We start from the raw sequence: 72089 nt of genomic DNA on the forward strand, positions 1-72089 counted from the left end.
TTATGACTTTGTTAGGCTCCATTTGATATAGCCTGGAAAAACCCAAAAACAACTTCTAAAGCTTTAATACTGCTTTTGAGAGTATTTGGACAATTTTTAAAAAATGCTTATAGTATTCAGAAGCATTTTTAACCTAAAGTAATAGAGAGTAGTTTTTTCAAGAAGCATTTTTAGAAAAGCAAAAGAAGTAAAAAAAAAAAGTATAAACTATGCCAAATACGGTCTAAATTATAAATTTTTTATGTGACAAGTACTAAGAAATGGTACAAGAGTTTTAAATTTGAATTCAAATATTAATTATCAATTTATCTAATAATTAAATCTTACGACATAAGTCTTTCTGATTTAATTAAATTAAAAATTTCTTGATGAAAGATTTACTCTCTGCATGCGATGTTTCTTTCAAAAATCATTGTTTATACATGATTACATGTTAAAATATGCACATTTTAAAATCTCTATATACATTATTATCTAGCATTTTTATGAATAGTATAAACAGGTCCTGCTTAAGGCATAGGTCTCTATGGGGTCCCAAAAAAATTATATAAAAAATTATTATATATTGTTTTATATACTTAATTTTTCTAATAAATAATACAGAATAATATTTTTAAAAATATATAAATTTGACTTTTTTAATTATATATTAATTGTAATTTATTATTTATATCTATACGTATTTTCTATCTTTGAAAAATAGCATCAATCAACTATTCATTATATTTTATCAAAAAATTAATTTTTTAATTTTCTATATATGTCTTAAGTCTTTAATAATTTAAAAAAAATGTTAAAATTTTCCCAATTAAAGAGTTTTCTAATTTTATTCTTATATTTTTCTTTTCATTCACTCAACTTTTATTTAAGCTATTTAATCTTTCTCACACATATACATAATCTAAAAAAATTTTATTCAAAGCACTTTTTTTTTTCTCTCTCATAGTACCTATTACTTGTTATTTATTTAACGATTTTATATTGTTCATTCTCACAATATGCATACATATACACACAATATATATTTATTTTCTATGAATTCATGTTTGCAGTTATCAATTTCCCAATTATATCATTGTTTATCATATAAAAATAAACTAAATATATATTTTAAGGTGTATTACCTAATTTATTTTAAAAAAGAGAATTGATTAGAACTTGCCATTTTGCATAAATAATTACCAGTCAAAAAAATATTTGTTATCAAAATTTACCTTCAATTTTTTTTTTCAAAAAAAAAACTATATATTTAAACTAAAAGATAAATTTTAATTTAAAAAAAAATTATTAACAATATTTGATAAGACCTTTCAACAAATTTTTGCCTACAGCCTCACTTAGAGATTGAGATGGACTTGAATATAAAAGTTTATTTAAAAAAAAAAGATAAAAAAAAAAGAAAACCTGTTAATTATTATTTTCTAATAGTTTTGCATAATTCTTTAAAAATACCATTTAGATGGGATCTAGTGTTATTTTTATTTTTTGGGAATCATGTGAGTTTTATTCTTTTGATCAATTTTTCAAATATAAGTAAACAATGTTGGATAATCTATTTATTTAGCCAAATGGAAGACATCCACAAAAATAAAATATTAAAACACAAAAGTAAAATTAAACTAAAAGAGTTCACTAATAAAATATATATATAAAAAATCATTATCAAATCAAAAGTATAATCAAATTAAGTATTTTTTAATGGAAATATTAAGTAATAAAATATAAAAGTATGAATACTTATCACTAATAATTAGTTTTGAAAAATATTAAAAATAAAAATATACGCATACATTCCCACCAGTCTCATGAGAACTTAAAAATTATTACATAGGTTTAATTTTACTCCATTGTAAATAAATTGCAACAATCTGTTCAAAAATAAATAAAATAAAATGCAACCAAAAAAAAAAAAAAATTACAGATGGTAGCTAGTGGTTCTTACTGCTCAGTAATTAAGACTTTAGAGGTCACATAGTGGGAAACTGGACTGTCAAACGGTTCTCAACTATTTAACGGAAGAATTAATAAGAAGTGTGTGTGTCTTCGAACATTGAAAACTTTAGAATATAAACCTATACATCCGCCGACTACAGATGTAACGTTCTTTTCCAAAGCTAGCATTGTCTACTTACTACAGATGTAACGTTCTTTTCCAAATATTAAATTATAAATCTAAATCTTTGATCTTTTTACATTTAAGTTGATTTTATAATTTTTTTCAGCCCAAATCAAAGATCAGGATCCAAAACATAATTTAAAAAAAAAAATGTCTTGATTTGAAACTAACTGATATTTATTTACCAAACATATATATTTTATAATTTTGTCCCTTTGCCTTTCCATACAATGATGTTTTAATGTTGAATCTCCGTTTAATAATAAAAACTATATATTTAATAACAGTATAGCTTGATGATAATTCCATCTCTCCTCTAAGTATTATATGCATGGCCACTATTTTTCAGTACGCTCCTATTGGTGCAGAATCAAACTAAATGCGTTAATACAACCCAGAAGCAGCCATGATCGTGTTCTAATTCAATTTAAGTGCAGACCCCAGATCCAATAATTCTGAAGGGACCCATTTTTTTTTTTTTTAATTTTGTTTGAAGTATCCCACTTGTTAAAGCAAATTAAGGGTGTCCGTGAGTGTGAATCCGTGATGGAAATATAAAAGCTTGTTAATAAATTAATTTGTACGAATATGAAGATGTTCCTTTCACATAGCTCTAATATCTAAACAAGAGTAGCTTATGTCGCTTTTCGGAATTGATGGTCATTGACTTTGTACCTTGACTTTTCCACCTTGGCGTGCTGGCTATCATATAATTAGCTACATGTAATATTATATGACCCAACTTATTAAGTACTGGCAAAAAAGAAAAAAATAATAATAATAATAATAAAGTTCCATAAGACCAATTTCATATAATTGAGAAAAGTACGTGAATCCGCTAAAACACATACATTAATTATTATTAAAAGCTAAAAATAACTTTGACTAGTGGCCCTAAGAAATTTTAGCCTCTTTTGTTTTTTTATATCAATTTTAGCCTTTTTATTTTCTTAAGGGAAAAAAATGTTCTATGGTATCTTTTTGAGGGTGAATATACTTTTCTTCAAACACACTCATATGATGGGGCTATTACTTTGAATTTTTTGTCATAGTTGTACCTTCTTCAACTCGTGAGGCTGTCCGTATCCAGTTCTAAGCCAAAAAGCCAAACTAATTAGTAAGAAAGATATTTGCAGAACTTGTGTATATCATGATTCTTGAATATTGAATGGTATAACAAGATACGTAGACAAGTAGAATATCGCATAAAGTATAGCTCTAACCCATTCTTTAATTTGGACCCACGTTTAAAACATGCTTTATATATATATATATATATATATATATATAAGATATAAACAAAAGAAAATTTTTTCCCATACATACACTTTTGAATGGAATTTTTTTTTTTTGGGGGGGGGGGGGGGGGGGGGGGGATAATTTCTAAGTATCCAACTTGATTTGCTTTTTGTTTCTTTGAGCGCCGTGAATTTGAAAAAAAAAAAAAAAGAAAAATCGCTGTTATTCTTTCCTTTTTCTACTTTCTCTCCAAATATTTTCTTCATACGACTATGCATGCATTGAGAAATTTATCACCTTTCTATTCCAATGGATTCTAAGTCCAAAACATGAGCTTTCTGTTGGCCAATCAGGAAAAATGAAAATAAAAAAGAAAGTGGAAGTTCCACGTGATCCAATGCAACAGTACAAGGTAAATGAAGTATTTTAATGAAATCAAAATGGTCAAATTTTGGCCGACAATTAATCTTCCAATTGTAAAATATATTCAAAGTTTGATGTTGAAGTTTCTTTCAAAACAAAACTGTGGCCAGTCAGAGCTAGCAAGTAAAGGAGGTAATCATGCATAGGTTTTTCTAAGTTGGGGTACAAAACAAACCATCACCTTTTGTATTTTCTCCTCAAGCTTGAACAATTTTCAAAAGAAAACATTAAATATAATTAAATAGCGTAAAGCGAAACAGCGTCACATAAAGTTGAAAATCTGTGTTTCGTATCAAGAAAAAAATTAGAGGTTAGGTGGAAGACAAAAGGTAATTAGCCGTAATGGTGGATAAATTAGTTTGAATTTCTTGATATAGTAATTTTATAAACCCAAATCATTTTACTGTACGGTTCAACTATTATTTTACAGACATTTTTTTTATGCACATTAGAATAGTTAGATATACTAATATTGTTTTTCCTATATTTACACTTTAATATTCTACTTCTTCTTATGTGGACTTAATTTGTGTTTAACATATTAGATAATAAATATTTGATCCGAATTTTCTATCCATTTTTTTAATGTCCTTCTCTTCCTTCATTAATTGAATTGAATACCATTTATTTAAAAATATTGATAAAGAAAAAAAAAAGTGACATAAAATCATCTTTTTTTAATTATCTTTTTTTAAGATGATGTAATTTTAACACTGGTTCACTTGCTACCCATAATTGTATATAAACAAATATATATATACATATATACATAATTGGCTATATATGAAGGCCCTTTATGATAGTCTAATTTGGTAATAACTATTGATAATAACTCTAAGTATTGAAATTCCCTTCCATTTTAAAAAAAAAAAAACCTAAAAAATTGCAACTTGGCTAGCCATACGTCTTTACACTAGTGTCACTATAAACACTAAACGTTTATTTGATATGGTTCAATACATTTTAGTATCATTTAGTTTTATCTAATTTCAATTAAGGCCTTGTAACATTTTTTTTTTCCCCCATCTCCTTCAGAAAAAAAAAAAAAATTATTTTCATCAATGCCCTTTTATTATCTATTGGATTTTTTTACATCTATGTCTCTTGAATAATTTACCTTTTGTACTTCGTATTTACTACTTGCGCTCTCTGAATTATCGAAGTCCTTGCAACAAAAATATCCCATCTTTGCTCTGTTAGATGGCACATGTAGTCCAATGACCCTCATTTCTTCTTTAAAAACAAGGGTATAATAGAAAAATCAAGCAAACCTCTTCCTCTATCTTCTGCCCTTTCTTTTCCATTCACGTACAACATCATCAAAGTGCTTGTTTCCTGCACTGCCACGGAGGCTCCTCATTCTCCCCAACCATCGTCGCTTTTGACATAACCATGATCGATTTAGATTCCAGCATCACCCCTACCTTCTTGATTGCTATCGAAACATTGGATTTCTCCATGAATTAATGATCGGTTTTCCTTCTTAGATTCTAAAGCATAAACCAGAGTCAATGGGTTTTCCTTCTTTATTAGAGCCGATGATCAAGTATGATCTATATAATTGAAACCTTTGCTTATCAGGATATGCACATTGTTACTAGATTGTTCAACGAGATTTTAGACCATAAGTTTAAATTGAAACCTGACGAGCTATAAGGAATAATTAACAAAGAATAAAATTCAATTAAATGCAATTGAGTACTAATAATCAATTTTGAGCTTGAAATGACTCAAAATGAATCAAATGTAATCTAATAATTTAAATTAGTTGGAATATTTGACTATGCGGCTAAGGTTGTTGTACAATTATTGAAGATCAAAATTTGGGATGTTGAATTTAGAAATTGAATAACATATATAGAGAGCGTCTAACTACATATATAAATATATGCGGTCAATTTAAAGATGGAGTCCAATTTGTTTGTATTTGATCCATTGCCAATGTAAGAAGAAGATTATAAAATGTGTTCCCAAATATATGTTTAATCAAAGAAGTTAGGTTATTCAAAGAAGAATTGTAGCTAAGAAAACGACTTGTACATGTAATATGTTATTGACTAAATTATGGCTTAGCCACACTCTATATAATATATATATATATATATATATTTTTTCCCAACTTAGTTGGTTAGGAGATAGAGACAGTGAGTAATAGAGTAATTATGCTTATCAAGTAACCCATTAAATCAACTATACACAGGTCTGGACCGTTTGGTATAGCTAGTACTAAAATAATAATGGTTAATTTTCAGAAAATCCAGAAAAGGCCAAAAAAAAAAAAAAAAAGGGTAAGAAATCACATCCTTCCAAAACGCTTAAATATTGATAAATTCAACAGCGCTTATCCATTAATATATACCATACATATATATAAACACAGATAAATTATTGTTGAGACTGTTCAATTGTTTGTTTAATTTTTTTAAAATACAAAATTTCCATGGTTTTTTATGGAAAGGGGAGAAGAAGAGAAAAAGGAAGTGTTAAGGAAGGGAAAAGAAGGGTGAGTGGGACCCACGGGGAAGGGGGCAAAAGAGTCAACAAGGTTCGCTTAGGAATAGGTAATGTGAAACGTGGGGGAGTAAAGCAAAGCGACGTCCCCACCTGGTCTACGGTCATGACTCATCCACCCAACTAAAACCCAACTTCGGAGAGAAAGAGAGAGAGCCGGGCCGTCAAATTCGTTGACTTGGCATATCAAACGCTCTCTAGGCTTTCTCTTCTCTCTCTCTCTCTATCTGCCTTGTGGCTCTGGCTATGTGGCTCATTTTTCTCATCTTTTTCCATTTGTTTATCTTACTTCCTCACGTGGAAGGCGCCGCAGCATTCGGGACGGTGGATTCATTTATTATTTTTTATAGTTTTTCTTTTTTTCTTTTTTCCCCCTTTTTGTTGTATTGTTTTTTTTTTTTTTTTTTCCTTTTTCCTTTTGATTTTTTAATTTTATTATATGAACCAGTCAAACTCTTTCTTGACGAAATGTAGACGAAAGCCCCACCCTACCCCACTCTTTGTCCTCATTTCCTATTTCTAATTACTCGTTTTCAATCTAACCAATAACCAACCATATATTTTCTTCTCGGGTCGGATCCAGAAAGAATGGTATGGATTCTTTTCTTTGAAACTTTTAAAACGGGGCGGGGAGGACGGGGATGGATGGGTCAAAAACAAAATAAAAAGGGGACCATTTGACAACCCGTGTGCATACAAAATATTTCACAGGAAGCGGGGCCCACTGCCATCTGGAGTCGTGACGCACCATCTGACGTTTAACTAAATTCAATAATCCCATTGATTTCTCACGAAATCCAATCTATTTGGTCTAACGTCCAAACCCTTTTAATAGCCGAGCCCATTGCACCGGAAAAAGACTTCACAGACTTCACCCCTTCTGCCCTTCCCTCATTCTCTCTCTTCTCTCTCTCTCTCTCTCTTTCTCTATCTGTTTATTTCTTCTCCTTCTTTCTCTCTACTCTCTCTGCCTGTCTTCTTCTTCTTCTTCTGCTATTTTCTTCTGCTATTTCTCTATTTCTGTTGGGTTTTTTATGGATAAAGGATGGGGTCTCACGCTGAATTCTGACTGCATCGGCTTCTTCCTTAACAAGCCCCCACCTTCTGCTGCTGCAGCTTCAGCTGTTAAGCTTGACCACAACAAAAGGAACCACCCATTTGCAGCTGCTTCTAGGATGTTCTCCGGTGCTGAATTCCCGGTTAAACTTGGCCGCACAGATATCGACCATACTTCCTCCGATGATAATAACAATAATCGCCTGGTTGTCGATGAAGTCGACTTCTTTTCCGATAAGAATAGACCGGCCGCCACCGCCGCCGACGATGATGGTTCCAAAACCATCGGCTTTGTTAGTGTCAAGAAGGAGAATTCTCATGGTGATGTGGCTGCTAGGCCTGGTTTGGATGTAAATGTAAGTCAAACAATCTGAATTAATTACATGGTTTTGTTCTATTCATTTTCATATTGGAGAGAAAGAATTTCTGATTTTGTTTTTGTTGGTTCCTTTTTTGTTTTGGGATTTGAATTATATATAGACTGGTTTGCACCTTCTTACTGCTAATACTGGAAGTGATCAATCAACGGTTGATGATGGGATTTCATCAGATGTGGAAGATAAAAGAGCCAAAAACATTGAGGTAATTAATTAATTAATTAAGAAGCTGGATGCTATAAGCTAATTAATTCCTTTGAGAGATTAATTAACAAATTAAAATCGTAATTTAAGGATGTTATCACCTAAAAAGCCTTTTGTGTAATTGGTAAATATTTCAGCTGGCACAGTTGCAAGGAGAGCTGCAACATATGAATGCAGAAAACCAGAAGCTGAAAGACATGCTTACTCAAGTCACCAACAATTACAGTGCTTTACAGATGCATCTCGTCTCTATAATGCAACACCAACAGATCAATCACCAAAAAAACCAAGAACTTGATGATCAGGTATAACACGTATATATATATGTATATTTATATCTATATTTAGCTAATTCCTAAATTCAAAACCATATTAAATCTTAAGCATCAAATTCGATTTGCTAAATTGAATTCGACTTTTTTTTTTCTTTTTTTCCTTTTCCTCAGACAGTAGAAGGAAAGTCCGATGATAAAAAGAATCATCATCATGAAATCGGAGGAGGAGGAGGAGCTATTGTTCCGAGACAGTTCTTGGATTTGCGACCCAGCAGTGCCACAGCCGAGACAGACGATCAGGTTTCGAATTCTTCGTCGGAAGACAGAACACGTTCAGCAACACCTCAGAATGTCGAAGTTGCTTCAAAGGATTATGTAGGAAAGAGTGAAATTGCTCCATTCGATCAAGAAAACTCCACTTTCCGTGATGGAAAAAGACTTGGTCGGGAAGAGAGCCCGGAATCTGAAACGCAAGGTTGGGTACCAAACAAGGTTCCCAAGTTGAATAACGGTGGCTCCAAGCCGATCGATCAGCAGCAATCCTCCTCCGAGGCCACCATGAGGAAAGCCCGTGTCTCGGTCAGAGCCCGATCGGAAGCCCCCATGGTACATACATATATACTTTAATTACACAACTTATACATTCATCATTTGCAAAATTTGTATAACTGAGATTCTGGACAATAACAGACTAATCTGTTTGAATTTTCTGCAGATAACTGATGGATGCCAATGGCGGAAATACGGCCAGAAAATGGCCAAGGGAAACCCATGCCCTCGTGCATACTATCGATGCACAATGGCAGTTGGATGTCCAGTTCGGAAACAAGTACGGTGCACATCAATACCATTCTTATAATTCAATGTCAAATTTTGAGTACTATTTAGCTAAAAGCTAAGGCTTTTTAATATTATTTTTTTTATAGGTGCAACGTTGTGCGGATGATCGAACAATCTTGATCACAACATACGAAGGGAACCACAATCATCCTCTCCCACCAGCTGCACTGGCTATGGCGAACACAACCGCGGCCGCAGCTAGTATGTTGCTCACCGGTTCCACGTCGAGCGCAGACGGGTTGATGAACCCCAATTTGTTAGCGAGAGCCATACTTCCATGTTCATCAAACATGGCTACCATTTCAGCTTCAGCTCCATTCCCAACGGTGACATTGGATCTTACCAACAACAGTCCCAACCCACTTCAATTCCAAAGACCACCCCAACCTCAATTCCAGATTCCCTTCGCTGCAGCAGGTCAAGTACCCCAGAACTTTGCCTCGTCATCCACGCCTTCATTGCCCCAAGTTTTCGGGCAAGCACTTTACAACCAGTCCAAGTTTTCAGGGCTTCAGCTCTCTCAAGAAATGGGTTCTTCACAATTGGGCCAGCAAGCAGCTCAGATGCTCCAAACTCAGCCTGCTTCGTTTGCTGACACGGTGAGTGCTGCTACCGCTGCTATCACTGCCGATCCGAACTTCACTGCAGCACTTGCGGCCGCCATCAGTTCGATCATCAGCGGAGGTCATCCTAACAATAATAATAATAATACAAACACCAGCAGCAATTCGAACATCACCACAAGCAACAACAACAACAACAGCAAAATCGGTAGCTTTACCGGAAATTAATTAGAATATGGTCCTTTTTTTAATGATATGTTTTTGTTCCAAACATGTTCTTAGCGTCAATGATTTTTTTTTGTTTTCTTTGGGTTTGGGGGTCGACAAGGAGATAACATGTCCATACTTTTTTTTTTTTTTTTTTTGTGGTTTACTTTTTCTTGGGAGGTTTAAAGGGTTTAGTTGACAAGTACTTCATTCTTTCTTTTTTACATTGTTTCATTCTGAATAATGTGATTCAAAATTTTCAGTAAATACACAGAAAGAGAAAATAATATATATATATATATATATATTATATTAGTCTTTTATTATTTGGTTTCTTTTACGAATTCATCTTTTCTCTGTCTTTTCCATTTTCCTTCTGATCCAGCATCCATCTTATTCAATATGGATCAGAACAAGAAAAGAAATTTAGAAGAAAACCCAGAATCGGGATGTGATTCGTGGGCATATTCTGATCTTTAGGAGGGGTCAAGAAATTCGGCCATAACTATTTGACACGCAAAGGAGAGAGCGTATACTAAAGTGGACCTAAAAATAGTAGACTTTGAAGAGACTATTAAATTTCCAGGCAAGTGCGTGTGGGTGTGAATGAGTTTAAGATTTATGGAAGAGTTTGGAGGTCAAATATGGTAAACAAAAAAAAAATAATAATAATAAAAAGAAAAAAATAGAGAAAGAATTAGGAAAAAGCGAAATCGTAGAGTAGTTTAGTAATGTTTGGTGAGAGCGGCTGGGTGCTAATTTTTCAATTGGGCAACTGGGATACGTTGTTGACTTTCCGTGCGCCTTCATTGACATCACGTTACCTGTTTTAAAAAAATTTTCAATCATGTGATTTGGATATATAATATTAAACCTAAATGTGGGACATTGTGGACTGGTCTGCACCGTACGATATCCATCTACCGTACTAAAACCCATATCTTTTTAATTCCACTTTCTTTCTCCTTTTCCCCAAAAAAAAGAAAAAAGAGAAAAAAAAAAATCCCATTCTTTGCTTCCTGTCTCAACGACTTCATTCATTCATTCTTGAGGTACCAACTCTTTATGATACCACGTGCTCCCATGTGATCCTGCCAAATTTTCTCTTTTTTCTTTTTCAAATCTTCTTTTATTTCTTCAAAATTTCCGTCTTCTATTGAATATAACAAATTATTGACCGGACTGGAGAGAATATGAAGAAGATATAAATATACTGTTGAAAATGGATTTGGAAAAGTTTGTGTGTTTGCGTTGCATATTATTGTTCTTTCGTTTGCTATAAAATTTCATTTTATTTTTCGCTTTATAATAAAATTTTACCTTTCGAAAATGAAAGGAAATTTATTCAACAGAAGAGAGTAAAACATCTTGTCGGATAAGACTAATAAGCCATATTCCAACCATAACACAGGGTTTAATACATGACATATCAAGTTTTGCTATACATTCTATGGACAGTTACCTTAGTATTTTTTTATTGTTATTATTATTTATAAAATTTTTTCCTTTTTCATTTCCATCTCTTAAACTTACAAAATTTCAATTTTAAAAAAAAAAATTCCAATTAAATTAATTTTACTTCACAACTATTTTACTATTTTTATTATCAAAAATAATATATATATAAATATTTTTTATAATGTGGATGTTTATATTTTTTTATTATTTGAATATTTACAAAAAATATAACTGTTTAAAAAAACTGTTATTTTTATATAGTAATATTAATAAATAATTTTTTCAAAAACTATTATTTTTATATATATTGACACTATAAAAATTTTTTATATATCTTAAATTAGTATTTAAAGGCTAAGGATACAGGAATAATTAATATCATCATTCAACAGACCTTCCGCTGCCATACACACACACACCCCCATCACATAGATCGTACACTAACCGCTTGCATAGAATCCGTGGCAAGTTCACACCTTTCAAAATCGAAGATCCAGACTAAAAACCAGCCTTTCCTTTATCGCCCACAACTCTTTAGCCAAAGGTGATAAAGATTCGGATAAATTTATGTATTTTGGAAGATCAGTTCATTTGCAAACATAGGTACAATAGGCCAGCTATTAAGATCTTTTTTCTTTTTTTTTTTTTGTTAATTAAGAAGGTGAATAAAAATTATTTGTTAAATTTAATACAATCGTAATCTCAAATTAAGTATACCCAGGTCCTCAACAACAGAAATATAAGTAGAGAATTTTTTCCTATTTTCTTAGTTATATGTATGCATTCATGGGATCATTTATTGACACTCAAGTACGTGATGAGTAAATTAACCCAAAATATAAAACCCCACTTAATGTCTATGATTTGTAGCTTAAACATGAGTTTTTCTTTTTTTTCTTTTTTTCTTTTTTTCTTTTTTGGGCCTTTGAAAAAGTTAACACTAGCTTTTGTCACAAATATTCTGTACTCATGAACTATATATATAGTGCAAAATGTATGTAATTTTTTTTTCCTATAATTTTAGTGATGCTTGGAGGAAGATATAAGATAAGAACTCATCTTTGAAATGAGAATTTAATAATCAACAATAACAAGTTTTAATTTAATAAAGCAAAGTAGATCTGACAAAAACAAATAAATGGAAGGATTTTTTGAAAAATGACCACTTTATAAATTAACAGTTAGAAAATAATAATTTTTTTAAAAAATAGCCATGTGTGGGTAAAAATGTTCTTAGTTAAATTTGAAATGCAATAAATATTTTTTTCCCTTTCCCTTTTTTCCAATTTCTCACATGTTTCGATTCTTATCTTCATTTTTTTCAAAGAGTTCATTTTCCTTTTCTACTTTTTTACTCTTTTTCCTTATATTTTTGCACTTTTAAAACTTGTATTTTTTCACTTTTGCAATGAAACTCATGTAAAATTTTTTCTATTTTTTCTTTCTCAAAGCTCAAATTTATGTTAAATGAATTTTTTTTAAAGTTTTTTTTATATGGATATGTAATAAATTAGTTTATAAACTATTATATTTGAATTTAAAGATATTTATGTTACATATAGTGTGAAAAATGAGAAAATTTTTTTTATAGATCTGCAAATTTGCTAAACCATTAAATTTGTAGGAAAATGGGTGAAAAAAATGAAGTCCAACCATTTTCCGTAGTTTTTTGTTCTTTTCAACCAATTAACCATAGAAAAATGTTAGATTTGGAAAAAAAAAAAAAAAATCAATTTTTTTGAGACTGTTAATATGTTTGCTTATATTATTTACAGATGGTAATTCGTGTCACGATGTGGGGTTCGTGTCAACCTCATTTATTAATCATGTCTAAATTACTCAATCCGAACAAGACCCATTTATTAATCATGTAAGAATTCTTCAATTCGAACACGACCCGTTTAATAAGCAGGTAATCTAACACGACCTGTGTAACCTGTTATCAAATGGATCAATTTGAACCAACACGACCCGTTTAATGAAATTAACCAATTTATACAAAACTGACCCATTTATACGAAATTGACTAATTTGCATGAAATTTACCAAATTAATTAAATTAACTTATTTAAATTACTTATTTTATATAAAATAAAAATAATTTAGTCGTTAATAAATCCTAAATTTAAATATATATGCAAAACCATATAATTATAATTACAAATTTACACTAATATAACATTTGATATGATAATATAACAATCTCATATAATACTTAAACATATATATATATATATATACATAATAAACCTATTACTACTACTCTAAAAATAATATGAAAAAACTTTATTAATAATCATGTTTTTAATTTTCTACATTTCCAATATTCTTAGGCATTTTAATTTTATTTTTTCTATGTCCATAAGTCCATACATGTATTAAATATATTATATTTAAGCAAATAAATCTTATTTTAATAATTTTTATTCTTTATTTTTAATTAATAAAAGAAAATTAAAAATAGATTTGTAATTTAGTAATAAAAAAGTATTAGTTAAAATTTAGTAATGGTAAATTAATATATTAAAGTTATAATTTGAATAAGTTATAATCGTGTTGGGTTGTATTAATATATTAATTGACTTGTTTAGTTAAATAAATCAATTTGGGTTAATTTCAGATTAAACGGGTCAACTCGAAATTGACATATTAATTAACATATTTAGTTAAATGAGTCAATTCAAGTAAATATCGGGTTAAGAGGGTCAATTTAAAAATGACACATTTAATAATCTTGTTAAATGAGTTGATATGAATTTGACCTCATTTATAATAAACCCAAACCACCTACTCTATATCGTTTTTGAGTACTGTGTCATAATCTAAATTATCACACTTAATATTATTCATATTTTTTTAAAATTTATTAATTTAACTTAGTATTATTTATTTAATTTTGTAGTGAAATCGAAAATAAGGATATTGTAATTGCAGCTTTATACGACGGATCATTGGTGAGAAATGATGATGGTCTTTGAGAGTATCAAAATGATAAACTAAAATGGTTTTTATCGGTAAAAGATGCACAAAATCAAAGTTAGAGAATTAGATTTTCAATTCTATTAAGATAAACCAAAATGAATATTTGTTAAAGCTAAAATGGATATATTGAAGACGAACAGAAAAGTTAGATCCTACATAAATGCACAATGATAGAAATGTGAAATGCTTTCTTCATGAAGTGACATGGAGGGATGACGATCATGTGACATCCATTATATGTTAAGGTAATTTCCAAAGTTGAACACATATCTAGTGCGTGAAACAACTTTTACTTCGGATAGTGAAAATAATCATTTATATTTTGCTCATCTTCCAATTGCTGTTCTCTAACACAAGTTCCCAATCCAAAACTATTGAGGCTACATTTCATGACATTATAGTTCGTGAAACTCAATTTAGAGATTAAATTGATGTTCATGGGTCATAAACATCATTTAACATCTATAAAGGAGTTGATATTAAAAGTGACTCTGCCAAACGGTTTCCTAACAAAAAAAGTATGAACAATTGTATAATATTAATAAGTATGAGAACTACAATGCAGAAAAGGGTGATATTAGTAGTCAGTTGGATGCTATTGATCATAATAATTTAAAATTTGAACATGAGTTGCGAGACAATAACAATGATATGCATCCTGAAATGAATAATGAAGGAGTTCATGATGTCAGGGTTCATCGTGCTATAAGCGATTACTTTTCATTGAGCAACAAAAGTGGTTCTATGGCCATAGTTTCATCAAAGTTTATAGGCTGCAAGAGCATTGTAATTGGACAAATATTTCGTAATAAATGTGAATTACAGAATAAATTGAGTATTTATTGTATGTGTGCAAATAAAGATTTTAAAGGTGACAAAGTCAACTATATAACTATATAAGGCTGTGTGTTTGGAAAATACTCTTAAATGGCGACTGCGTGGGACCAAATTAAAGAATGGAGAAATATTCGTTGTAAGATTTTTTGATAATGTATACAGTTGCTCGTTATATATCGTGCGTCGGGAACATAAGTAAAGCAAGTAGTCAAGTTATCAGGCAATGTATCAAATTTAAATATGAAGGGATTGCATATATTTACAAACCCAAAGAAATTTAGCATGACTTTCTGTAAAAACATAAAATGCATATAAGCTATAATAAAGCATGGAAATGTAGAGAATATGTACTTAACAGTGTTAGGAGATCTCCAAAGGAGAATTTTGCTAAGTTGTCTGCCTACTGTTATGATTTAGAATCAAAGAATCCTAAGACTCTGATACGTATCAAAATAGACAACAATAACTACTTTTTTATCCTTTTTAATGGTGATTGAGCATGCATTTGGGGATCTATATCCCACATAAGACCCGTGTTGACTGTTGATGCGACTATTTTGAAAGGAAAATACAAAGGATACATGTATCTTGCAGCAGCCATGGATGACAATAAGCAAATATATCCTTTGGCTTTCAGCATTGGAGATGGAGACGACGGCAAACATATACATGATTTTTCCAAAAGTTTGACCTGAACATAATATTTGACATATCATTGTAGAAGTTCGACGTGCAATTTACCTTCATCCTAGATGTCTATGAGTCCCAAAACCTTCTGAATCTATTTTTCTAAAAACAAATAAAATTAATTAATTATAAGATATATTTAATTATTAAACAAATTGAAAGGAAAGAAAATATATTAGACATGAAAAAAGGAAAATCTAAAAATTTTATGGCCAAAGGAATGGTATTTCAAAAGTTTAGGAAAAAATTCACACCGTAGAAAATGTTTATCCATATGTCAAAAATGATTTTCCAATTGGAAGAAATTGATTTCTGATAGGAACCAACAAGAGGAAATTGATTTCTATAGAAGGAAACCTTTTATCTGACAGGAGGAAAATTTTCCAAATGCCATAGCAAGAGAGGTCTGCTTAATTGACAAAAGCATTAGCAGCTGAAAAGGTATGCCTCAGCAAGATAACTATTATTTGAAAGCTTTGATCACTAGTTTAATGGCCTTCAGTGGGAAATAGTTGCTGCTTAAACAACTGATTATTGAATTCTCCAAGTATGCCTCCCCCATCAATACATTTTGTTCCTTTTTAACTTCAATACAAACCTTCCAATCTTTGGCCATTTCAAGATTGTTGCACTTTCTTTGGCATATTGGAAGTGTACACTTAAAATAAGTCTTCAGTGGATGCTGTAGATCTCTGAAACAATTTAGTTGGACTTATGCCAGAAAAAAAGAATGATGAGTATTTTAAAATATAAGCAAAAGATAAAATAAAATCCTATAATACCAAAGACTAAGGCAAAGAAAGATTGCATCAAATACAATAGCTTTAATACATCTTAAGAAATACAAGTTCAAAGATGAGCACTACTAGCATCCCAATTTTTAAATTTAAGTTGCAAAGGAGAAAAAAAAACATTGTTTGGAATACTGGTTCATACTTTTCAATGATCAATTCACCATGCTTGAAATTCAACTCCAGCCAGACGGTCTCGATTATTCCATCATTGTGTCTCTTAAGGCCATAAGATCTACCTTGGTAATCAAACTGTTCTTATCACAAAGCCACCTAGACACCAAAAAATTATCATCCTCCTTTCAAGAAGTATGACATCTCTCAAGGGCTCAACAAATCAACTTGATTTCCAAAGAAGGGGCAACATCAATTGGCCAACCATAAATAATTATTGTTATCCACCACTTACCATCTTAAACTCTAATCCTTCCTAAAGAAAGACTCCAAATTATCAACCTTACTAAAAAGTGTTCAACAAATAGCAAAACCACTCCGTACCAGCTTACCAGACATCATTAAATTATTAAAAATGATGGACGATATTCATGAAGTATTAAATTATAGTATCTTACTTCCAACATATTAATATGTTAATATCAATACTCACTTGGATCATCAACCATACTAACAAAAAGATTTTAAAGAAACAAGATGAATATAATGTTATTTAATATTATCAAGTATTTTAAATTTAGTACAGAGAAGCAATAAACAGAGGAAAACTCCTCTACGAATAGGATTAAAAAGGAAAACTAATGTTACCATACAATTCAAGTACTAAGTCTCACACATGTGGCAAATATTTAAAGTTATTAAAAATGACATTAAGCAAACGAAAAACAGGATCATCATGATTAATAGGTTTTACCTTACTATTTCATAAGTTTGTTATAGACCTCATTGCAAGACAAAGCAAACAAACAGATTTAAGATCTTACTTATGACTCAAGAAAACATAAAACTTAAGACGCTATTTTATTTTGAATGTCAAACCTGAAGAGGGCCAACAGATGCAAAACAAAGCATGTTGTTCGTCTGCTTCCTAACTACATTTAAGGGGGGGAAAAAAAACTATATACATGTAACATGTCTAATTAGATAGCATATATCCAGAAATTACACGATCAATGATCAAAAAAGACATATCTTAAAAAGGCTATCTGTTCTGTTCAAAGAAGCAACTTAGATTAATATGGGACAAATTGGTCACCGCCACCGGTGCTTTTCTCTAAGCTCTCTCTCTCTCTCTCTCTCTCTCTCTCTCTCTCTCTCTCTCTCTCTCTCTCTCTCTCTCTCTCTCTCTCTCTCTCTCTCTCTCTCTCTCTCTCTCTCTCTCTCTCTCTCTCTCTCTCTCTCTCTCTCTGAGCTTGAAATCCTCATTTCTGCAATCTTCTTTGCATTCACTTGTAACTCTACAAATTCAATTTTTCTCATTCATTTTTTTGTTCGGTCCTTCACTTGCTCCTCCGATGCTTGAAAAAAAATCGACATTATTAACAAAACTAAAATATTTATATATTTCTTCATTAAAATAAGAAAATAATAAAAAGAAGAATCTTGGCAAATCCAAGCATGAGGGCCATCAGTTATTAAAAGGTCGAAACAGGAGTGGAACCAAGTCCTTTTAACGAAGATGGGTTCAGCAGCATCTTTAGGTTGGAGCATCAAAATGAGAGGACAATGGCGGTACAAGGACAATGATGATGTTGTGAGAAGGCTCTGCCTTTGAGATTGGGCGATGATAAGTTAGCAGTGACGAGGTGAAGGACAAGTAGCAATGGCAACGGCAACGGCAACGAAGAGAAGAACGGCAAACAGGACGTCAGAGTAGGGTTAGATTTGGGTTCTTCTCAGAGAACGTTGATCGGTTTTTCAAAAATAAAACAATATAAATCCTCACATAAACATTTTGAAAGGGAAAGTAGGGAAAAAAAAAAAACAAACAGATTGTATTGTTGAAGGTATTTTGGTCCGAATATGTAAAAAGATGGTTTTTTTTTTTAAATTGTTATTTTTCAATTGTTAATTCATATAATGACCATTTAAAAAAAAAAACCATAAATGAAATCATGTTTTCTCCAGAAAACTATAATAAGTTTCTATTTCATTTTGAAAAATATATGCATATAAAATAATATATAAAAGAGGTAGTTACTCGACCTCAAGCTCATGAAGAAAATTTCATATTATATGTTCTATGCTATTAATTGTTACCCACTTCCTTTTTTTTTTTTTTTTTTTTTTTTAAAGTGAAAACGTCAATTGAGTTATACTGTAATGGGCAAATGGACAAAAGCTTGGAGAAACAAAAAAATATACAATAATAAAATTTAGGATAGTGATAGTTCTAAATGCGCATTATATATACAAAACAATCATACCTTTCATTGCACTATAATTCAATGCAGAATTGCTTTTCTAATCCTCTGTTTTTTTTTATAATTTGTAGGATTATCCAGCAATCAATAGAATATAGATGGAATCCCAATTGGTGGATACTGGCTGGTAATAATTTTAAAAAAGGAAAATTAATTTTTAGGCCCTTTTGTGCATTGTGTGGAAAAAGTACGTAAAAAAAGAAATTAATTGGTTTTGTCATTTATGTATTTTGAATCACAACATAGGGTACAATTCTACTGTCCAGATCCAGGTTCACTTCAACCTTTGCTATCTCTACAACAATAATGGGCCCAATTCAATAATTTGGCCTCAAATGAGTTAGCTCAAAGATGGCTGCTGTTTTAAGAATCTCGATCTTTTCCCACTTCATTTTCATACTTCATTTTCCTATAAATTACTTCCAATAATGGGCCAATTTAAATAACTGGGCCGAAGATGAGTTAAATAAGGCTACTATTTTCCCACTTTATTTTTATGTAATACAAAAGAAAACATACCACCCACCGCCAACTAGGTCTTATTTCTTCATCATGTGCAAGCTTGCGGCTATCTTCTTCATCGGCTATACTAACAGAAGTAGCCAAGTCTGGCAAATGGCTATTGTCAATTTTTTCACTGTTGATAGGTTGGTGTATGTTTGCCACAAGTCAATGCAAATATTTTAAAGAGTTTGCTATTTCTAGAAGGAAGCAAACTTTAGCTTGGTTTGTGTCACTTTGAGCTTTGTGTACAATATCATATTTTATTATTATTATTATTATTATTATTATTATTATTATTATTTAAACTTTGTAATACTTTTAAAATATATTATTATTTTTAATAATTTATATTTATATTATTTGTTGGAGCAAAATTTTGTCAGCTCCACCAAATCAAGTCAAACTTTAAATCTTCCATTTGCATTTGCCTTTTGTCACGCTCGAGTTGAGCTTACATTCTCTCATTTTCATCTTGAGCTTGTCTTTCATATTTTGGAGCTCGTATTCACTTATACTCCTCACGAGCTCATCTCCTTGCATTAAGGGACAGCCTAAGGTCAACCGTCAAGCCTACCATTGGGTGAAGAGAAAACATCACTCATTGATCTTAACAGGGAGCTGCCTTGTCCATTTCAGACCTTTGGTGGAGTTAGGGACCTCAAGTTTCCATCTCTCCTCGTTTCCCCTACAGGTGCTCCTGCATGTCATTTTCCTAACTTTGACCTAGCCAAGTCATGTTGGGATCCTACCAGGGCCGGCTGAAGCTTACATGGGGCCTTTGGCAAGAAAGGATATAAAGTTTATTTTTATACTCAATGTTATTTTAGTGTTTAATACTAAAATACTTATAAAAAAAAACAATTATACATTAAATATACTATAAAAATATATAAAATAAAATTATAATTCCATTTTGGAAGTTGAAAGAAGAAATAAAAAAGAGTATGATCCAATACATTAAATTCTCAATTTATTTTGAATATAATTTTTTTTTTAAAATAAACCTTTGAATATAAATATAATGAATGTTCTTGTTTTTTTTTTTAGAAGTAGTTTTCATGTTACATCAATAGAGAAAGAGATACCAATTTGTTTTTTCTTTTAATGAAAATATATATTCTTAATTATTAAAAGAAAAAAAATGAAAAATGCATTTAAGTAATTAACAATTATTTGCCAACAAATTAGGTTGGTCAAACCATTAATGCATTTATTGCAATTTTATTTTTTCAAAACTTGTTGAAATTGATCCACCAATTTATCTTCTATATATCTATTTCATCAACTCCTATAAATATTAATCTTGTAAAAAAATGATAAAAAAAAAAATATGAAAAACTCACATAAATATTATTACTTTTATTTTTTATTTTAAAATACTTCTAATAATCATTTATAAACTTTTTAATTGGGAGCCTTGGTTTCATATATATATATATATATATACATATATTTTATAAAATTAGGTGTATATAAATGCGTATATAAATATGTATATATACATATATTATAAAATTAGGGGCCTAGTGATCAGGGGCCCAAGGCAATTGCCTTAGTGGCCTTAACCTAAAGACGGGCTGGATCCTACATTCCTAGTTCAAGTCCTTCGTTGATCCTCTAGCACTCCCCCTCTCCATGGAATTGAGATCTCTCACGAGACCATGAAGAATTTATAGGAGCTGAACTCCCTCCGTTATTGAAATATTCTCCTGTTGTGTCATCTGACACTGGCAAGTGTGTTCAGCAACTAGTCCATTTGGTTTTCCAAATCCAACAAACAAGTTCGCTCTGAGCGAGGTGCAACCCTTCTTTCACTTTGCCTCCAAGGTGGTGGTGGTGGCATTGGTAGTTCAAAATGCGGTGTGACATGATCAATAGGTGGAAGTGATGCTTCATGGGGATGGGTTGAAATAGTTCCCACCATGTGCTTGCCTCAAGCTCTTCTGTTTGAGGGTTCACCTCCCCCAAAGATATGCCTTAGCTCCGACTGATTGTCTGACATCATCACCAGTTCTGAAATTTCCAAGAAATAAGAACAATTTATAGAAAAACCAAACTTCTAGCAGCAACACAAATCTCTACCAAAACCAGAGATTTCAATATCAACCAAAACTTCACTTAATGCCAATAGTTTCAATCAAGGTTTTAAAACTGAAATTTCCATATTTTCAAAGGGTGGAAAAACATTTTTGATTCTAAATGGAAACGGATAAAATTTCAAAAATCTCCATCTAAATTTATGATGTTTTCACAAAATTTTCATTGAAATTTTCATTAAATATTCACATTAATTTCTTCACGATTTTGTAAAAAAAATCCATAATTTCTATTGAAAATTTTAAAATTTTTTTATTAAAAATTCAATAAATATTATTTATGTTTAATTACCTACTTGTTTTAACATAAAAAATTTAATATTTCTATAAATATTATAAAGTAGATGTAAATTATAATATAGATAAAAATACAAATATGCATGAGAAAGAAATTAGAAAATATTATCAAGTAATAAGTCATGGGTACTGTTTCAAACTCAACCATTAGAGTCAATATTATATAATAATTATTAATAAGGATAACCCCATTATACAGTTGTCATATTAATAACTATATATAAACTTATCAAAGATATACATTTTTTAATAATTAGTTCTCATTATTTCACATCTCAAAATGAAAATAAAAAAGAGATTAATAATTTTCAACCACCTGAAAGTTTTATATAGTATTTGAATGACATTTTATAATATATAATATAATTATAATAATTATTTTATATATCTTAATTAATAAATATTTTTATTAAATATGTATTTTTTGCATATTTTTTATTTATAATAATATATTATAACTATCAACGTTTACCATATATCATTGCTAGAGAAACTTCAAATCCATTTAATATTTTTGCAATTTTTACAATCAATTTAATAATTAATTGATCAAATAAGTAAAATCTAAAATTTCAATAAAAATATTCATTTTTTAAATAAATTTCCTTTAATATTTATCCATTTTATGAATTTGTATTGATATTTGATAATTTCTGATATTTTTTTATTTTAAGCTTTTGATATTTCTGCAAATACCCATTTTTTGAACCTTGGTTTCAACAAATACAAAATATATCTAAAGACTTAAAAGAAATAATATTTTTGGGTCCTTTATTGTGGGCAAATGAGAATAAAAGTTTGAACAAAAGGCTCAATAAAATACTAAAACCCAAAATAACTTGCTAGCTAGGGAGTATATGATAGAATAAGTAGGAACGACAAAAAGAAAAGATTCTAAATTATATTCAAGATGAAGATATGAAGGTAAAAATCATAAAAGAAAGGAATATGTATTTTTGGACAACAAAATATTAAAAATTCAAGGAAGAATAATGCTTAAAGAGAAGAAAGTGTATGAAATAACCCAAAAACGATTCCCATATATGATGCCAAAATGTTGGAGCAAAATCTTTTCACCTCTCTTAAATCAAGTCAAGCTTTAAATTCTCCATTGTTACTCTTCTTTAAGCTTCACCAAATCTTTACAAAACAAGTAAATTGCATTAATAGAGAAAATGCCGATGAAGTCATAGGCGTTTACCCTCCGATACCTAAGTTAATCCTCATTTCAAAGAGTTCTTTCCTCCATGGAAATAGCTCATAAAAATTAGTTTCTCTGTAGTTAGGAGTTTAGGAAAAAATATATAGGTTTATTGGTGAAAGGAAGAAGAAGAGAAAAAGAGAGGAAAAAGTGTATTGGGGTTTGAGACTTACCTTTTTGGAGTGGTATCATAATAAAAATATATAAAGTATTAAGGGTGTAGATTTATTAAAAATATAAACCCTAGCATTCTTAGATTGGTGACACATGTTGCAGGTTCTAAACACCCTAAACGGTCTTATATCACATGGATACAAAATGGGACCTTTCTCTTATTCATGTTTAACTAACATTTAAAACAATAATCACTTCATTTATATAGGGAAATTCGGCCCAATATCCTTGCTTTATTTAAAAGGCTTTAAGGAAAATTGCCCTTCCGGTTTCAAACTTTTTTCATTTACTCCTTTTTTTCAGTATTTCAACTATACCCTCACACCACATACATTTTCTGTTCCTCTCTTATTAATATCCCACCTGTTACATTTCACATTTAATTTCCTTCTCTCTCTTACTAGTAACCCTTCCTCATATTCAAGTTCTCTCTCTCAAAGTGTGTCCTAACAGAAGTCATAAACCCAAGCCAAGTCAATGCAACCCAGCCGCTGGGTTTTCACATGAAGGTATATTAAAAAAGTGGTGCTTAGTTCCAAAAATTGGTAAATTCTTGAGCTCCCATGCGACTCTTTCTTGGCTTTCAAGAGAAATTAATTATATTTTTCATCAGATTTTTATTGTCAAAGTTCAATGGGATTGTGTATGGATTTAGGAAGAAGAAATGAAGGAAAGTAGTGCAGGGATTGTGCTTCTCGGGAAGGAGGAAAGAAAAAAGTAATTTTTTATTTTCATTAAGGCACTATTTGGAAAGTATCAAAGTTAATAGAAAAAATGATTCTCGGGATTTAGTTTCATGAGATTTAGTTTCATGAGATTTAGTTTTTTGAGAATTAATTTTTCTCTTGGTTTGTTCGGTAAGTAATAGGAAAATTAGAATTTATAAGTAATTAAATTTAATATTATATAATAAATTAAAGGTAAATATGTATTTTAAAAAAAATTTTAAAACTATATTCTCTGAGATTCTCAAAATGACACATATATATGTGGGAACAACTTTCCCACATATGTTTCTACATCGGTGGAAATCTAATTCTCTGGATCCACACTTTTTACCTTTACAATAAATATCCAAATAAAAAAAATTATTATTTTTCTAAAAAAATTAAATTTTATTAATTTTATCTCTATCCAAACATAGTATAAGGATAAAATAGAAATAGATAGGTAGATAAAAAAATTCGAAAGAGAAGGGTATATTTTCTGACCCACCTATTTCAATGGATATTGGGCCAAATTATCCATTATATACGGTTATCTCACATGGGCAAAAAGAAAGGTATTTGGGCTACTATTTTAATTGGGTCTGTTTGGGCTCACTTTTTGTAAGCAAAAAAAATCCCAAGCAACATTAATAATTACTTAACTAAAGAGAGCTGCCATTCTTAGAACCTAAATATCTCTTCCCACTTCATTTTTATGTAAATTAATAAAGAAAACCTTCCCTTTTTTTTGTTTTTTTGTTTTTTTGGCATTTGATCTTTTTAGCCATTTTTCTTGTCATTTCTCTAGGGTTTATTTTGTCATCATGTGCAGGTTTGGAGCTATGTACTTCATCGTGTAGCAGGAATAGCCGGGGTCAAATGACCATTGTCAATTCTTTCACTGCTAATAGTTTGTGATGTGTTTGCTACAAGTGAATGCATTATCTTAAAAGAGTTTCCTATTTCTAGAAGGGATCAAACCTTAAAAGTAGAGGCATGCGTCAATTCGGTACCATCAAATTTTGCTCTTTGTTTTTTTCAAATCAAACCAAATTGAACCATAGAAAAAACCAAACCAAACCCAATAAAATTGTTTAACAAGTTTGCGCTTTGGGTACAATATCAATTTTTTTTATTATTTAATTTTTTAAAAAAATTTAGAAATATTATTATTTTTTAATATTTTAAATTTAGATTATTAATTACTTAACTAAACAATTTAAAAACATAAAAATCATAAAATTATAATTAATTATTAATAAAAATATTATATGTACAGCTGGTTCAATTTGATTTAATTTAGTTTAAAAATTATCCAAATCGAGCTAACAGATCATGTGTTAAAAATCAAACAAAACCAAATCTGTTTGCTTACGTGAGTTTGGATGATTTGATTTGGATTGGCTTATGCCCATCATTACTACCTAAAACAAAATAATTTGAAACTTTTTAAATAAAATGAAAAACAAAAATTAAAATAGTTTTTAGTTATTTTATATAAATATGTAGTTAAAAGAGATATTTGGTTGTGTAAATAGGTAGAATCCATCTGGCTCAAATACAAATTGGCCGCTGACAAGCTATGCTTGGAACACTTTAATCAAGTGAACTTCATGTGAAGGTCATTTTCATGTAAATTTAGAAATTGCGAGTGCCAAGCTTCTTCTTTTTTCTTTTTTTTTGAATTACATCCAAAATTATAAAGAAGACACAATTTTAAGATGAATTAATATAGATTAAAGCAGTGTTTTAAAAGGCATGCCAGGCCTTGACTAGGTGCGTCTCAGTTTTAGGCTTGCAGATAATGTATCTTTTTTGGGACGAGGTTTACTAAAAAAAGATAATTACCACTATATTGATGGTCTAATAGGCACCTAGGTGTGAGCCTTTTTCATCAAATTTTTTTTTAAAGAGTTAAAAAAATTCATAAGAAATTGAAAAAAAAAAAAAAAAAAAGACTGTGTTAAAAAAGAGGGAAAAATATTTGGCAAAATTTTTAGGCACATGTACTACATGGTTCATTTTTTCAAAATAAAAAAAATAAACAAAAAATAAACATTAAACTGTACATTTCAAATGATTGAATTGGAATTCAATAAAAAGTTAGTTAAACTATAATTATATTTAAATATTACATTATTGGAATTATTAAGTAGTTGTAGTATATATAATTTAAGACTAATTGTTTTGTTGGAAATTTAGAAAGCATAAAATTTCTGTGAATTTATTATAGATAGATTTTTGTTAATTTTTTGTTGAAAACTTGAAAAATATGAAGTTTTCATAAATCTATCCATATATTACTAATTTATGTTAATTGCATATATTATGATGATATAGATTATTATAGATTATTAGATTTTGACTTTCATAATAAATATGAATGATTTTATTTATTTAGTGATTTTATATAATTAAAATAATAATAAAAATAGTAAATCACTTTATTATGCCTCAATTTGGCCTAAATTTATAAGATTTGAGGTTTGATCCTGCCGTTTTGCCATATCTTATATTTTTTAAATTTTGGATTAAAGGGTCTACTAGATTTTATACAGAAGTTTTTGATGGACCTGTTATAGTTAAAAATAATTTTTAAGTTTTTGCTCAACAAAAATATCAAAAAAAAAAAAAAAATTGTTCGGCAAGAATAATAGAACATAAAGAGGATTGATGAATAGACTAGCATTATGAAAAAGTGCAAGAAACGAAGGTGGGTGGAAAAAAAACTAAGGAAGAAACATTTGTTAGTCCATAATGTTGTGTGGAATGATAGAACGAAAAGAAAACATGTGTTTGGTTATGATGGAAAATAGAAGAGGAAGAAAGTGAGGCTTTCTTCTTCTTCTTATTATTATTAGTAATATCCTCACAAATTATCATTATTTTAATTGTAAATAAGAAGTTAAAGACACAGTGGCAAATGTAAGCAAGCTTCGTTCAAAATTGTTTCTTTCCTTCAATCTCAATTAAAAAAAAAAAAAGAAAAAGAAAAAGAAAATTTCTTTCCTTCCTCCAAAATCTCTCCACAACTTTTCCTTTCTTTCTCTTCTTTTCTCTCCTACCAAACAAGGGATTTGGACTTTCCTAAGTTTCCTTCCTTCCTCCAATCTGTTCTCTCCTCTCGTTCTCTTTCCTCCATTCCACTCTTCCTTCCTAAGAAAGTCTACAAATATATATTAAAATTTCAAATCTAAAAACAGAATAAATTTGATTAATCACTCTAGCATTATTAGCAAATGATGTCACACAATGGAAGTTTTTGATTGCTGGAAGGTGTGGCATTTTGCATATTATTAGATGGTCATCAATGGAAGGAACTGAAGGAAACTTTTACGCAATGACTATTCTGTTTCTTGCGCTTGGCAAACAACTTCGCAAGTATTATTGATTGCTTTTCTTGCTTGTAGAACATCCAATTTTCTAATACCTTCTAATGCCTTTCCTACTATTCGCTGTATCCTTATCTTTATTGCTTACTCACTATCCCATTGGCCATACGCGATTCCATCACTGAATTACAAGAAAACACATTATTCCATATCTATACACATATGTTTTATTTTGTAATGATTCCTAAATATTTCTAAATTGAAAACTTATAAATGAAAAACTATCAGTCCTAATTATATACTTATACAAGGTAAAGCTAAAATATGTTTCCGTGGGACCGTGCAATAATAAAAGTTATTATTTTATCGATGATGATTAGAGTTTCAACCCCTCCAATTTCGATATAAAAAAAAAAAAAGAGGAAAAAATGTAAAGTTAAAACATTATCTTGTTTATGTACCTCATGAAAGAAATATGATATTTTTATGGTTGAGAAGGTCTGGTACTCTGATCCAATATGTAATTTTTTTTTCTTTTTTTTTTTTTTTATAGGAACACCCTACGTCAAAATAATATCTATTCTTTATAAGTTACTTTTACCCATATTTTCTAAATTTAATTTAAATGCAATTTGATTATTATCGTTTTATTATTTATTAAATGCAATTTTCCAACTTCTGTATTATTGGTGTATTAATTTGGTTTATGAATGAAATTAATAATGAAAATGAATAAACTTAGAAATAAAATAATGATAAATCGATTTATTTATATAGAATTTAATAATTCTATAAATATCAAAATATTTATCAAATTTATTTAAATATTTATTAAAATATTATTAGTTGATATATTCATATAATTTAAATAGAAAATATAAAAAAGTATATTTTTAAATAAATTAAATTAATAAACTAATTGAATATTAATATTATTTATATGGAATTCAATAATATTATAAACAATAAAATATTTATAAAATTGATTTAAATATTTATTAAAATAATATTAGTTGATATATTTATATAATTTATATAAAAAAATAAAAAAATTATATATTTTTAAATAGATAAATAAATTAAATTAATAAATTAATTAAATACTAACATAAATAAATTTAATAAAATATTTAAATATTATAATTTTATTGGTATCCAATATTCACATCCTACACTATCGTTTCTTGTTAAAACCACAAACTCCGCCGAGTGGGGAAGGACGTGTCGCGTGCAAAGCATACCAAAATGACGCATGTATCCCTGACACGTAAGCATTCAGTTGTAAGTTGTAACGCCAACGCAATATAATCAGCCTCGTTTTATCCATTAAATTAAAAATATATATATATATATATATTTATTTATTTATTTATTATTATATTCCTTTGGCAACTCCCGAAACGGGACCATCGTGCTTCCAAGGGAGGCGTGTTGTGAGCCTTGCCTGCCTTCCGCACCTACGACGGTTAAAGTTCGACCGTATTAGGAAAACGGACGGACCAGATTAAAAAGATTAAAAGAACCTACCCCACCTAACCCCAACCCCATTCTTAGCTGGGCCCTGTTGAAGTCTGACAGAGTGACATGTCGTTTTAAGTCTCTTTCTCCTCTCCTCCCCTTCTTTAAGAATTCTCATTCTGCTCTGTTTCTTCTGGTCTTCATCATCAACTTTTCTCTCTCTTTTGCTTCCCTCCTCTGCGTAAAGTCAAAGAGTAATGTCTCATTATTTTCTTCACTATTCTATGATATTTTTTTCCATACTTTTTTTGCTCTGTTTGTTTTATCATTTTGGTCTTATCGATTTGAATATTTACGTTATTTGGTTTACTGAACTTCGTTTATGTATTCTATTTTTGATGCATTATCTATGTATACACATATTTTGTTCTTTTGGTGAAATAAATTTTTGCATGTCTGTGTTCAAGGTTTTTGATGTTTGTTAATGGGTTTTTGAAAGTTACAATTTTTTTTTTTTTTTGGGTTCGTGCATTGTTTTCCGTATGAATTAGGTTGAAAATGCAAATTATGGGGAAAAAAGAAAAAGGTTAAAATTTTTGAGCTTTATGTTGTACTTGAGCTAGCGCTTTTATTTGTTAGAAAATTTACCATTTTTTTAGCAAATAAAAAAAAAAAAGTTAAAATAACTTGTTGGAACTCAAGAGGAATGTTTATATGAGGTTAAAAAGAACGAATAAACAAATATGTAGAAGTTACCCGCATTTAGGGTCCCTATGGTTGCATCTGGAAACCTACTGACAAAAAAAAAAAAAAAAACCCGAAAACGGAAGTATGCTGTTTGGTTCCATTTACAAATTATTAAATTCAACTAATGCTATGCTGTTTTCTTTATTTTCTTTGATTCCAAATTCACCCCTTCATTGAATAATTTTTCATCAATCAAATGCTGCTATAATTTTTGTGTATTATGGTGTATTTAACATTTGATTCATCCTTATTTTGTTCTTTGCATGTTGGATTTCCATAATCTTCATTGGCACTGAGGGCGTTTTCTTTGTGTTTTAAAATTTTTGTTTCCGTATATTTATTTATTTATTTTTTCTTGGACCCATAGTTTTTCAATCTGAACTTATAGGTCGCCATGAGTAGTGTCATCAAAGTGGTGTTGTTGTCCTTCGTCCTTTCCACACTGTTTTTTTCTCTTGTTTCCTCTGCATCCAATGATGGATTGCTTAGGATTGGACTGAAAAAGAAGAAATTGGACCCAAATAGCCGTCTTGCTGCGCGGCTTGAGTCCAAAAATGGAGAGCCTTTTCGATCTTCTATCAGGAAGTATAATCTCCATAATAATGTTGGAGACTCTAAGGATGCTGATATTGTTATTTTAAAGAACTACTTGGACGCTCAGTACTATGGTGAGATTGGAATTGGTACTCCCCCTCAAAAGTTCACTGTTATATTTGACACCGGCAGCTCTAATTTGTGGGTGCCATCATCAAAGTGTTATTTCTCAGTGAGTAATTGTAAACGTAATCGAATTGAACTTTTTGGCAATTTAAAAAATTGATTAAAGTCAATGTAATTGTTCTTTTGCATTTTGGCAGATTGCTTGTTACTTCCATGCCAAGTACAAGTCTAGCGATTCCAGTACATACAAGGAGAATGGTGCGTTATTTTGCTTGTCTGTGTAATGTTTCTTTTAATTGATTTCCCTCTAAGCATCCTCAAAAATGGTTTTGAAATTTTTGTATGGTGGGTTTCTCCAATTATTCAGTTGGCTAATGTTAAAATCTTTTACAAGCTTAGCAGCTAATGTGTTTATTGTGGAGGTCCCATCTACTGTGTTTATGTAGTCCATAAACTTAGCACTAACGTGGTTTCTTTATGCCTAACGTATTATAGTATATATTAATCTCAAGTCTCAACATAACTCAAACATTTTAATTTATTTTTTTAGTAATAATTTAATAGAAACTACTTTATAATTAAAATCAGCAGAGTCTTCATGATAAGGTAATAGAGTCTGAATTCTACAATTGCTCATTTTGAATATGTAGGCTATAATTATTTGTCTCCATCTATCGTGCAGGGAAGCCTGCTTCTATTCAATATGGTAGTGGAGCTATTTCAGGATTTTTCAGTTATGACAACGTCCAAGTTGGTAACATAGTTGTGAAGAACCAGGTGATCTTCAGAATGTTTTTTATTCAAGTTTTGATTTAGGATTTTTTGGTTTTGTTAGGCTATACTGAAATTCTTTTTGATTATCCTCAAATGTTGACTCTTATCAGGAATTTATTGAAGCAACTAGAGAGCCTAGTGTCTCATTTGTGGTGGCTCAGTTTGATGGTTTATTGGGACTTGGATTTCAGGAAATTTCAGTTGGAAATGCCGTCCCAGTGTGGTATTTATGTGCATCATAAATTCTGTATGGTCTCTTGTTGAATTGTTTGAGTACCCACAATTTGAAATGACATACTTGCTTGTCTTTTAGGTACAAGATGATTGAGCAAGGTCTTGTTAGTGAACCAGTGTTTTCCTTTTGGCTGAACCGTAACTCAGATGAAGAAGAAGGGGGTGAAATTGTGTTTGGTGGAGTTGATCCAAATCACTTCAAGGGCAAGCACACATATGTTCCTGTGACACGGAAAGGGTATTGGCAGGTTGGTATTCAAACTATACCTGCTGTGAAATGTTATCTTTTTTTTTCTTTTTTTGTATTCCATCCAGTTTTTGTCTCTGCATGCCACTTAGTCATTTCTGCTTTTTGATAGTTTGACATGGGTGACGTTCTTATTGGTGGTAAACCAACTGGTACGTATTCCTTGACATGGAACAGTTACTACTTTTTAAAATAAGTAGTTAAGGACTTGAGAGGAAAACAAACACATGGACACATACACGCTCTAAAGATACATGTCTATCATTCAAGGCAAAACATGTAATGCCACATATTTTTCATGTTATTATTTATTCAACTTACTGCTCTTCAGGATACTGTGCTGGCAGTTGCGCAGCAATTGCAGATTCAGGAACTTCTCTGTTGGCTGGTCCAACGGTATGTGCTTCCAATTTGAGCTGCCTCTTTAATTTTTTTCTATCATCTTTTTCCCCATCTTCTAGGGAATAGTTATCTATCAATTTATTATGGAGTGTGTTTGCTCTGGTTTTCCATTTCATTTTAAGCTTAATATTGTATATGTTTATGGTTCAAAACAGAACATTGTGCTAAAATAATGTGAGTTTTGGCTCAGGGATAATATATGCTTAATTTCAAGAACAATTGAAGGAAAACAAAGTATTTCATTTTTTGCAACTAAGCAATCCAGTCACTGGATAAAGCTGTTTGCATTATTAAGTATCTTTACAGTCGAAATGAAGATCTAATAATGTCTTCATGCACTATTTATTATCTTGTATTGGCCTGTAAACTATTGCTCATTTTACTTGTCTTCTTTTTGGTGAGGGCCTTGGCTACTGTGACTTCTTATAAATGAATTCATTGTCCTGTTTATGGTAGGTGCCAATGGTGTCAGCAATGTTGTTTATGTTGCCATTCTTGTTAGCTGATAGTTAATACTATGTTATGGCCTGTTTAAGTTGTTGCCCTGAAGATTTTCCACTAACCATTTAAATAGGGAATTGGGAGACAAAACGTTAGAATATAAACAAGAAGTGACTTCGTAATATGGTATTTCAGCTTAGTTGTTATTAACATGCACAGGCTTATCTCTCTCTCTCTCTCTCTCTCTCTCGCTATTGTCTTTCTACACTTGCAGACTGTGATTACCATGATTAATCATGCCATTGGGGCCACTGGAGTTGTCAGTCGGGAATGCAGAACAGTAGTTCAACAGTATGGACAATCCATTTTAGATTTGCTTTTGGCTGAGGTGAGAACTAACCTCCTATGTTGTTTAAAATATCCATAATTTTTGTCAGATATATGTCTGAAATATTCATATCAGGCAGCCATGATTGCTGATGGCTTCATTGCCAGCATGGTAATGTATTTTGAGTTCCAATTTTGTCTTATAATATTTGAACAGGTGCAGCCTAAGAAGATTTGCTCCCAAATTAGGCTATGCACCTTTGATGGTACTCGTGGTGTTAGGTGAGGATTTAATGGTCTTTTATTGTTTGCAGGTGTTTTTTTTTTTTTTTTTTTTTTTTTTTTTTTTTTTTTTTTTTCTCTTTTTCATGCACTTCTTTACTAATGTTTGGAGATGCTTTAACTTTCCATTTCTTCATTCCATTTCTTTTGGGCGCTAATGCTTTAATTTCTGCATAAAATTATAAATATTATCATATGGAAGAGTTTATCCTTATCTGCATGTGTTCATATAGTGCTGGCATTGAGAGTGTGGTGGATGAAAACAAAGGAAAATCAAATGGTGTCATTCGTGACGCTATGTGCTCTGCTTGTGAGATGGCTGTTGTGTGGATGCAGAACCAGCTTATGCAGAATCAGACACAAAATAATATATTAAACTATGCTAATGAGGTGAAGTAGATTCATAAATCTGGATTTTGCATTCTGTGGGGAATTTTATTTTGGTCATATTTTTTAAACTCCATCTTTTTGTTTTACCCCTTAGCTTTGTGACCGGATGCCAAACCCTATGGGAGAATCAACTGTTGACTGTGGAACCGTTTCTAAACTACCAAATGTCTCCTTCACCATTGGTCGTAGAGTTTTTGACCTGAGTCCTGAGGAGGTATGATGAGATTTTTTTAATTAAACGCTCACAAATTGTATGAATCTAGTTTAATAAATGTAAATGCATAATCGAGATGACTTAGTTTACTGAATATGGAACCCCTCTCTATAATCCATCATGTTGAATTTACACTTGGATTCCCATCCATTTAAAGTCCAGCACAAGCAAGTTGTGGATATGTTAGATACACACGGTTGGGGCAGGTGTTCCTGACTTATCGAATAAATTAGGAATTCTTGCAACATGAAGAGTAGAAGCTGGGGTGTTTATATGTGGAGTTGTCATCGGAGTCAGGGCGAGGTCCATTTTCTATTAGTTTATGATTATCAGTCATTTTATAAAAAATTTCTACCACTTCAATGTTCAATCAAGTTGAAGACGAGAATTTTAGAAGAAATTAAAAATTTATTTATCCTTAAAACTAATTTTATCACTATCATTTCGTTGAAAGGAACACCTGCAATTAAGATATTTAGTGACGTTTGCCATCTTGTCGTCCACTTCTATGGTGGCAGGGTGTTCTGTTAATATATATATTTTAAGTTATTGCTTGTGGACTTTTCCCTAATAATAGATTTTTCTGGATGATGTGATCAGTATATACTCAAGGTGGGTGAGGGTCCCTCAGCTGAGTGCATCAGTGGCTTTACTGCATTGGATATTCCTCCTCCCCGCGGACCCATCTGGTACTGTTTCTATCTTATCCAACTAAGAAGTAGCTTCTTGCCATTTATCCTTGTATCTTCTGTCTGTTTTATGATTCTCACTTCTATTGCACCTACACAATGCAGGATTCTGGGAGATGTCTTTATGGGTCCCTACCACACTGTCTTTGATTATGGCAATCTGAGGGTTGGATTTGCAGATGCAGCATAAAAGAAACTACCTTAGGGGCCCTTATCCTGATATTCATCTCTATTTAGTATTAGCTAGCTATTTATGTACCTCCTATAACTTGACGAAATTGATGATTGGATACTTAAGGTGTTGGCCCCAGCATGATTCTAGTGCTTGTAAATGTTTGCTTCTTATATCTATATAAAATTTGGAGTTTGCAACTATCATCTATAGCCATAAGCAGTGCTATATGTTGATCTTGTTTCTCTCGAACTCCAGAGAATGAGCTATAATATTAATAGGTTATTTATGCCTAGGTATCAAACGTGCTATGTCCTGTCCTTTCTCGACTAATCCACTAAGAAAAAGGGAACAGACAAGCGCTTTTCTTTGTCTGAATTCATATATTAAGTTGTATTTTTGTAATTGGCTTCTTTTTGTTCTGATATGGAGAGTAGTAGTAGTCTAGTAGATGGTGGAAAATATTGGATGGATAAGTCCCAACTCCCAAAGAAATTTGAAGCAAATGAATATATGCTTACTGCTAAAATAATGCCTTGTGCTGAGCAAACAACAAAAATAGTTGCATGACCATGGTTAAGAGCTTTATTATAATTTTGAGGTCTCAGTTTTTTGTAAACGAGTTCTCCAATAATCCTATCATCAACGGGTCAGATCTTGTAATCTTCATCGTTGAACTTGATCTTAGTATGTAATTCATAGATTTCTCCATATATTTGTTTTTCCTTTAAAAAAGACAACGATATACTATATTCAAAGTATGCATCTGTAAAACCCAATTGTTACCATAAAATTTTGGGACGAGTAAAAGCTTTCCCTTTTCCGTTAGAAGAACTTTTGTATGCAACAGTTACAAAAGTAAAGTGGTACAACAATATTTTCATAAACAAATGTTCAATAATTTTTTATCGGATTCACATATTTTATTTTAATATTGCATAAGATTATAGAGTATACAGTTTATATGTTTACAGATAACGTGACCTAATTGTTATATAAAATATTTTTTCGCTCCATTATGTTACATGTTTTAAATCCTGAGGGCCATGAAGAAAGAAAGAAAGAAGCATTTTGTAGATTCTTTACTGATCTAGCAAAAAGTATTAAATACACAACCTGTGTGTGATCTGTCAGGATGAAGCAACTGGGATGACGTCTGTTTTTCTCAATATCACGATTTGGGTTCAACTTATAACTTGATCACGTTCCCTTTTAAAATACATAATTCCTATTGTATGCAGTTTAAATTCTTGTCTTAAATAAAATTCCAAACCCTCCATTTTTTTGAATTGACAGAAATTAAAATATGGAATGCTTATATGGTCCCCTATGCACAATTATGTAGCAGAATTTCGTGCAATTATTTCATGGATCAAGAAAAGACAATATTCCAAGGAGGCTAGGCACAAGCAAAAATACCAAGAAGCAATTCTATTCTGATCCAAAAGAAGCAATTCAATTCAAGAATAAGTTATAAAGAAAAACGTTATAAAAGGTGGAAAACATTATTTTTTCCTGTTGGGAGTTAGGACAAATGAAGCACGTAATAAAAAAAAAAAAAAAAAGGTAGATAAAAAGCATTGCCGAAAGCTGACAAACCAAAAGGAGTAGAAGGCATAAGGCAAGGCCGGGCGGAAGGTATATGGAAGTTTGGCATGCGAAGAAAGCCACTCAATCATTGGGTTGCTTCGAAAGAACGCACCACGACACGACACACATACTCTCTCTCTCACGCAAGCCGTCATACAGTCTGTAGCCGTCCAAAACTTTAACCTATCAAATTCTAACTATATATTACAAGCTGTTTGAGAATTAATGGACTTGTAACGTAGCTGACTGGTTGGTGTGGTATGGTGTGTGTGTGTGTGAGAATGTGAGTTATGGTTTTGGCGGCTTTTGGCTTGGCTTTTTGCCTTTTTATCTTTAATCTTTTTCGGCAACAATATCCTAACTGTCATCTCTCAACTTCTTAGGAGTTAAGACCCCGATATCCTTTTGCTTTGCTTTTTGGGTGTTGCTTACCATGCCACACCGGCCCTTTTTCTCTCTCTCCTCCTTTCATTTTTTTATTTGCCTTTTTGCATTTTTCTTACTTCATAAGCTTCACTTTATTTACCACACATCCGATTCCCTTTTGACACAAAAGAAAAGGCTCATGATGAGCTAGCTATGTATGATTCTTTGCTTAACTTTCCAATGACCCAAATGAAATCTCCGCAAACTTTTCTATGCTTATTACTCCTTAGTTTTTTTTAGTACAATTGTTTACAATAAATTTCCCCTATATTGGTATTTTAAACTTATAAAATATATTTAATTCAAAACTAGATTTTAAAAAATTTTAAAAGTTTAAAGTATTCAATTAAAATTTTATTGAAATCTATATAAATTTAATAATATTTAATTTATATTTTAATATATTTTTTAAAAATTTATTAAAATTTAGATATATTTTATTAATATTTTAATAAATTTAGTGCAATTTATATGAGAAAAATAATACTTCTCAAATCCATCCTCTATGCCTCATATTTCATTAGATTTGTCAAGAATTCCTATGAAATCTAGTTAAATATCATAAAATTTTTTTACAATTTGTTTTTAAAATCTATCATTTCTTTCAAATTCATTAAATTTTAAATTATATATATATTTTTTATTGTAAAGATAAATAATTTATCAACTCAACCAACATCTAATACAATTTGGTTCGATAGTTTTTAAATTCCACTAATTTCATCCAAATATAATTAATGAAATTACAAACATCCCTTTTTCCTGGTAATCCAAACTTTTAATATCCCTCAAGCCTACAATACTAATTGTATGTATATTATACCAATAATCCAAAACTGCAGACTTTGTAACGAAGTCAATCCAAAACTTCAAACAATTAGCTGTGAAGTTTCAAAACATTGGAATAGACCATTCAATTATTTAAAACAAAATAAGGAAAAAAAAAAAAAGTTTTCAAAATCCATTGTATATATGGTGATCGAGCTAACATCTCCCCTGGCAATTTGTACTGCTTTCGAGTGAGCACGTGACAGCACATGATGTGAAGAATAATTGATGGCTAAGCTAAGTAACGGCAGGCCAATGCTTGTCAATCATATCAACCTTTCGCCACGTGGATGCCTCTAAAGAGGGCTTGAGTATAGCGGCCGCCCATCGATCAGAAAGCCAACAAAGCAAAAAAGTAATAGAAAAATAGTTTAAAACATAAAATAAAGCCATAGAGCTTCTTGGCTGCGTATGACCAATCACGCTCTGCCAAAACCTGCCAAACAAAGATTGTTAATTTGCCAGTTTTCCACCACCGTCCATTCCATTTATATATAAGCTCCTTATTCAGCTTCCTACCAACCAAAAACCCACAAAAAAAAAAAAATTTCTTTTACCCATTTTCTTCTACTTCTCTCTGGTTAGCTCCTCTTCCTACCAAAATGGAGTCTTGTTGGAGTAGAGGTCCAATCATCGGCCGTGGCTCTACTGCCACCGTCTTTATCGCTATGGCTAACGGGTCAGGCGAAGAATTCGCAATCAAGTCCGCCGACCTTTCGAAATCGGAATTTGTTCAAAGGGAGCAAAAGATTTTGTCTTCTTTAAGCTCATGTCCTCAAATTATAGCATACAGAGGATGTGATATTTCGACGGAAAATGGCCGGGTTCTGTACAATCTTCGCATGGAATACGCAGCAGGTGGTACGCTTTACGATGAGATTCGCCGGCAAGGTGGGTGGCTAAAGGAGGCGGAAATCAGATCCTATACGAGGCAAATTCTGATGGGGCTACAGTTTCTTCATTCTCGAGGAATAGTGCATTGTGATATAAAGGCCCAGAATGTTTTGGCCACCGAAAGGGGAATGATCAAAATAGCTGACTTTGGTTGTGCTCGGCGAGTCGTTGAGGTGCCAGCATCTGATTGGGTGCCTATTGCTGGGACCCCTGTTTATATGGCCCCTGAGGTGGCTCGTGGGGAACAACAACAATTCCCTGCTGACTTGTGGGCTCTTGGATGTACAATCGTAGAGATGGCTACAGGGAAACCTCCCTGGACCGATGAATCCGACCCAGTATCAGTCCTTTACCGGATCGGGTTTTCCAACTGTGGACCGGAGATTCCATGTTTCATGTCACCGCAAGCTAAGGACTTTCTTACCAAGTGTTTGAAGAGAGACCCGCTAGAGAGGTGGTCCGCAAGTGAGCTTCTTAATCATGCTTTTCTTGAGGAGCCCGAATTCTGTACAGAGGAAAGTGATATTTGTAAATTGGATAGTCCGAAGTGTGTATTGGATTATGGGTTATGGGAGTCGGAGTCAGAGGAGGGTTTAGAGAAGAATCCAAGTCCGACCCATCAACGATCCACAAAATCTCCTGCGGAAAGAATCCGAGGATTGAGTGAAGGCAGTGAGATGTGGGGTATGGGAATGGACGATTGGGATGAAGAATGGGTGACGGTGAGAGATATTGGTAAGGAAGAGCGTACGTTGGATTCTAATGACCTGTTTAATGGCGTAGACACAAAATGGGGCAGAAAGGAGTATGATTTGGATTCTCCTACCCCCACCAAATATTCTACTTTCTGGGAAAATTATATGGGTAGCAGAGGCAATGCCAATATTGCTAATAGTAATAGTAATAGTAATAGTAATAGTAATAGGGATTGGCAAAAAGTGTCTTCCATGGCCTTTGAATGCATCAAAGATGTAGTTTGTGGTTGCCTCAATTTTAATGAAAAGGAATTATGGTTTTTTGTGCATGTTCAGTTCACTTCTTTCTTTTGGGCTTGGGCTACATTTCATATAGTTACCCAAAAAAAAAATAGAAAAATAAAAAAATTCACATTTCTTTCTTTCCTTTTTTTTCTTTTATTATTATTATTTTGTGAATATTCATATTTCTTATTAGACAGACACGGCTTTAAAGTCAAACTTTCGTAACTTTTACAAGCAGACAATAATTTAGCACATTAACATTCGTCAGAACCATTTATCCAAATGTTTGGGCAGTAGAAGGGATTGATAAGATGTAAGAAAGATTTTCATCTGTTAACATTAGATTTTTTATTTTTTATTTTTTTAATAAAGAATCTACTGTCTCTAAATTCAACAGAAATAGAGTCTTTATTTATCTATCGTAGTTAGTTCAATCGGAATTACAATTTACGTCCATACATGGATAATTGTGAGTTTAAAATAAAGAAAAAGAGGAATTGTCGTAATTGATAATGATAATAAAAAAGCAAGTTAGTATTTATTTGAATCATGAAAAAATTAATAATAATAACATTGTGTTTCACCTAAAATAGGCTTATAAAAATCTTTTTTTTTTTTTGGTGATAAATTTGTAACCTTTTTTTTATAGACCAGATTTAAATTAGATTTTTTTTTTTGACCTTTTGATCATATTGAAAGTTGAAATTTAAAATTATATTTATTAATTATCTAATCTTAACAGAGTTATTTTTTTAATTAAAATTTTAGTATATTATTAAATTCATACTCAATATGTTTGAATTTTAAATTATAATCTTTTATAAGATTCAAAATCTAAAAAAAAAAATATTTAATATTAAAATTATTAGATCATTTTAATATGAGCATGACTAATTATATATATATATATATATAATTATACAAATGAAGGTAAAATAATAATTTAGTCAAAAATATTAATAAGGATAAGGTAGATTTTTAAGTCAACCTTCCACTCCTACAATTAACCAAAAAGAAACTTTCTTCCAACAGTTAATAGTAAGGTGAACTTCATTTAAACCTTTTTAATTTTACCTTAATTATAGTTAAATTTTCTGCTTTTATAAAACCATCTGTTAGTTTTTTTTGTTTGTTTAGTTAATTTTAACAGTTAAAGACCATAATTGTATTTTTATAATATAATTCAATCGTAAAATGTTAATTTTTATTTTTTCTTTGGCCTTTAACTATAAAAAATTAATATAGTGGTCAATTTTGATAGACATAGAAAATTAATAAAGTTAATAATGTTTTACCAAGTATGAGATTTAAGTGTAACTATGGCAAAATTGAAAGAGTTTAAATGAAATTTGTCTTTAATTCTAATGGTGTAAATTGATAGTTTTCTAACCTAGTGATGATTTTCAATGTAAAAGGAATAATTATATTTTTGTCAAACCTCATAAAGTAGATGAATTTTTTTTCCTTAAGTTTATGATTTTCTACACACCACGTTTTAGGTTTAATCCAACTATAAATTTTACTCTCTTTGTAATTTTTTTTTTGGTGATTTATTATTATTATTATTATTATGTGAGGGTGACAGGCTGTGGTTTGGGATTTAAGTTTAGGGCATCAATTTATATACAATTCGTGTATGGACAATGCGATGCAATCGATCATTTATTATCAAATATCTAAAAAATATTTTATGGGACGTATATGCTTTATTTTATCATCATCATATGACATTACACATATTAATTGAAAGTGATATAAAATGATGAGGTGCCACCATTATTTACAAATTCTTCTCTATGTTCAAACCGTTGTCTAAGAAACAGTGGCCAGCCTGATGTGTAACATTCACTTAAACTATTTTTAACTTTTCAATTATTAGTGAAGAAAGTATGTCCAGAATTTCAAAATTTGATTCCACCAAATTAAACAACGTGCCATGACAATAAAAACGTAAGCATACTTCAAGCATTTTCTATTTAGGTAAAAACAAAATAACAAGAAGAAGAATGGTTAGCACCTATATATTATTATCGAATTTTGTGACATTAATTTGGACAAGAAACCTCTCCATTTCCCTTAAAAGGGGAGGATTTCAAATTGGGTTAACTAAATTGTGCTACATCATTTTTTAGATCTAATGGCTATAGTTATTACATGCCATCAGCATTAATTTTAAAACAATCTCATTAGTCATTAATTGGTGTTAATTTTCTTATATAATGTATAATTAGATAAATCAATAAAATATGCCTACCCACAATTTATTGCTAATTGATTACTTTAGAGAAAAAAAATAACGATTACAACAATTTCCCCCACTATTTTCAAAAAAAGAAAAAAGAAAAAAGAAAAAAAAAACCAATTTCCCCCACATCCAATGTTTTGGATCCATGACATTCTAGAAGTGGACGTGAGTAGCAAACCAACAAATTCAACTTCACTTAATAAAAAAAAATTACAAAAATATAATCAAATTAATACATAATATTTTTTCCATAATAACTCTTTCAATATTGTTTAAAATTCCTAGGTTCGTTTGATATCCATATTCATTATGTAACACTTTGGATAAATTTAGAAAAAATTATAGTCTCAAAATTTTGAGAATTCATTCATATTTCACAATCTTGTGCATTTAGATCCTGTAGAAATATTTTGTGATTGTTTTTTCCTAAAAGTAATTAACTAGTAGTTTAATTTTGTATAAACACATTTTATTAATTTATTTTTAGTTCTAAATTATATAAGAAAATTAGCACCAATTAATAACTAACGATATTTTTTCCAAATTAATAATGATAATATGAAATAGAAACATGTTATTTGTCACTTCTGATGATAATAACCATTTTATGTGAAAAATTTTAATTGAAGTATTTAATTTTATTATTTTTTATTTTAAAATTATAAAAATGAATCCTTTAATGATAACCAATTAAATTGTCATTTGATATGTAAGTTTTACTGGTGATCATTAATGAACGGTAACAAATAGCATTGTTTTATGAAATAATTGTTATAATTATTTAAATATGAGATAACAAAATATACAAAAACAAAAATACAGTTAAAAAAAATACATAAATTGAAAGTTTATAAATTTGGCACATATATGTATAGTACGTTATAAATTAAAAAAATTTGGTTATTAAATATATATATTAAAATTTGTCATTTTTAATATATATATATATATATATATATGATTAAAATATAAACTATTAGTGATATAATAATAATTTAATATATTAAAAAGTCAAAAAAATAAATAATTAAAAGAATAAAATCAAAAAAAATTATACACATTTTTTTATGTTGTTGGAAAAGAAAAAAAAATAATTGAAATTATGTTGTTTTCTTTTTTTTTTTCCCAAAATACGTGCTTTTTTCACTTGTATTCTGTGGCAATACATTTAATATTTGTTTTAAACATTTCCTTTTAAAAAAATGCCTATTTTCCCGTACATTTGAAATCGATACAAAAACGGAAGTCTTTTAAAAAATATATATGTATGCATACTATTCGCAAATTTACTAAGATAAATATAGCTACTGTATCTATAAAAAAAATGATGAGGGACAATTTGGTTAATCCAATTTGAGATCCTCTACTTGAAGGGAAATAGAGAAAAACCTTGTCCCATATTTTATATAAATGGTAAAACTATCTATATAAGTGGTTATGATCCCCCATGAAAGAAAAAATAACATAAAAATTGAAAGCTATATAAGGACATGTCTGATAGTGCTTTTAGAGCTCTAATAAATGTTGCTAAAAAAAAAAAAAAAATTGCTACTCTTTGGCTTAAAAATGTAAGAAGAGTTAAAAAAAAAAAAAAAAAAAAAAAATTCCATGTGCTTCTGAAAAAAGGCACCAAGATTGGTAGTTTCCAAATAAGTCCTGTAGGGTAAAAAAAAAAAAAAAAATAACACCCAAGGCATCAACTGAAATACCATAATATTATAAATAACTTTAAAAGAGCTTTTTTATTGTGTGTAAGCAAACATTGAATCAGAATGTTAAAATCTAACACCCTTTATATGATTTTAAAGCTGCTTTGTAAATTGTAAAGCTCATCAAATAACCAGCCTAACTATAATTTCATGAAACACATAAATATTCAAAAATTCTTCTATATTTAATTTTAGGACTTTCAAAATTATTACCAAACTAAGGTTTAGTTTAGTATTATTTAGATTCTAAAAAAATTAATATTACGTTGAACAAAGAATCGACTTTAGCTATGTTAAAGAAAGAATCATTTACGATAATTTATGTTAATAAAAATAATGTAAGATGTAGAAGTTACAAATAATTGTTTGGTAACTTATTAAGTCGAAAGATGATTCTATGCATACTACAAACTTTAATAACCATACTAAATTCTATAAGCCCTCACTTTTAATTCAGTTTTTACTATTAATATCAATAAATTATACCTTATTTACTCTTAAATAATAATTAAATACATATACTACATTGTCTTTACTCCTAATTCCCTTTTATTGCCTTAATTCCCCAATTGGTCGCGTCATATTCATCTCCAACCCTATGAGCACATGACTTAATCTAGTTGATTGGATTGCCTAAATTATGAGTCTTATATGCTCAGACCGATTTAAATTGTTCATACTATTATACCGAATAACTTCACATATTATTAAGTTTCCATGTATAGAATTTGAATTCAATTATCTTCTTTAGTATACATAATCCATATGAGTCCTAATCATATATGCTATAATACTAAATCTAATTATTTTCTCTAACATATTTAATCCAGAAGGGTTTATCATCTTGGATATTTATGTTACACCATCCTAATTTAAAATATATAAGTTATTACCAATATATATAAAAGCTTTTTTATTTCAAAAAGATAACTTAATAATAATATGTTCAAAATTCCATCAAAACCTATATATATATATATATAAATATATTTTCAATATGTATTACTCATAAGAGAAAATTACATTGATACTCTCTAAAAGATAGTTAATTCAAGTTAAAAAGGGTTAATTCTAGTTAAACTCTCAGCTTTCTACCATTTCACTGACACCATTTATTTCAAATGTTATTAGTTTTTCCATTTAAAAATGAATTGCAAAGACAATAATGCCCTTAATATTTATTCAAATAATAATTAAATAATTATATTATATAATGATAATATAAAATATCTAATAAATCAATTTTAGTAGACAATAATCTAAAATATCTAAAAAATTTATAAATATGGTTTTCATTGGACACAAGAAATTCCTTATTTTTAAAGCTTCTCTTGGACTTTCGGCAATGAACTGAGACGTCGGGCTCGCCCCGGACAATTAACGTCTACTAACCTGAACCTAGGGGAACGGAATTTAAAAATATGAGATGCTAATTATCTCAGTGAGTAACTCAATCTATATACACAATTATGGTAATAATAACAATCATAGTATACTTGGTTAATCAAGAATAAATAAATGATAATAAATTGAAAATAATATTTTCCCTCAAAACTCTCACCGTTCACTCTGTTGAAAAAGTTCTCCTTTTAAAACATTTTCGCAAAACCCAACATTTTATGCCCCAAAAATCTAGAAAATATTTAATTAATAAATTGCAAATAAAAGATAATAAATTAATAATCCAAAAAATTTAGTTAGAAATAATTAATAAAAACAACATTAAATATATTCTTAATTTAAATACAATTTCAAAATATTTATTTTGAAAATCATGTTCCGAAAACCACTTGATGCACCCACTATATACCAGTGGTGCCAACGGTATCCAGCGTCCCGAGCATAGCTAGATAGGAGGTTAAAAAGAGAAATCGGCATACGATCGCGTGGCATCCCACCGCGCCGCTGTAAACAGGCGTCCCGGCTATGGAGGAGCGGCCTGCCCTCATCCGATGGCAACCACAGAACAACCCCATAATCACCTATGCGCTACTCACACCCACCTACGCACTCATCACATCCACCTGCGCGCTAATCATATCCATGTATAAAGAACACCAGTACGTGTATGGTGCATCTAAAAATCATAAAATCAATATATTTATTTTCAAATCTCAAAATCTCATAAATACCACCGGACTTATTCCATCCAATTAAACCCGTAAATTTTCCACAATTCCTTTATAAATCATCGTCATAAATCCGTTGCACAATTTCTATCAATTTCCAATCCATCAACTTTCAAATGCATCAATTTTCCAATCCACAATATTTAAATATGTAAGCATAATTTTTAAAATAATATCCTTAAATCCTTAAAATTCAAGATAGGCATAATTCCATTAAAATCCCATAAAATTTCCAAAATTCATAAATCCATATAAATGCATTTTTATTGCTTGAAATAAACTCATAATAATTTCAACAATAAATCAATAATGTTAAAAATCATAATTTCTTTAAATATCAAATTTTCATAAAATGAATTTCCATAATTTATCAAAATCGAAATATGCTTCGGTGCACACACATATACACATTTCAAATTGTCCAAATATTAGCATCAAAATTTAATTTGCAATTTATCACATAATCAATATAATATAAACATCCAAATATTAAAATATAACGAAATATAATTAATTTGACACCCGAAATTTATTTTTGAAGGTGGGTCACTCACCTCGAGCATGCAATTAACCCAAGATCCTCCATGGGATAAATTGCACGACGTACACGTGTTCCTAGAACAACAATATTACATAACTCAAATAAATTAATATTTTATTCGGGTAAATAATATCCGGTATCTGGGGGATTTAACACGTCAGGACCCGTCCAGAATTCTTCCCCGGAACCCTAGACAAGCCCTGATCCCAAGGAAATACCACCGAACCTTCCAACGGAAAATTCGGCAGCACCTTCCCTAAGGGTAGGACTTACCAAAAATTTCCTGCACTGAAAACGCACTTCTATAATCATCCCCTTATTCCTCCCACAATACTACAATTTGATTCCACCAATTTACAGTACTTCAAAATAACAGTAGCAACCCGGTGCATAAATAATAACTACACGTCCAATACAGTATACAGAGCATTATACAAATAAATGTGGAATTTATATAATGACAAATAAGAAGTAATACAGGATGGAGAGGAAAAAGGGAAGAAATACTTCTTGGACTTTTGGCAACGAACTGAGACGTTGGGCTGGCCTCGGACAATCAACGTCTCCCAACCTGGACCTAGGGGAATGGAATTTAAAAACGTGAGATGCTAATCATCTCAGTGAGTGACCCTATCTACTGTACACCTTTAATATTAATAATATACCAAATAAAGGGATTTAATTAATCAATACCGAACAATTAAATAAATAAATAAATAAACAATTGAGGTAACAATTTCTCTCAAAACCCTTACTATTCACTCCGTTGGAAATGTTCCCCTTTTAAAACATTTTCACAAAACCCGATATTCGTACTTCCCGAAAACCAAGGGACCAAATAATTTAATAAACAACAAATAAATAAATAAATAAATACCCCAAATATAAATAAACTGCAATAAATTATAATAAATAATTTTGTACTCTTTGGGGTTTGAAATTTCTATCCGAAAAAATTTGTACTTGACGCACCACACCATATACCAGTGATGCCCTCCGATATCCAGCGTCCTGAGCACCGACTAGCGGGGAGATTAAAGAGAGAAACTTGCAAACGGCACTTCGGCGTCCCGACAGTACCGCTGCTGAAACCATCATCCCGGCCAAGGAGGGGGGCGACTGTGTGCACTATATAAGACTTGCTTGCCCACGGTCCAATGGCAACTCACGGGAGAAATAATAATACTTGCGCGCTGAACCACATATACATATACCAGAACACCAATACTGTGTGAATGCGTCTAAAATAATTATTAAACCAACCGTACCGTTTTCCAAAATTACCGTGGGAAATATACCAAATTTCTCACTTACCATCCCACATATTTTTATTTAACAAATCGGTACGAAAACATCGATAACAAATAAACCATAATTTTCTTGTAATACGAGGTTCAACCATTAAAATACCGCGGGCATAATTTATAAAATTAAACCACCAACTTAAACAAATATTTTCATAAAATATTTAACCCAATTATGCCCGAAAAATAACACTTAAAACCACATACGATTATTATTGAAATATACTTTGCTCATGCACAATAAATAAATTAAACCACAATAAAATAATAATCGGAAAATTCTTAGTAATCCAAAATTCCGTTTAGTATCAATGGGTAAAAATATATATATAAAATAATATTTTTTCCCGACTATATTTAAATTCCACCACATGAGCATAATTTCAGATACCAATTTAACAGCAATTAAATATAATTAATTATCCCAAAATATTTATTAAAGGTGGGTCACTCACCTGGAGCACGCAATTAAACCATGATCCACCATGGGATCAATTCCATGACTCACCGGTGCTCCTAGAACACAATTCACACACAGTCAAATAAATTAATATTTCATTCGGGTAAATAATACCCGGTACCCGGGGGGTCAAACACAAACGTTATCCAAAATTGACAATTATATGTCTATGGAAAGCTTGTAAGATGAGGATCACATTACCGACCTCCATTGAGTCCAATTCGACCGGCGGTGGCCGGAATTTGATCGGAAAGATTCGGCCGAATTTAAACTTGAGGGATCTCTCAAACGGTGGGGATTTTGGGCAATCTAACCCCGGAAATGGACTCAGAGGGGTCGAAAATGGTGGAATAGAGGTATGGGTCGGGCTGGGTTGGTCGGAAACGGCGAGAATCGTCGGAAAAACTTAACCGGCCGCCGCCGACTTCACCGGCCCGATCTGGGCCCGTCCGGCGGTGACTGGCCGGGAAAATTGGAGGCTGAGGTCGCTGGGAGCTGGGCTTCACTGGTGGCCAGCGCGTGTGGCCGTCCGGCGACTGAAATCCGGCCAAAAGGTCTGTCAAAGAGAGCGGGGGAGAGAGTCAAAGGAGAGAGAGAGAGAGTCCTTGCTGGTTTTTTTTTTTTTTTTTTTATGAGCTCGGGGAAGAAGGAGAAGGGAAGAAAAGGAAAAGAAAAGAGAAGGAGGTGTTTTCCCACATGGGGAAAAGAAAAGAAAAAGAAAAAGAAAAAGAAAAATAAAAAAATAAAAAAAATTAAATAATTAAATAATTAAATAATAATATTATTATTTAAAATAATAATAAAATAATATGATATTACACATGGTTGACATGTGGCACCTCACTATGGTGATACATGGTCACACTTATTTAGTCACACGTGGCACATCGTTACGCTTTTAAAAATAATATTAAAATAACACAGTATTTAAAAAACTCTACAGGTCCATAACTTTCAAACCACATGTCCAAATCGGACGTGCCGCTAGTCTACGGACTCGTATCAACGAACACTTCACAACCATGCATGAGTCAATGCTCAACTTTGCATGAATAAAAAGTCAACTCCGGCACCCCTTGGACAGTTTGGACCTCAACTTGTTTTTCTTATAACTTTCAAACCGTAGCTCCGTTTTCAACGTGCTACTAGTCTACGAACTCGTGCCAACGTGTACTTTGTAACGGTACCTCAGTCAACCTAGAATTCCAATCGAGTCAAAAAGTCAACTTTTGACCCCTTGGTCAAAGTCAAAGTCAAAGTCAACGGTTAACAGTCAATCTCGGTCAACGTACAAAAATTCTGACATGGTTCAGGACAGGGTGTTACATTTAACACAAACATTAACTAAAATTTGTGAGTAATATACTGAAACGAAGCTTATGGAACGAGGATCGCGGATTGAGGCTTACCTCCCGGAGATCGGACCCATGGTGGTCGGGATCTCGTCGGAAAGCTCTTAGAATTCAAGTCTTCGATTCTCTCAATCCTTCACAAATTGGAGGAAAGCGACCTCGGATTTGGGTTTAGGGAGGTCAAATTAATGGGAAAGGATAGGTGGGGTGATCGGAAACTCACCGGAATTGGGTTTTCCGGTGAGCCGCCATGGTCATCGGAATCCGCCACAGCCGGTGGTGCGTCCAGTGGCCACTAGCTGTGAAACTTGGTGAAGTGGTAGATCTGGTGATGGGTAACTCAATGAGACTGGCAGTGAGGCAAACAAAGGTCTGGTTTGGGAGATATCGACGAGAGAAGGAAATCGACCACTTGCCGGAAAATGCCCCGATCCAGGAGCGTCGCCAGCGATCTGGTCGTGATTTTTAGCTGGTCGGCCGGTTTTTAGGTGGGCTTCAAGCTAGGTTGGCATGTGTGGCTTAAAAGTGATCGGACAGTGGTCAACGATGGTGGCCGGTGGTGGTGGCTTCTCTCCCTCTCTCTTTCTCTCTCTCTCTCTTTCTCCTCCCCTCTTTCTCTCTCTTCCCCCCAGCTCACGTGTTTTGGCCAAAATAAAAGCCACCTGTGGGTGACACTATTCATTCACAGGATTGGCTAAAAATATGACACGTGGCACACACTGTTCATTCAAGTCAAAATATATTAAAATATTACGGCATTCGGAAAACTTTGCATGTTCATAACTTTCAAACCATATGTCCAAATCGGACGTACCGCTAGTCTATGAACTTGTATCGACGAGTACTTCACAACCATGTATGAGTCAAAGCTCAATTTTGCATGAACAAAAAGTCAACTCAGGCACCCCTTAGACAGTTTGGACCTCAACTTGTTTTGCTCATAACTTTCAATCTGTAGCTTCGTTTTCAACGTGCTACTAGTCTATGGACTCATGACAACGTGTACTTTTTAACGGTGCCTTAGTCAATGTAAAATTCCATAAAGAGCAAAAAGTCAACATTTGACCCCTTCTCGGTCAAACCCGGTTAACCTTGGTCAAATTTTAAAAATTTCCGATGTATTTCGGGACGGGGTGTTACATTTTATATAGAATTTATGAATTCCATAAAAATTCATGAACTTTTTAAAAATCTATAACTCTTTTAAAATCTATCAAAGTCCATGCATAACACAAACTATTACCTAAAGAAAAATTTCACAAATATAAATTAATTGCGATAGCTATATATGGTTTCCTCTACAAATTACATTTTGCAATAACATGCATTTATCATTCAAACACTTCAATTCTTTCTTTTTCTTCTTTTAAAATGTAATTTCCAAGCGTAAGATTTGCAAAAAATGTTCATTTAAAGCATAATTTCCAGGTGTAAGACTGGTTGAAAATGGCTCGTGTTTTTTTCAATGAAAAGCATTACTTCAAAATTCTACATATGCAAATCTCTAGGTGTAAGACTTGGTGAAAATGACTCATGTTTTTTTCAATGAAGAGCATTACTTCAAAACTCATGTATGCAAATCTCTACTCTGAGAGAGAGAGAGAGAGAGAGAGAGAGAGAGAGAGAGAGAGAGAGAGAGAGAGAGAGAGAGAGAGAGAGAGAGAGAGAGAGAGAGAGAGAGAGAGAGAGAGAGAGAGAGAGAGAGAGAGAGAGAGAGAGAGAGAGAGAGAGAGAGAGAGAGAGAGAGAGAGAGAGAGAGAGAGAGAGAGAGAGAGAGAGAGAGAGAGAGAGAGAGAGAGAGAGAGAGAGAGAGAGAGAGAGAGAGAGAGATAAACTAGGAAAATAAAATAAAATTATCAATGCAACCCATGAATCAGAAAAGAAAAAGGAAAAAATATCAAAGAAAAAAGAGTGGGTGAAATTTTGAAAAAAAAAAAATTGTTCATTTAAAGCATAATTTCCAAGTGTAAGACTTGGTGAAAATGGCTCGTGGTTTTTTCAATGAAAAGCATTACTTCAAAATTCTACGTATGCAAATCTCTAGGTGTAAGACTTGGTGAAAATGAATCGTGTCTTTTTCAATGAAGAGCATTACTTCAAAACTCACGTATCCAAATCTCTACCGAGAGAGAGAGAGAGAGAGAGAGAGAGAGATTTAGATTGAGATAAACTGGGAAAATAAAATCAAATTATCAATGCAACCCATGATTCAGAAAAAGAAAAAGGAAAAAATATCAAAGAAAAAACTTAAAAGAGTGAGTGAAATTTTGAAAAAAAAAAAATGTTCATTTAAAGCATAATTTCCAAGTGTAAGATTTGGTGAAAATGGCTCGTGTTTTTTTTAATGAAAAACATTACTTCAAAATTCTACGTATGCAAATCTCTAGGCATGAGACGTGGTGAAAATGGCTTATATATATATATATATATATTTTTTTTTTTCAATGAAGAGCATTACTTCAAAACTCACGTATGCAAATCTCCACACACACACACACACATCAAATTATCAATGCAACCCATGAATCAGGAAAAAAAAAAAAGGAAAAATATCAAAGAAAAAACTTAAAAGAGTAAGTGAAATTTTGGAAAATGGTTGAAATGGGAGGTTAAATAAGCTTATAAAAATCTCTCTTTTTTTTTTTTTTTTTTTTTTTTTTTTTTTTTTTGGTGGTGACAACTACATATCAAAGGAACTTGCAAGAGACTAGCACTATTTATTTCATTTCACCATGCCCTTGTACTATAAATCAGCAGTGTATAATATGGAAGCAATAGTTAAGGACTCGTTCGTTTTATAGCAGATGTAAAAATAAAGCACCAAATGCAAAAAAGAAAAAACCCAACACATAGATTTTTACATGGAAATTTTAGATGGGAAAAAACACGTGCAACTACCATTACCTCTAATCATAAAAATCCACTGAAAAAATGACAGTTATACAGCACACAGAATCTAAGTATAAGATATGATACTAAACATCCCTACCCATTGATATAATGGGCAACTTGATCTCCACTCCTATTAACAATGGTTATGCTTCTAGTCCATCGCAATGAACACTCCTCACAAATGTGTATGTTGCTCCAACTGTCTTCTAGACCACCCTTTCAAAGGAATAGCTTCACCATCATCTTAATGGTCTTTCTTGCAACAATACAGCTTCACTACTATCGCAATGGTCTTTTTCGCAAAGGAACTCCATCTTTAAGATTTTGTTGTAACAAATCTTAAAAAGAATCAACAAGTGTGTGGGAAAGCAATTGTGTTTAAAGGGAGAAGAAACTTATGGTTCACATAATCTAAGTGAAAAAATGAAAGACAGAGATCTAAAGAAAATACTCAATTAAACTCATATAAAACCGAAAAGAATCATTCCATGATGAAAGTGATGAACCAAAAAGTGCGTAAACTTGATTTATAAGGTTCTACATTTATAAAACCATAAGAAAACTTTAAAGGCAATCAATGGAGGGTTTTAGGCTTATGTCTTTCAACTCAATCTTTAAAAAAAAAAAATTTAAAAAAAGATTTAAACACATCTAGAAAGCATTGTTCGAACAATAGTAAATCATAAACAGGAAAATTACACATATCAATGTATTGTTCGAACAATATGAAATATTGTTTGAACCTACCACTAAGAAAATAACATGTGGCAGAATGTTGTTCAAAGGATATTAGACTCACAAGTCACATTTGACATGCGACAAGTCACAACACTGGTATTATTCGAACAACACATGGTGTTGAACAACACATACTATGTTTGAACAACACTAGTGTGACATTCGAATAATATTGGTGCGATGAGTGTTGTTCGGACAATACTATACATTATCTGAACATTAAGTCAAACTTTGGTAAACCTATGTGTTTTTTTACTTCTAAACTTTGTAAAAATCATTTCAAACCAAAACCAAAATACTCAAAGTATAACACCAAGTAAAATATAAAAATCAATGAAAACAAAAAAGTGTGGAACAGTGTGCCTGACCACCTAATAATCAGAAAAGATCTTTAAGTCACTTACCATTCCTAGATGAGATTTTTTCACAATGCTCTGGACAGATTAAGACTGACCACTTACAGTTTAGTATTTTGAATCATAAAAATTACCAACATAGATTTTTAGATCTAGAAAAATCAGTGAGAAAAAAATTGGACACGAATGAATTAATATGACTACCTCTTTAGATCTAGGAAGCATCTTGGCAAGAGGTTGACAAGAGATTGGATTCCTTACTCATTTTTATCTTTCTAACATAGATTCTTAGTTTTGAAGAGGAGTTCTTTATGTAACTAGTCTTGTTTTGGTGAAATTGTGCAACTGGTATGTAACAGAGGAAAAAAGGAGAGATATTGCTTGAGAAGGAAAAAGGAGAGAGAAATTGTGTGATTATCCTTGTTATTTAATATTATTTTTTTATTAACTTTCTTGAAATTATATGAAATCTCGAAGGATGTTTATGAAATTAACCATTCTCACAACTTATTACTCTTTTATATTGTAGTTACAAGATATGATAGGAATGAAATACAAAACTAATAATTTGTATCTCAAACTCATTAAATATAATTTTGAGCTAATCTTACCCATATTTGAATCACATCTCACATAGAACCCAAGGTTCTTTCCATGAAATGATAAAGATGCCATAACCAATTTTGAAATAGATTCACTTTCTGAATGACATATTTGGTTCTGCAAATCCCCTTCCACACAGTTGAGTCACCTATCCTTGGCTTGTAATAAAGAGAGTTTCATTTTGCAAATATTCTTGCCTTAGTAAATAAGTCCACAATCTCTCTTTTCTAAAAGTGATCTTCTACCCCAAGCTTCACTAGAAGACCTATATTAGTGATCTTAAATAAACAAAAACCCAAATTGTTATAGTTCTTTGTTTGATAAATATGTTTCTATGTTTTGAGGGCAAACGGTTGGCCCCCAGCTTTAAGCTCTACCAAACTTTCATACTAAAAATCCATGTTCCTTGTGGATTATAAATATGCCATTACCAATTTTGACATAGGGTTCCCTTGCAAATATTTCGGATGTTGTAAACCCCTCTTACACATAACAAAGTCACCTATCTTAGACTTGCAATCAAAGAAAGTTCCATTTTACAAATATACTTTTCCTTAATAAACAAGTCAAAAAACTCTTTTCTTGATTAGTGAGCTTTATACTCACTAATCTAGTCTATTTTGACTCAATTATTTGTTTCATGTGTTTTTGTAGACAGAGTTTCAATTGTGAAAAATGAAGAATATTTACTCCATTTATGGAGTTTTATAAGCTATTTTTTGGAAGTTTTCATTTGGAAGTAAATGAAAAGTAAGAGATGATTATTTTCAAGACATTATGTTAGTTTTCAAACATAATTTGAAGCACCAAGCCTTATCATAAGCCATGAAAATAGTCAAATAAGAGCTTCAAAACCTACTCTTACATGGAGATAAAGTTTTGGATGTGCACACTCTCAAAAAGAGAGAGCACATGCCATTCTGAGGTGCAACATTCCCTTGGAAAGCAAGGATGGCATGCCTACTCTCTTGAGAGAGTGGCCATGCCAATACCACACTCTTGTACCAAAAATTGTAGCTTGTACACACCTAGACAAAAGGTGCACAAGTGATGCGAATCTGCCATAACCCGCTCAACCAACAACCCCTGAGGTGCCAACCTGATACGGATGAAGACCGGGCCGATCACTAGTGCTCAAGCTACAAATTTTAAGGACAATGTTGCTGCCTTTATCCAGGGAGTAATTCATATACAAAAGGGCTTGTCCATACCCGAAGATCCAAGACCTATCTTGAGCATACAAGTAATGAAAGTCGGTACGGACCCGGGTAGCAGTTTTGGTGCATGAATTGGTTCCAATGTTTCATGAATTCAATACATATGTCTAAGAGGACATGGAATCAAGTCAAATCAGCTTCGAATTCATCCAAAACGGGGTTGTACGGACAGTTAGTAAATTTGGCCTGTTTTCGCTGGTTTTACTGTATTTTGCTGAGTTGGCTTTTTCTCTTTCTTCCAAGTAAGGGAAACATGTGGGACTTCATGATCAGATTATTTGGAATCCTAAAAAGCATATTGAAGCTGATTTGGAGCTCAAATTGGTCAAAAAATGGTCAAAGTCAACTTAGTTAAAAAAGCTAGTGTTTTAGTTTCCTAATTTGATTCTACTTTTTGTTTTAGGAAATTACCATTCCTTTTTTGTTTTTATTTATTTATTTGCTGGAAAAATAAGTTTAGGAAAGTTATTATTTTATTATTTTCATTGTAAATTAATTAATTCCTAATTCAAAATAAAAGAATTAATTAATCCAAATTAGATTAGGAAAAGAGTGAGAATTTTAGCCACCATAGAAAACCACTTTGTATGGCCAATTTTTTCTTTGTTTTTAGGGTTTATTTCATGACTTTGTAGCCTATTTAAAGGCTTATTTTTCGACAAGAATTAAGCTTGAATTTTATACAGAAAATTATTTGTGAGATTGAATTCTCTTTGTTCTTTTGAACACCTAAAACACCATTAGTGAATGAGTGTTTTAGTTTTAACTTATCAATAGGATTTCCATCACCTGTTGTGACGTCTTTATTATATACTAAGGTTTCTAATCACAGGTTGGTTAGAGGTCAAGGTGACCATTAGAACTTAAATATAATTAGATCCGGGCTAATATAATATGGGTTTAGGAGTAGGTCATCCTAGCTTCGTATCAATAAGCCCAATAATTCATTTGCCTTAGATCTTGGCTACTTGGAGCCTAAGTCTTGTGTTTTAATGAAGCATGTGACTTGATATGGACCATTTAATCAAAACCTAAGGGCGATTAGATTAAAAGAGGTAAAGCCTTGGTCTTATTTTGGAGATGAAGGTTAGGATTTTTCATTAGGGAAGATGCAATTTCAAACAAGGTAAATGGATGCTTGAGTTTTTTAGATAGGAAGTTCATACTTAGAGAGAAAATATCTAGTTCTCAAGAGAGCTTTTGGGAAGATGAACATATACCATCAAATTTAAAGAAAGAAAATGTCTTTTAGTGAGAAGAGTTTTAGGATTTAAAGATTAATTTTTTAAGATTAATGGGAGCTTAGAGGAGCTGTCATCTTTTAGTTTTCTCTAATCCTTCTACTCTTTCTCTTAATTTGTTTAAAGATTTTTTAATATGTATAAAAATGAATATTATTATGGAATTCTCAGCTTTGATCTAATTGAACATTCCACTTCTACTGGTGGACTTGTCTCTCTCTACTTATTGTCCCTAATTTAGTCACCGCATTTAGTATGAGAATTTTTTTTCAAAACTTTCCAAAAGATCACCCATCCTTGAACTAATATTGTCTGAGCATACTTAACTTTAGAGTTTTTTTTTTCAAAACTTGAAGCTAATTGCTCTGAAAAGGTCTTAATGTTATGAGAATGACTAATATTACATTTAAATCATCTCTTGCTCCACACCTGGACGATATGAGATTGGATATCAGGTAGCCTACCAGTGCCTCTTACACTCGCCCTCACTGATCATCACAATTCATCCCTTTTGAGGTTGAACTTCTTCGTTGGCACATTTCCAATTGAATATAAGTTTTAATACCATATGTAACACTATGCCTTCATTTGCAGACTTGTTACTCTCTATCGATATTGTATCTAATTTAGCTACTGCATTCAATATAAGATTTTTTGTTCTAAACTTCCTAGGAGGTTACCCATTCTTGGACTACTCTGGTTTGAGTACTCTTAACTTCAAAGTTTTTTTTAAACTCTAAAGCTAACAGGTCTAAAAAAAGCTTAGCATTATGAGAGTAGCTATCAATATATTTGAAGCATCCCTTATTCCATAGCTAGGCGATGTGAGATTGGGTACCAGGTAGCCTGCGAGTGCCCTTTGCATCCACCTATATTAGTTGTCACATCTTAGGTCTTAATGTAGCTTAGATTGTTATTGTAATGTCTTAATTAATTAATTATAATGTATTTCTTTTCAATTATTTATGTTTCCTTGGTTCTTATTGTAATTAAACACTAAATTGAATGAGAAATTTATTGGGTGTTGTCTAAATTTTAAGATTATAATTTTGAGAAAGGATAATTGATGAGTTGGGCATTAGGTAGAGACAATTTAAGAGCCAATTGAGCTTGACAAAGCTTTTTAAATCTTGAGTAACCAAATTTCAAGTCTTAAAAGAGTTTGAAAAAGCCATTTAAGACTTAAGTTATTAAAAGGGAGCTTAATTACTTGCATAATTGATAAAAATTAAGAAGAGATTCCAATTTATTATTAATTACCTATAATTCTAGCTTAATTTTAAGAGAGAGAGTTAGTGAAGTTAGGAACTCTTGATTAATAACTAGATAGGAAGGAATTTATAATTAACAATTAAGGAGTTACATGAGATTTAGGTGAAATCAATGTCCTAGATGTTTGAATTCATAGATCCCTCTCATAATCATTATTGTGTGCTTATTCTTTTTAATTGTCCCTAAAATATTAAGTTAGTATTTAGTATATTAGGTTAGCATATAGTTAAGTCATGATTATTATAGTAATTGGCTTAGCTTTGCAAGTCTAAGCAAATGTCGTTAGAACAATACTCTATTTTTCACTTTATAATTTGAGTAACATTTGTATGTTTGTTAGAGAAAAATATAAAAAAAATACAAAAATAAAACCTTGTATTTTATTAGCTTAAGTTTTTACGAGAAGTGTTCAACTTGGTATAGCCAATGATCCAAGAGATTTGGATTCAAACTTAACAATACCATCTTAAAAAAAAAAAAAATTAAAAATACATATAAGAACTAAAAAATAAAAAAATAAAAAATCTAAAAAAGACAAGCTTATATGTGAGAGGGAATGTTTGAAAAAAATATAAAAGAAATAAAAATTCACCTCTTATTAATTTAATTTTTAAAAGAAGTGGCAATTTAACTTACATGCCAAATCAATCAAGTTTTTGATATTTTAACTTTTAAAAGAAGTGGCAATTTAACTTACATGTCAAATCAATCAAGTTTTTGATATTTGTTCGAGACTTAAATTGTGGTCAACTACTTTTTCAAGAAGCAATCTTCCACCCAAGATTTGCTAAAAGAGCTTTATTAATGTTCTTGTATAAAGTAAAATAAAATAAATTAGATAATAATAATAACAAATAATAATAATTATAAAGCCAAACTACGTACCATAGATCTTTCGTTGGCAAATATACTTCGATGATTTAAGAGCAATAAACCGGCTAGCCCCCAGCTTTTGAGGTCCACCAGAACTTTCAGACTAAAAATGTCCTTACAAACTCCCGTATGAACACAAAAAGTTCGACATTGTATAGTTAAGAATGGCCAACACAATCGATTTGATTAGAGTAACTTTACCTATTATAGAAAGGAGTTGATTTTGCCATCCATCCAAAAGGCTTTCAATACGGTTTTTGAGTTCACAAAATTCCCTGGTCTTGCTTCTTCCCAAAATAAGGGAATTTCCCAAATATGAATAATTTTCTTTCACATCTTTTAGCCCCAACAACAACTTAACATGTTTCTTGATCTTCACATTAGTATTCCTTGAGAAAAGAATACTCAACTTCTCATAATTTAGTTCTTGACCTGACCAATAGCAATAAGATTCCAAACATTGTTGAACCGTTGATGAAGTTTTTACATCAGCTCTGCAAATAATCATTAAATCACCTCATAAAGTAGATGAGAAATAGCTGGAGCATACTTTGACAGAACTGCTTGATAATCGAGGAAATGCAAGAAAATGATTAGAAAATGTAGAGAAAACAGAGAGAAGAAGAAGGAAGAAAAATAAAAAAATGATTTTCTGTATTAAATGTTTCTGCTTATAGCAGAAGCTAGTACAGGACATATATTTATAGCACTCAACCATCACACATGCCTATTTTGAAAAATTACAATTATAGCAAGAATATTCACGTGACTAAGCTAACAGCTATAACTACCAAAACTAAGCATGTGACTTCTTTTTTTTTTTTTTTACCTCCATAAGCTAACTTGGAGGGTCTAATCTTAACAGCCCCCTGCAAACAGAAGACAGCTAGAAACTAAAGGCTTCTGTTTGAAAAAAAAAAAAAAAAAACAAGAGACAATAGATCACAATTACTAGTGTGTGAGAGAAACAACATTTAGCTTAGTTCGAAGAAATTGAAACCTTGTTGTCCCGAGGGCCTTAGTGAATATATCTGCAACTTGTTCAAGACTAAGAACATAATGTATTTCAAGAAATCCGTGTAAAACTTTCTCATGGATGTAGTGTATATCAATTTCAATATGCTTGGTTCTAGAGTGAAATACTGGATTCTAAGCAAGGGCAATAGCTCCTGGATTGTAAGCAAGGGCAACAGGATGAGGTAAAACCAGTTGCAATTCTTTGGTTAGCTCCATTAACCAACTCAACTCTGTAGTAGCATTGGCCAGAGCCCTGTATTAAGCTTCTGTGCTATCTAACAACAACAGGTTGTTTTTTGGCACTCCACGAAATCAAATTAGGACTTAAGAGTACACAGTAGCCACTGCAAGATCTTCTATCATCAGGACAGCTTGCCCAATTACTATCAGTAAAAGCATGAAAAACCAGCTTGGTCATGTCAGGAACCTTGAAGTGTAATCCATAGTGAATTGTATCATTTAGATAACGAAGAAGTCTCTTGCATGCATTCCAGTGGCTTGTTGTGGGAGAATGAACAAATTGACAAAGCTTGTTCACAGAGAAAGTGATTTCTGGACGTGTGATAGTCAAATACTGAAGAGCTCCCACAACACTTCGATATTCTTCTGGATTAGTTAAAAGATCCCCTTCATGAGCAGACAATTGATGACCTGTCTGCATTGGAGTTGGAACACTCTTGGCTTCAGTAATTCTGGTCTTTGTTAGCAAATCTTGAATATACTTAGCTTGAGATAAGATTAAACCAGTAGAATTACGATGAGCTTCAATTCCTAAGAAATAATGAAGAGCTCCAAGATCTTTTAGAGAAAATTCTGAGTTTAATCCTTTGTTTAACTCCTCAATATAGCTAACATTGGACCCAGTAATGATTATATCATCAACGTACACAAGAAAAAGAACATGTACGTTTGAATTTCTTAAAATGAATAAGGAAGAATCTGCTATGGAGTTGACAAAACCACGATGATGCAAAGAACACTTCAAACCAAGATCTTGGAGCTTGTTTAAGGCCATAGAGAGCCTTATTTAGTTGACAAATATGAGTTGGATAAGCTAGATTAAGATATCCTTCAGGTTGAGACATAAAAACAGCTTCCTGTAAGTCACCATTCAAGAAAGCATTATTGAAGTCTATTTGCTTTATAGGCCAATTGTATGCTAAGGCCAAGCTGAGTATAAGTCTAATAGTTGTAGGCTTCACAACTGGACAAAAAGTTTTAAAGAAATCAAATCCAGGTTTTTGATGAAATCTTTTGGCAACCAAACGGGCTTTATACTTATCAATAGTACCATCAGATTTGTGTTTTATTCGAAAAACCCATTTATTTCCAACCACATTCATATCAGGAGAATAAGGTACCAAAGTCCAAGTATTATTTTTTGTCAAAGTATGATACTCACTGTCCATTGCAGCTTTTCATTTGTCATGTTGTAAAACTTGGTGAGCATTAGCTAGTTCTGTTTCGAATGAGGAGTCTGGTTGGAAAGAAGTTGCAACTAAATCAGAAGAATTTGTAGACTCATATGATTGAGAAAATAAAGCCTTAGGCTTACTGATACCACTCTTTGACCGAGTTTGCATAGGATGAGTATTATGTTGACAAGGTAAATCAATATATAATCTGATTTCTGGGACACAACCTAAAGACGAAGTAGAACCACCACTAGTAGTATCATTACTTGATGATTGAGTTAAAATATCAACTATTTTTGGTGTAGGTGTTACATCTGCACATGTATAAGAAGTTCTGAGTAACTGTTTACTAGTTGAAGAAGATGACACAGAAGGCAAAACTTGTTGAAGAATTGGCAAGGTAGTTGCTGTCCATTGAGATTCTTTTGCTTTTATTAATGCTCCAATAGTAGAAGGAAATACATAAGCAAATGGAAAATTTGATTCATCAAACTCAACTGACTTAGCAATATAAACTCTTCCAGATGCATCCAAACACTTATAGCCTTTATGCTCCTGACTATAACCAATGAAAACACACTTTGAGGTATGAAACTGAAACTTTTGTGAGTGATAAGGTCGTAAAAAGGGATAACATGCACATCCAAATACCTTAAGAAAGGTGTAATAAGGTATTTTGTTGTATAATTTCTGAAAAGGACTATGAAATTCTAAGGTAACAGTTGGCAGCCTGTTGATAACAAAAACAGCAGCACTAAAGGCTTCCCACCAAAATTGAAGTGACATATGTGCTTGTGCAAGCATTGAGAGCCCTACTTCAACAATATGTCTATGCTTTCTTTCAGCTTTTCCATTTTGAGCATGAGTGTGTGGATAAAGGTGTCTCATCATAATACCATGTTGCTTGAGATAAGGTAAAAAGCTACGAAACTCACCACCCCAATCAATTTGAACACATTGAATTTTGTGGCAAGTATTTCGTTCAATCTTTCTATGAAATTCAACAAAACAACTCAAAGCTTCAGACTTTGTTTTTAGAGAATAAAGCCATGTAAACCTGGTATAATCATCCAAAAAATGAATATAATATCGAAAACCCTCTCTAGAAAGAGTAGGAGCTGGTCCCCATAAATCTGAATGAATTAATTCTAGTGGCTTGCTAGTCTTGGTAGTAGAACTATGAAAAGTCTGCATATGTTGTTTTCCCAGCTGACATGCTTCATAAAAGGCCAAACTATCTTTATTAAATTTAGAAAACTGATTATAAAGTTTCATGACCTTTTGTACAATAGCAGGTGACACATGTTCTAGACGTTGATGTAACAAATTCAAATCAACATCCAAATTCTGACCCGTACATGAATTTTGACCAATACATTGAACAATATTCAATCCATTTGATGTATTCAAATCTACACTAGAAGTCTGACCAGTACACTGAAAAATATCCACTTCATTTGACTGTCGTTTAGAACAATCAACTGTACAACTTTCTTCAACCATTTTTGAACTAACAGATGACTTAACAGAGTTGCCATCGTTATTAGTAGTAGACAAAAAACCAGACAAAACACATCCTGTATTATAGAAGTGCAATCCATTATTATTGACGTTAAACAAGATTGAATTAGAAGCATTATCATTGTCTTTGAATCCAAGTTCCAAGCTGCCTTTGTTCAGGTAATTCAAGCTTGTAAAGGCCTCCTTCAAGTATTCCCTTGAGAACAGCTACTCTCTGCTGTTTGTCCTTAAGCAAATAGTAATTAGAATAAAACTCCACAGTAATAGGGTTGCCTTGAGCAATTGTGAAATACTAATTAATTTCTTAGCTATATTAGGAACAATCAGTATATTCTTTAAGATTAAAGAATATGCAGCAAAATAAGGCAGTAAAGTTCCTCCTAAACTAGTAATTTGAAGTCCTTGACCATTACCAATTAAAAGCTAGTTCTTACCATTGTAATCAACATGCTGCAACAGATTTTGAGTATTTCCAACCACATGATTTGTAGCTCCACTGTCCAGATACCAATTGGGATCACCAATAGTGATTGGTGTAGCAAAATTCACCATAGAACGTGAACCAAGTCCAGTTGGGTTGAAACCAGTAACCAAAGCTGGATTCTGAATATAATGAGCATGAACACCATTATTAGAGGAAGCAATATGACCAAGTTGAGCATGTGATTATATAGGAGCTCCTTGCAGTTGAAAAGTTTGCCCAATAGAATTGAAGTTTGGCAAGTTTGTAGAGTTCCCACCAGAGACATTATATCCTGCATGACTAAAAGAAGGACCAAAGAACATAAAAGGAGGTATTGGTGCAGACATACCAAAATCAAGTCCAGAGTTATAAGCAACGGGATATTTAGATAGTTGAGTTAAGTATGTCAAATATACAAATTGACCTCCATTACCAATTGTTCTTTTAGCAACAACATTACTATACTGGTTATCTTTGTTGTAGAAACACACTGGTGCCACATGTCCAACTTTACCACACAGCTGACATTGAGGCCTACCTTTATTACCAAAACCTCTACCTTTGCCACAAAACATAAAATGTCTATTATCCTGCCTAAAAGAAATGCCAGCATATTCCTATCCTTGAGAACTACTTAAGGGTCGAGAATTAGCAGTATAACTTCTATTATAATTTTGTCTTGATGAGTCAGTATAAGGACCATAATTTCTATTATAACCTCTACTACTATTGTCAAAAGGCCCTTGGTCTAACTTTCCACTAACACCAGACACATTACCATAATCATCATTAGAGGCAGTCATTGAATTAGGTCCTATAATTTCCATACCAGATATTCTAGATCCATTTAACTGAGAGCCACAATGAGTCACAATAGAACTAGTACCAGATTTTGTAGTAATAAAATTAGTAGAGGAAACATTACTCAAATCAAATGTCACAGAGGTATGTAACTGTAAAAGCTTCGTTTCATAAGCAATCAAGTGATTCTACACTTCTTCAACAATATATTGTTCTGGTTTTATGCCTAAAATGTTAGCAATTGGATCATAATCAGACTCTAAGCCTCCAAGAATATAGGTAATCAAATCAGTTTCAAAATCATCATCTCCTGCTGCTACAAGATTATTGACTAAGTTTTTCATTTTGAGAATGAAAGCATCCATACTGAGATTTCCTTTCCTAGTGTTTTGCACAAGTTTTCGATAATGAAGTACCTGATTGTGTGACTTTGCAGCATATCTATTCTCAATAGCATTCCACAGACTAAATGTAGAATCTTTACCAACAAAATGACCAGAGATTTCAGATGAGATTGTACCTTTCAACCAGCCAAGTAAAAATTGATCTTGAATATACCGGTTCTCCTTCTGTTGACAGAAATATGCTGCTCTTGACTCATCCAAATCACCATTAATGACTGACCTTAAGCTATGCGGCTCATTATGGCTTGCTTCTTCAAAATTCGAAAACTCAATGAACTTGATGAATTTGTAACCCTTGAGGATTGGCAAGATCTGAGATCGCCAAACAAAAAAGTTGATATCATCAAGCTTCAACAGATTGGTTGGAAATGGCGATACCATAAGGATTTGACTTGTTCCAACCATTACACTTGGCTCTGATACCATGACAGAACTGCTTGATAATCGAGGAAATGCAAGAAAATGATTAGAAAATGTAGAGAAAACAGAGAGAAGAAGAAGGAAGAAAAATAAAAAAATGATTTTCTGTATTAAATGTTTCTGCTTACACCAGAAGCTAGTACATGACATATATTTATAGCACTCAACCACCACACATGCCTATTCTGAAAAATTACAGTTATAGCAAGACTATTCACGTGACTGTGAAGTCCAGCCGCACCAACCAACCTCACCAACCACAGCCGCACCAACCTCACCAACCACAGCCACCATTGTTGACAGCCACCATTGTTGACATGCTGCACCGATCAACAATTGTGGGCTAAGATGTTGAAAATTGTGGCCTTGTAAGCCTATAAATAGGCTCCTTACCGTTCCATGAAAATCAAGCCAAGAGAGCAATCTCAATCCTCCCAAGTGAGGAGAATTGAGAGAAAACTCCAAGAGAGAGAGTTGTTTAAGTTCCAGAGAGAACTTGAGAGAAGAGTGAGCAATTCCAGAGAGAATTGGAGAGTGCAGAGAGAGGTTCCACGAGAGAATCCTCCATGAGAGAAGTTTTTATTTTTGTATTCTATTTTTAAGAGATTAATAGAATTCTTTTATTTTCTTCTCATATTTCTTCTCTAAAGTGGTCAGAGAACCACAACAAGTGGTATCAGAGCTCCAGGTCGAGAGCTTGGGTCCAAAATTTGAAGAAACAAAGCTACTGTTCTTCAAGTTGGTGTTTCGGAAAGTTGCTCAAATAATTAATTTGACAATCCCAGGTGAAAGTACCCGACGAGAGGAGAACAACGAAGTTCGCCGGAGAGAAAACGGACGTCCCACGCGCCCGCACGCGCCGACTGAAATTTTTCTGCAACTGTTCACGCGCCCACGCGCCGCACGCGCCGTCTGGAGGTTGAAGACGACCACGTCAGCAGCCACGTCAGCAGCCACGTCAGCGAACCCCTGCCACGTCATCTGCCATGCCAGCGACACGTCGTCAGCCACGTCATCTGCCACGTGGTGCCACGTCAGCACCATCTGCCACGTCAGCAATATTTTCTGAAATTACGGAACGGCCCCTGAAGTTTCGGAAATTACGGAACAGCCCCTGAGTTATTGGAAATTACAGATTGACCCCTGTAGTTTTCTGAAATTACGGTGCAGCCCCTGAACTATTGGAAATTACAGATTGACCCCTATAGTTTCTATATTTGCAGGTTGACCCAGAAATTTTGTGAAATTACATTTTTGCCCCAAAATTTCTGGTAATTATATTTTGACCCCGGAAGAGTCAAGTCCACCATTTTCGGCCGTTCCGGACGCAACGGTTAACTCCGTTTTGCCAAATTCAGCTCCATTTTTGGTCAAGCCATAATGTCAATGGAAGAATCATCTTCGGGAGCTATGGTTAAGCTCACTGCCACAAATTATACACTTTGGAGACCTCGGATGGAAGATCTCCTCAATTGTAAGGATCTGTTTGATCCTATAGAAGCTAAAGGCGAAAACCCCGATCCCAGCAAAGTAGCAGAATGGAAGAAATTAAACAAGAAAACGATCGGTCAGATCAGGCAATGGATCGACCACAGTGTCTTCCATCATGTAGCAAAGGAAACGGATGCATATGCCCTCTGGACAAAATTGGAGGACATGTACCAGGCCAAGACTGCTCGGAACAAAGCCCTGTTGCTTAAGCGATTGGTACATCTCACATTACAGAGTGGAACTTCTGTAGCCGAGCATACCAGTGAGTTCCAGAGCTTGGTAAATCAACTATCTGCTGTGGATTACCAACTAGGGGATGAGGATCAGGCCCTCCTACTTCTAAGCTCTCTTCCAGACAGTTGGGAGACATTGGTAGTCTCTCTCAGCAATTCGGCCCCGAATGGCAAACTTACTATGGCTATGGTTAAGGATGCCCTATTTAATGAAGAGGCCAGGAGAAAGGACATTGGCATGGATCAGTCACATGCCCTCGTCACAGAGAGAGGAAGACAGCAAAGAGGTGGTCGAGATAGGGGGAGAGGCAGGAGCAAGAGCAGAGGCAGATCTACAGACGGCAGAAAATCATCGTATAAGTGCTATCATTGTGGCCTGGAGGGTCACATGAAGAAGAACTGCAGAAAGTTGATGAGAGAGCAGAGACTCCAAGGTAATCAGCCGAAGAAGGATGGAGAGACACTAGTCACTTGTACAGGAGAAGTGGCGCTCTGCTCCACCGAAGAAGAGACATGCCTTCATATATCAACCCAAGATGTTGAGTGGGTAGTCGATACTGCAGCATCCTACCATGTCACTCCACACAGAGATTTCTTTAAAACATACAAAGCAGGAGACTTTGGTACGGTAAAGATGGGAAATTCCAGTTTCGCAAAGATTATGGGAACTGGTGATATTCAGATAAAAACGAATGTTGGTTGTACAATCACTTTGAAGGATGTCCGTCATGTTCCAGATCTTCGGCTTAATCTACTTTCGGGAGCAGCCTTAGACAAGCAAGGCTATGACAACTACTTCAGCAAAGGCACATGGAAAATGACGAAAGGTGCCATAGTTGTCGCCCGAGGACATATTTGTGGAACGTTGTACAAGACTCATGTGAAGATATGTGCAGACAGCCTCAATATTGCAGAAGGAGAGGCGTCTCAAAATCTGTGGCACCAGAGACTCGGTCACATGAGTGAAAAAGGATTGTCCACTTTGGCAAGAAAGAAGCTTATCACTGTTTGCAAGGATGCTGCGCTAGATCCTTGTAATCACTGCTTGTTTGGTAAGCAACATAGAGTCTCCTTCAGTTCCTCTACATCGAGAAGATCAGAGTTGCTTAGTCTGGTGCACTCTGATGTTTGTGGTCCCATGGAGGTGGAATCATTAGGTGGCAACAAGTATTTCCTGACCTTCATTGATGATGCTTCTCGGAAGGTGTGGGTATATTTCTTGAAGACAAAGGACCAGGTATTGGATTACTTCAAACTGTTTCATACCATGGTAGAGCGTGAAACAGGAAAGAAGCTGAAATGTCTCCGTTCAGATAATGGAGGCGAGTATACTTCCAAAGAGTTCGATGCCTACTGCAGAAGACACGGCATTCGACATGAGAAGACGGTCCCTCGCACCCCACAACATAATGGAATAGCAGAAAGAATGAACCGAACCATTATGGAAAAGGTCAGAAGTATGCTCAGTATGGCTAAGCTGCCAAAGCCATTCTGGGGAGAAGCTGTTCGTGCCGCCTGTTACTTAATCAACAGATCACCGTCAGTACCGTTGAATTTTGAAATTCCGGAGAAAGTGTGGTCGGGTAAGATTCCCTCCTACTCTCATTTAAGAGTGTTTGGTTGTATAGCTTATGTACATGTATCCAAGGAGCTCAGACAGAAGCTCGATGCAAGATCTACTCCATGCATCTTTATAGGATATGGAGATGAAGAATTCGGATACAGGTTATGGGACCCGAAAACCAAGAAGGTTATTAGAAGCAGGGATGTAGTATTCCATGAAAACCAGAAAATGGAAGACATTGCAAAGCCCAGAATGTCTCCTAATTGTAGTTCTAGTACCGAGAATTTTTGTCCTAATCCAGCACCAGCACAAATAGCCACAGAGGATAATGAGGTGCATGAAGATATACCAGAAGTAGACCAGGAGGAAGAAGGGGATAATGAGCAGGGGGAGACTCAATCCTCTCAAGCAGCTGCAGGGCCATCACAGCGGTCAGATGATGGTACACCTCCTGAAACCAGTGGTTTACAAGTTCGGAGATCTGAGCGAGGTCGAATTCCATCAAAGAGATTTCCAGAATCTGAGTATATTCTGCTTACTGAAGAGGGGGAGCCAGAGAGTTTCCAGGAAGCTGTTTCTCATCAAGAGAAGGAAAAATGGCTGCAAGCAATGCAAGATGAGATGGAATCTTTGCAGAAAAATCATACTTATGAGTTGGTTAAGCTTCCAACAGGAAAGAAGGCACTAAAGAATAAATGGGTGTTCAAGCTCAAGAAAGATGGCAGCGGAAAGGTGGTGAAACACAAAGCCCGAATGGTGGTCAAAGGATTTCTTCAGAAGAAAGGAATTGACTTTGATGAGATTTTTTCACCAGTGGTAAAAATGACTTCAATTCGAGTCATTTTTGGTTTAGTAGCAAGTCTAAACCTAGAGCTTGAGCAGATGGATGTGAAGACTGCATTTCTTCACGGTGATTTACATGAAGAAATCTACATGGAGCAGCCAGAAGGATTTGAGGTTTCAGGGAAAGAAAACCTCGTATGCAAGCTAAAGAAGAGCTTGTATGGCCTCAAGCAAGCACCAAGACAATGGTATAAGAAGTTTGACTCGTTTATGGTGAGTCAAGGCTATAAAAGGACTGCAGCAGACCAGTGTGTTTATATTCAAAAATTTTCAGGTGGAAACTTCATTGCACTTTTGCTATATGTGGACGACATGTTGATCGTTGGACAAGATGCAATGAAGATTAGTAAGCTGAAGAAAGAATTGTCTAAGTCTTTTGATATGAAAGACTTAGGACCAGCTCAACAAATTTTGGGAATGCAAATAATCCGAGACAGGAAAAATAGAAGGTTATGGCTATCTCAAGAGAAGTATGTTGAACGGGTGATAAAGAGATTCAACATGGATAAAGCCAAACCAGTCAGCATTCCACTTGCAAATCATTTTAAGTTGAGTAAGAGAATGTGCCCCTCATCCAAAGAAGAGATAGAGGAGATGGCTTCAGTACCATATTCTTCAGCGGTAGGAAGTCTGATGTATGCAATGGTGTGTACCAGACCAGACATTGCTCATGCAGTATGTGTTGTGAGCAGATTTCTTTCAAATCCTGGAAAGAAACACTGGGAAGCAGTCAAATGGATTCTCAGGTATCTTAAAGGTACATCGAAGCTGTGCTTGTGCTACGGGGGAGGTGATCCAATCTTAGAAGGCTATACAGATGCAGATATGGCCGGAGACCCTGATAATAGAAAGTCTACATCAGGTTATCTCTACACTTTTGCAGGGGGAGCTGTGTCATGGCAGTCAAGATTGCAGAAGTGTGTTGCTTTATCCACTACTGAAGCAGAGTACATTGCCGCAGCGGAAGTGGGTAAGGAAATGTTGTGGTTAAAGCGTTTTCTCACAGAATTGGGCATCAAGCAAGAAGACTACAAGATACATTGTGATAATCAAAGTGCCATGGATTTGAGCAAAAACTCAATGTATCATTCCCGTACAAAGCACATTGACATCCGCTATCATTGGATACGCGAAGTAATAGATCAGCAGTTGCTAAAACTGATGAAGATCCACACAAAAGAGAATCCAGCAGATATGCTAACAAAAGTTGTTGCTCAAGAGAAGCTGAAGCTATGCAGAGACATAGCTGGAATAGATGGCAGATGACCATCAGTTTTAAATGCGACTGGAGGGGGAGAATTGTGAAGTCCAGCCGCACCAACCAACCTCACCAACCACAGCCGCACCAACCTCACCAACCACAGCCACCATTGTTGACAGCCACCATTGTTGACATGCTGCACCGATCAACAATTGTGGGCTAAGATGTTGAAAATTGTGGCCTTGTAAGCCTATAAATAGGCTCCTTACCGTTCCATGAAAATCAAGCCAAGAGAGCAATCTCAATCCTCCCAAGTGAGGAGAATTGAGAGAAAACTCCAAGAGAGAGAGTTGTTTAAGTTCCAGAGAGAACTTGAGAGAAGAGTGAGCAATTCCAGAGAGAATTGGAGAGTGCAGAGAGAGGTTCCACGAGAGAATCCTCCATGAGAGAAGTTTTTATTTTTGTATTCTATTTTTAAGAGATTAATAGAATTCTTTTATTTTCTTCTCATATTTCTTCTCTAAAGTGGTCAGAGAACCACAACAGTGACTAAGCTAACAGCTGTAACTAACAAAACTAAATATGTGATTTTATTTTTTTTATTTTTTTATTTTTTTTATTTTTTTATTTTTTTTTACCTTTATAAGCTGACGTGGAGGGTCTAACAACACTTTTAACATGGTAATTTTGACCTTATGAAAATTCTATTTCTCCTATTCTCTTGCAAGGAATCTAGAAAAGAACTGAGAGTAGAGAATGAATAAAAAAGGGGAGAGCGAATCTCCCAGCTTTAGGCCCCCAGTTGAAACTATTGTGTCGAAATTCCCATTGAGCATATGGTCAAATTCAATCGAACTAATACAGCTTAGGATGAACTATCAAAAATCATTTGAGACCCATACCTCAATCGCTTTGACCCATACCTCAATCGCTTTAAAAACAAAGCTTCATTTAACCTTGTCATATGCCTTTTTCATATGTCCAACATGAGACCACTTTTCCCTTTTTGCCATTTTTAATTTTTTTGTTCTTCTCAAACACGTAATAATAGTACTTTTTTTGTTTGTCAAATTCATAATAAGTACTTTAAACCATAACGTCGTCCATTTATATTAAATAAAGTACATTTATTATAACGATTAAAACAGCTGCTGTGGCTCCTTTTTTCAAATTTCAACGGTGGGGTAGCAATACATGTTGTCCAGGCCTTTTGTGACTTAATAGATTTTATTGTCATTGCAATGGAAAAAAAAAATTATTTTCTCATTTTGTTATCGTTCTCTTATGTAATAGGGCTAGTCTGGCTTCCTTTATAAATTAGAATATATTATAATATTTAGAAAAAATCCATATTAATTATATATTTTTTTATATTTTCCTTGATCTTATGAATTATTTGATTAATTGTATATTTTGGTACCTTCAATTTTTAAAATTTTACAATTTAGATCTTCAATATTTTGGTTTAACAATTTAAATTCTCGATTTTTTAATTTGTTACAATTTATTCCTTGTTTAACTTTTAACTATTGATCTAACGATACTCACATAACTAATATTAAACTATATCAATTTTCTAACTAAAAGATATTCAAACTATTTTTAAAATTTTACACATTGATTTCTATAATTTTTTTTAAAAAAAAGATAATGCAAATCAGTTGACCGGTATGAAACTATATTAAATTCGATTTAGAAAAAAACCAAAAATGTAGATTTTTAAAACTAGTTTGACAATTTTACACTTTTGTATTTTCTAATTCAAATTTTTTTTTTTTAATTTTTTTTTTACAGTTTGATATTAGTCATGGGTTCAATCTACTGAAATGAAGGGGTGAAGGGGAAGAATTATTTTATGATCAAAAAAGAAAAGAAAAAAATGCTTAAATTGCAACAAATTAAAAATCCAAGATTAAATTGTTGAATTAAAAATTTAAAAATCTCAGTAACAAAATTTAAAAATTAAAAATATTAAAATGCGTAGATAATTTAATGCAGACCTAATGCCTAACCGAACCCATATATGTACGGCTGTTGGATGTAGATTCAATACTTTGCTAAAACCAAACCTTATCCTTAATTTCTACTCCACAACGCACCACTACTGCTTTCTATTCCGTCCCACATAATTTACATTTTGCAAAGCACCCACGGGAAACCAAACCTTATCCTTAATTTCTACTCCACGACGCACCACTACTGCTTTCTATTCCGTCCCACATAATTTACATTTTACAAAAGCACCCACGGGACCTATCTTTCAGTTTGGATAATTAAAGTCAATGTATATATCTGATATATTGGAACTCAATACTTACTCATAGTCCACCAAGAGATTAAAAAAATAAAATAAATAGAATAAAATGTAAAGGATCTCTATTTCTACCTGTATCGATTTAGTCATATTAGCAAGCACGAAGGCTTGCTAATATATCATCTAAAGAATATCATCTTATTTAAATATGTTTTAATTATTTTTAAATAAATCATAATTGGAGAAATAACAATCCATCTGATTTCCATGAGACAGATGAATAATTATTATAAAAGGTTAATTGGACTTTTTTGAGTTTAATAGATATAATTTATTTTTTTTCTATTAGGTAATCAACATTGATGACATAACTTACCATATAAGATCTAATTGCTAGAAGATCTATCTTATATGATATTTTTATTATATCAAAATTATATATTAGCAGTATTGATATGTTGAAAATATAATTTTTCAATGTTAGATACCAATTAATGTGATAGTTGCTAAATGTTGTTAC

At 32.4% G+C, this 72089-nt stretch overlaps 5 protein-coding genes across 8 annotated transcripts; 3 read left to right on the forward strand and 2 right to left on the reverse strand.

The window, feature by feature from the left end:
* The first annotated feature begins 7133 nt into the window (after positions 1–7133).
* LOC107420791 (probable WRKY transcription factor 31) lies at positions 7134–10137 on the forward strand. The gene is made up of 6 exons (XM_016029844.4): positions 7134–7701; positions 7826–7927; positions 8064–8231; positions 8373–8807; positions 8917–9030; positions 9128–10137. Exons 1-6 carry the CDS (start codon positions 7324–7326, stop codon positions 9830–9832), a joined length of 1902 nt encoding a protein of 633 aa, XP_015885330.3. The 5' UTR covers positions 7134–7323; the 3' UTR covers positions 9833–10137.
* An 18564-nt stretch (positions 10138–28701) lies between these two features.
* Positions 28702–34495, forward strand: LOC107419565 (aspartic proteinase). Of its 4 annotated transcripts, none has more exons than XM_025071324.3 (14): positions 28702–28967; positions 29828–30226; positions 30315–30378; positions 30803–30897; positions 31005–31117; positions 31208–31376; positions 31488–31527; positions 31707–31771; positions 32493–32606; positions 32763–32827; positions 33061–33217; positions 33312–33431; positions 34032–34120; positions 34226–34495. In XM_025071324.3, exons 2-14 carry the CDS (start codon positions 29855–29857, stop codon positions 34308–34310), a joined length of 1548 nt encoding a protein of 515 aa, XP_024927092.3. In that variant the 5' UTR covers positions 28702–28967; positions 29828–29854; the 3' UTR covers positions 34311–34495. The 4 variants fall into 4 exon arrangements, with proteins under 4 accessions (XP_024927092.3, XP_048323589.2, XP_024927087.3 ...); XM_048467632.2 differs by having other exon boundaries at positions 28702–28954; positions 29849–30226; XM_025071319.3 differs by having other exon boundaries at positions 28703–28967; positions 29849–30226.
* A 2703-nt stretch (positions 34496–37198) lies between these two features.
* LOC107419227 (mitogen-activated protein kinase kinase kinase 18) lies at positions 37199–39250 on the forward strand. The gene has a single exon (XM_016027971.4). The coding sequence runs from the start codon at positions 37739–37741 to the stop codon at positions 39233–39235; it is 1497 nt and encodes a 498-aa protein (XP_015883457.3). The 5' UTR covers positions 37199–37738; the 3' UTR covers positions 39236–39250.
* A 19980-nt stretch (positions 39251–59230) lies between these two features.
* LOC132805429 (uncharacterized mitochondrial protein AtMg00810-like) lies at positions 59231–59974 on the reverse strand. Its single transcript, XM_060820392.1, has one exon. The coding sequence runs from the start codon at positions 59972–59974 to the stop codon at positions 59231–59233; it is 744 nt and encodes a 247-aa protein (XP_060676375.1).
* Positions 59975–62129: 2155 nt separating this feature from the next.
* Positions 62130–64108, reverse strand: LOC132803414 (uncharacterized). Its single transcript, XM_060816411.1, has 2 exons — positions 63680–64108; positions 62130–62658 (listed from the first exon to the last, which is right to left on the reverse strand). Exons 1-2 carry the CDS (start codon positions 63987–63989, stop codon positions 62441–62443), a joined length of 528 nt encoding a protein of 175 aa, XP_060672394.1. The 5' UTR covers positions 63990–64108; the 3' UTR covers positions 62130–62440.
* Positions 64109–72089: the final 7981 nt, after the last annotated feature.

The sequence above is a fragment of the Ziziphus jujuba genome, chromosome 1 (genome assembly GCF_031755915.1).
Source record: "Ziziphus jujuba cultivar Dongzao chromosome 1, ASM3175591v1".
Taxonomy (NCBI): Eukaryota; Viridiplantae; Streptophyta; class Magnoliopsida; order Rosales; family Rhamnaceae; genus Ziziphus; species Ziziphus jujuba.

Excerpts from the sequence above, each read along its gene's own strand:
- LOC107420791 (XM_016029844.4), top strand. The coding sequence starts at position 7,324 with ATGGATAAAGGATGGGGTCTCACGCTGAATTCTGACTGCATCGGCTTC. Across the intron at positions 7,928-8,063 it reads AAAGAGCCAAAAACATTGAG|CTGGCACAGTTGCAAGGAGA; the intron begins GTAATTAATTAA and ends TAAATATTTCAG. Across the intron at positions 9,031-9,127 it reads GATGTCCAGTTCGGAAACAA|GTGCAACGTTGTGCGGATGA; the intron begins GTACGGTGCACA and ends TTTTTTTTATAG.
- LOC107419565 (XM_025071324.3), top strand. The coding sequence starts at position 29,855 with ATGAGTAGTGTCATCAAAGTGGTGTTGTTGTCCTTCGTCCTTTCCACA. Across the intron at positions 31,528-31,706 it reads TATTGGTGGTAAACCAACTG|GATACTGTGCTGGCAGTTGC; the intron begins GTACGTATTCCT and ends ACTGCTCTTCAG. Across the intron at positions 33,432-34,031 it reads TTGACCTGAGTCCTGAGGAG|TATATACTCAAGGTGGGTGA; the intron begins GTATGATGAGAT and ends TGATGTGATCAG.
- LOC107419227 (XM_016027971.4), top strand. The coding sequence starts at position 37,739 with ATGGAGTCTTGTTGGAGTAGAGGTCCAATCATCGGCCGTGGCTCTACT.
- LOC132805429 (XM_060820392.1), bottom strand. The coding sequence starts at position 59,974 with ATGGCCTTAAACAAGCTCCAAGATCTTGGTTTGAAGTGTTCTTTGCAT.
- LOC132803414 (XM_060816411.1), bottom strand. The coding sequence starts at position 63,989 with ATGGTATCAGAGCCAAGTGTAATGGTTGGAACAAGTCAAATCCTTATG. Across the intron at positions 62,659-63,679 it reads TTTACTTGGCTGGTTGAAAG|TCATGCAGGATATAATGTCT; the intron begins GTACAATCTCAT and ends TCCTTCTTTTAG.